The sequence below is a fragment of the Rhipicephalus microplus genome, chromosome 6 (assembly GCF_043290135.1).
Source record: "Rhipicephalus microplus isolate Deutch F79 chromosome 6, USDA_Rmic, whole genome shotgun sequence".
Taxonomy (NCBI): domain Eukaryota; kingdom Metazoa; phylum Arthropoda; class Arachnida; order Ixodida; family Ixodidae; genus Rhipicephalus; species Rhipicephalus microplus.
In genome coordinates, this window is record NC_134705.1 from 113,936,445 (window position 1) to 114,008,533 (window position 72,089).

The window sequence follows — 72,089 nt, forward strand, 5'->3', positions numbered from 1 at the left end:
TGCAGGTCGCGTATGCACTGTCGCCTTCGTCTTTCTCGCAGGAGGCACGTGACAATATACTTAACATAACGAAAAGTACACAGCATGAGGCAGCATGAAGGCAAATGTTCCTACAATGCACACAGACATGTTTTGATGCTCCCTTTACCTAGAAAGATTCACCCCAAATAACACAAGAAAAGACACCAATCATATGACAGTGTACAGTGAATATGGAAAGAAAGAATATGGAAGAAAGAAAGAAAGACATTAACTCATTATCAGAAAGCCTTTTGAGAAACATGGGGCGGAAACTTCGTTGCACACGCGTGAACATTGCACACAGCGCTGTTGTAAGGAGGTCGTCACTGGCCCCACATTTTATGGCTCTGCGCTTAACGGCAATCGCTTTTCAAGAGATGCATCATGTCTCATCAATAACAACGACCTTACTTACGTTCATTGTAGCGTCCAGAATGCAGGCGAAGTGTAAACGTAGCATTCGCTGAACACGTAGTGACATAACAGAGGAATAAAAATGCTCTGATCGTTCAAACCCTGCCATAATCAAAGCACGGCTGCTTACCTTCTGCATCAGACAGTCGCAATCCACCACCAAAGTTGTTCTTGCTCATGAAACAGCACTGTAAAAGGGCGTTCCTGGCGAATTATGTATTTGAGCGGCCAACATCGCAGCAGTTATTCCTCGACATCGCTGAAGGCCGACAGAATAGTTCACGAGGAAGAAAAAAAAAAAACCACACACATCCGTCTGCGCACTCACCCATATGCTCGCGGGAAAACACGCACTCTCCCGAACCCGCCAATGCTTCTCACACACGATGGCAGGTGGCATCGTTGGTGCTGTGTGCATTGCCTATTAGCGCTCATGAACATGCAGTATCCACAAAGCCCCTTTGTTAAACACTGAAGCTAACCCAATTGCATTCCTCTAAAGAAAGGCCGGAATCTATTTTGAAGCACTTTGGAGCGAGACTGTCAGAGGCTGTGCACATGCGCAGGAGCATAGAGCGACTCTTCTCGCCTTCCTTAATCCTGGTGATTCGCAGCCCTTTCCCCTCCCTATTAAGCCTCATTCTCGGCACATCACAAGGCCACCTAACGGGGAATCTACGGGGTTCCGTGGCTCTAGCCAGAAAATAGCTCCGGAACATATGGACGACAATCCCACGGCGCCGCAAACATTTAAGCAACGCCAATCGCTTGAAGATGAAAGAAGTGGCGTTCGCAAGCCTTGCCACGTCTTGGTAGGTGAAAGATGCACAAAAGCACTCTAAAGCATGTCAGTTGATATACATGATAACGGAAGCCAGCAAAGCGATCTGCCAGTTAGTGTAAATCATGAAATAAAGGGTAGTAGATTTTCAATCTGCATTTCTACCTGTTGCAAGCAGTATAGTGTACTCATTTTTTTGTGTAATGGAAGATCCGGTACGTCGGTGAACACACTGCAATGCAGTCGCGTTGGGTCAGGCCAGTTTCGTATAGTACGCAATGCGGCCGCCTGAACATTTCATGCAGCGCAACGCCATACGACATGCGCACTGTACAGTCTCGATACAAAAACGTTTGCTCTGCGGTACACGCTATGACGCTTCTTCATAAGACGATAACCGATGCCGGAAAAACAAATCATACATTGACGCGCGCAGCTTACACTGGTCAGTCAGACTGAGAATAACGTGGTTCCGAGTGTAGGACGCATACATGCTCATATATACGCAAGGCGTGCAGTACAGACAACGGTCTCCGTGTAGAGCTCCATCAGCTTCCGCTAAACCGCACAGACCCACTTTAGTTTACATGCCCTCTCGCTTCAGGCGCTGAATCGAACGTAGCAGGCTAGAGCCACGGCTCTGCAGCAGGGTTGAAACAACCAAATAAAGAATAAGCCCCGCCGCGGTGGTCTAGTGGCTAAGGTACTCGGCTGCTGACCCGCAGGGCGCGGGTTGGAATCCCGGCTGCGGCGGCTGCATTTCCGATGGAGGCGGAAATGTTGTAGGCCCGTGTGCTCAGATTTGGGTGCACGTTAAAGAACCCCAGGTGGTCTAAATTTCCGGAGCCCTCCACTACGGCGTCTCTCATAATCATATAGTGGTTTTGGGACGTAAACTCCACATATCAATCAAATAAAGAATAAGGGCATACATGAAGTGACGACCCGGTGTTTTACTTCCTGAAAATAGAGCAAATGGAAGGTTCTTAAATGCCAGGTAAGTCACTGCTTTCTTCTGCCCACAAGTTTCGGGAGCACACCATGAAGTCCTGCCACGCTGTCTCGAAGCCGTGCCTCAGTGGTTGAGGCTGCGCAGTCGTGGGTGGCCATGCTTGTTATGTCGGCGCTTGTTGGCCTGGCGGAGCCTGCGATATCGGCCCGGTGGCCTGTTTTGCGCGGGGACCTCATTCAGTGCCGCCACGTTCGTAGAGTTTCCGCCATTGGTCGCGAGTATGCTCTTGTCCGGCCCCGCCTTAGCAGCATCGTTCACAGGGTTGCCGTTAGTGTTGGCATCGATGAGGTGCTTGTTTGCGTGTTCCGCGGCGGCGCCCGTAACCGTAGCGCCGGGAAGACCCGGTGGGCCGGGTTTGCCCGGACGGCCCGGGGTGCCTGGAACTCCTGGGTGTCCACCGTCCTTAGAACGATGACTGGGCTCACCTGGTTCACCTGGTGAACCCATTCCACCCGGCTTGCCTTGCTGCCCAGGCCCTCCAGGCTTGCCTGGCGTACCATTCATTCCTGCGGGAAGGAATGATTGTGGACGGTGTGCTCTTAGTGATGGCCGTTGAGGTGGTAGACTATTTAGTTAATTATACGACTGCCCTAAAAGCACGCTCTGTAAAAGCAGGCTTACTGGGATATGCGTAGGTGGCCATGTTCATTATCCATTTCATTCAGTCGCGACAAATTTTGCGAGTAACCAAAAGGTTTCTTCTATAAATAGCAAACCCTGATGCTTTACAAGTTTCTCAAATTGCGATGAAGGTTTCGTGCAGTATCATGTGCGATTTCACTGCGACAAGTAATGATGACGCCCTTTAAATGATTGCACAGAATGAACTGAACCTAATCGTAATGGTACAGTGTCCTTTTGTGTATTTACATGAACAACCAAATCATTTGGTTGAAGAGTTGTCTTCGGGGAGAGTGGCGTCGAATTCTGCATCTGTGGGTGTACCTCTTCATTTTCACCTACCACTCCTTTCCTTCCACCTGATGCTAAAACAACTTGAAATGTCTCAAGTTTTTTTTTTGTTTTTTTGATAGCCGGCGCTCATTTGCGCCATTGTCATCATTATTAATTATAGCTGTTTTGTACTTTGCCCCTGTAGACTAAAATGATAGGCTTCCAGTCTGCTGACTGCCTGATATAGCGTCCAAATAGTTAGGAACCCTTCTATGTATAACGTAAAAACGGTTAATGAATGTAAACGAAACTGGCTTTTAAATTTTATTTACTCCTTCACACTTAACCTGGGGCCCCACATTTGGGATTTAATAGAGAAAATAAACAGACTGCATAATAGGTAGACCTGTTGAAAACAGTAAAATTGAGGTCTTTTCAAGATGCAGTTGCTACGTCTGCTGTGCTGACATATTAGTTTAAGTGGGCCACTAGTATAGTGTTGTTGGGGAAAGAGTGTTAGAATATTCAGTGCTTCGTCCCCAATCGTACAAACTTTTTCCTTTGCCACGCGCGTTCTCGTCACACCAAAAGTTCCGTTCGTGCGCTGCGAATGTCAAATTGTTGAGTACTTTGTGTCACTGTGAATCATTCAGTACGTGACCCTTGAAAAGTGCAAACAGTATAACACCAATAAAACGGCAGACGACAGCACTCCTTCCAAACCCACAAAAATACCCCTCTGAATTGTCATCCAAAGCCTTTTTTGAAATAATTGCTCGAGACGGAGAAGTTCCTTCCTGTACTTTCCTGCCCATGGAATACTTTGAGCCAGGGTTCAGCATTTCAAGAGACACGCTGAATAACTGATGATGTGCTTTTCGAAAGTTTCAACGTCAGCTCTGTTGTGTGTTATTTAACTGCTTTTTGGTCACCAGGATTGTTTCAATATCAAGAATATCCCACCAACTGGTCCAAGCATCTACCTAAGTGTCATGCAAATTGTTTTACACTGTTCCATGCTCCTGTTGAGAAAGACTAACTGATTATGCAGGAAGAATGAACAATAAGTTCTTTCACTCATGTCGACACGTAATGCATGAATGGGCCATAGACAATAAAGTTACCTCAAGGCATAGGCATTAAACACACTGCATCATAAACTCGTGAAATAGGTGCGTTTAAGACGTGCCTAGGAGCCGACATTACATGTTCACGCCTAATGGCTTCTCTGACGGGCATGACGTTGCGCGAAACATAAACGAAAGTAATAATTATATTTACGGAGGTGGCATTTTGATATGTAATATTCAATTTACGCAGCAGACGCTTGCCAACATATCTATATGGTAAACGCCAACCAAATCAATATAGTAATGGCACTGACGCCACACTAAGAATTATTCGCCAGGGAATCAAGTGTACTGGGCAGTTCGATTGGTCTTGCTTCTCGAGGAGAGGGGCAGGAGCATTGGGCAAAGGTTCGCGAAGACAATAAATTAATTCACCCCTCTGTGCTTGGAAAGAACTCGAAAGCTAATGGACTGGCGTCAAATGTTCAAAGTTGCACCCAATAAGCACGTGCTGCTGTAGCCAGTTGGCTTGAAGGGCTTCAAAGCAACTTGTGAAAATTCGAACCACGAACGCGCTTTTTTTTTTTCTCCTGGCAAATTTTTATCGCGTATTTCCAGAACATTCCGTGACGCTCGCAAAAGCCACGTATTGTCATGATGAAATAAGCTCTTGACTGCTCCAGATAAGAGGGACATTCTTTGTTGTCTCCCATATTACTTTTGCCAAATCAATTGCACGCCCGTTCCGTCTCGTCTTGCATGAATATCGTGCATGATCAACATTATTCACTTCCTTTGGTGTGGTTTCGACTCCGAAAGCGGAGATAGCAAGGTGTTGCCGAAAAGCTTCATTCACTGCTTCATCAGACGTGCCGCAGTTCTGTCCACTTGCATTTTTTAGGCTGTTGCAAACACCAAGTTATGGACCAGATATTACGCACACGTGGTGTCGCAATACAATGCCGGGATTTAAAAAAAAGGAAAAACATCAACAACAAAAATGAAAACGAAACAAGGGTGGAATAAACTTGGTGTGGTGGCGTTGCCATGGCCAGCAATCTTAAAATTGGAACGATTACCATAAGCTACACATTTCACAGAGCATTGAGCATACCTTATAACGGCGCAAAGCTTCCCAACACAGTTTTGAAATGGTGCGGGGGTCCCTTGATTGGGCTTATGTAGAATGCCATCCTGGACTAGTCCTGAGTGTCGCAAATTCAGCATGTGTCGGACAATCATCGACAGCCGGGACGGCAATGTGCAGCTAGAAGCGTTATATATATATATATATATATATATATATATATATATATATATATATATATATATATATATATATATATATATATATATTCACGAGAACAAGGTTTCGCGAAGAACCCTGTTTTTTTACGGCTCACAAGCGGAGCAGTCAAGGTCGCCCCCGTTCGGGATTAGAAGGGGAAAGCTTACTCGGAAAAGCGTCTAGCAAGAGGCAGGTCCGGCGCCACCGTCTGAGTCTAAGCCATTGTTAACAGGCACGCGTGTCATTGAGAATGACATGGGGACGCGACCACTTAGCCTGACCGAGACATAGTGGCGGCAGGTAAACGACCATATTCTCCCGCGCTGTTGTTAGGATGTCGGGGCGCCTCGCTGTCGCATGTACACCTGGTAAGTGCACGGAGCCCAATGGTGTATCCATCGCTCTTAAGGACGCTTCGAGGAAGCAACAGTTAATGAAAGAACTGACGGGACCCGAGCGTGGGAACGGCCGCCGACGGTAGTCGGCCGAAGGAGGCAGCACGAGTAATGTTGGGCAGCACGGCCTGGCATGGGAGAGAGTGTCACGTGCGGAGGACCTATCCCTTTGCGTGTTTCATTTTGGGGACGAGGTTTTTACAAATGTAGTGCCTTTTATGAAAGTGTTTCTGTGATTGGTTGTGATGCTGCGAGTCCCAACATGTGATTGGTTTTTGTGAAGACTGTTCGACCAAGGGTAAAAAAGAGGATGTTTGAATTTGAAAAGTGAGCGGAGTCGGGGTCAATAGCGGATCTCACCACCGGATACCAGCTATGCAGGCCGAGGGGTATGCCACCATTTTCTATGTTTTGTCTTTGTGACCCAGTGCATTTTTTAAATTGAAGTTGTGTTAGCTAAATAAACCCCCAATGAGTGCTCCCCGAAATCATCGTGTCGACGTCTCATCGATTGCCTCCGCGGAGTTTCACCCACACTTATTCGTCTCCCTGGTCGTCCGATGCGCCTAACTTGAACAACCCCGACGTTTTGCTACAAAGTGGTGGAGGTTGCTCGGTAACGATAGTCCCGTTCTGAAATTATGCCCCGAGTCAACAACAAATATCAGGAACCTACCCCTGACTGCTCTACTATGACGGAACCCCCTACCTTCTTCTCTGCTATGTCTACCCCTCAAGCTAAACCATTCGTCGGACCACCAGCCTTTAGAGGCGCGCCGGAGGAATCTATTTCCGAATGGCTACTTTGCTACAAACATGTAGCGTCGCTTAATAATTGGGACCAAGCCACGAAGGTGAAATTTCTATATCTGGCTTTAGACGGAGATGCGAAAAAGTGGCACACCACTCAAATTCTAACCGGTGCTCCCATACATGGGAAGAATGGGCGACGCTACTAAAAACGTCCTTTACGAGTCGCCACTCAGTCGAGATCGCCCATTTGCGGCTACAAAACCGCACCCAATTGCCGTCTGAAACCCCCGAGCAGTACTACTATGACGTCGTACAGCTGTGTGCAAGAGTGAACCCGTTCATGACGGAAGATGATCGGTTGCGGCACCTTATGCGCGGTTTGCGTCCGGATATTCTGGAGAAGATGATAATCGCAAACCCGGAGAGCTGCACTGCATTCCTCCAAATTTTGCAACGCATAAATCTGGCAGCTTTGATGAGCCGTGCGTCAGCGCCACAACCGATTGGCATCCAGTATTCTACTGGATTGCAGTCTTGGATGCAAAACATCGCGCATCCCGCAGGGTTCGCACCCGCCGCAGCGACAGGGCACTCTCCTCCTACGTGTGTCGCCACCTGCGCCGCGGCCGAATCGCGTTGCCCACGGGAGGCTGCCGACCGCGAAAGAGACCTGAAAGCGATTGCGGACTCAATCGCCTTGCTGTCTGACCGGCTAAAAAGCATCGAAGACGAGGTGCGTGACCCCCCAATGCCTTGGCCTCAGAGAACTTCCCGTGCGAACGACGGGCGTCCCCGATGCCAGATTTGCCGCCGCATAGGTCACATAGCACAACAGTGCTGGCAGCGGTTCCGAGATGGCAGGAACGATCAGGCGGAGCTCCAAGGCAGTCAGAATGTGCAGCCTAATCCTTCGGGAAACGAGAACGGCCGGGCCTAGGGGGCCAGCCCGGCCACCCCATCGGCACATTGTCGGAAGGCCAGCTTCTCACAGTCCCCACACGAGTCAACGGTACAGAAACAAAACTTGTAATTGACACCGGCTAATCCGTAAATGTCATCTCAGAAGAATTAGCTAACAAAATATGTGCTTCATTCAAATCGAGAAAAGACATATTCATCCGAGGAATTGGCGGAGGCTTGCTCACCCCCAATGGTGAAGCTGAAATAAAAATTGAATTTGGCACCACCAAAGTTCACGAGACGTTTTTAGTGGTCAAGGACTGCCCGTACGAGCTACTCGGTGGTCTTCCTTTTTGTCAACAGCCCGGCTTCTCATTGATTTCTCCAAAAAAGAGCTGCAACTAAACGGTGAAATTTTCCGGCGACGGATAGACTCAAGTGCCCCCGAACATAATGATGTACTTACAGTGCGGTGCCACGAGCAAATTCGCATTGAACCTCGCACAGAAGCCGCTACTGAAGTAAAGGTCGCAAAGGACGGAATTCACCTCGTTGAACCGAACAGCACGCTCAGAAACGGACTTCAGGTTGCACGCACAATAACGAGGATTGTGCATGGGAGAGGCCTCATTCGCATAGCTAATCCTACCATGTCGCCAGTAAACCTGCTCAGCGGAACAAAGCTTGGATGGGCTTCATCTATTCATGACGCACAGCTGGCAATCACGGCCCCCGAGAACGATCGAGTGCCTCAAGAGTTTGACATAGAGACTGGGGATCACCTACAGCCATCTGAGCGGGATGAACTGCTGTCGCCCATTGAGAACTACCGCCATCTATTTACGAGCAGTGACAACCCCATCCGGCAGACTCATGTCGCTGAACATGTGATCGACACAGGCGATTCTCGACCAATTCATCAGCACCCATATCGTCATTCCCCTTTTGAGAGACAACAGATTGAGCAACAAGTAGAAGAAATGCTGCGCGATGGGATAATTAGAGAGTCTCACAGTCCTTGGTCATCACCTGTCGTCCTCGTGAAGAAGCCAAATGGGACTTGGCGTTTCTGCGTCGATTTCCGCAGAGTCAATGAGGTCACTAAAAAAGATGTGCACCCACTGCCACGAATTGATGACATTCTCGACGTGCTACAGGTGTCAAAAAACTTCACCACACTTGATCTAACATCAGGCTACTGGCAAGTGGACATCATGGAGGAAGATAAGCAAAAGACCGCATTTGTTTGTGGACCCGGTCTGTACGAATTCAATGTTGTCCCTTTCGGCCTGTGCAACGCCCCTGCCACATTTCAGAGAATGATTAACAAAGTCCTCAGTGGTCTTCTCTGGAGAGTTTGTTTGGCCTACTTGGACGACATTGTTATTTTCTCGAAGACTATGGCCTCTCATTTGCAAGATTTGGAAAGTGTGTTTTCGGATTTGGACGCGGCACACTTACGACTGAAGTCCGAGAAATGCAGCTTCGCCCGCCAGGAGATCAAATATCTTGGATGGACACATTCTGACAGGTGAAAGCATCCGGCCGGACCCAGACAAAGTAGCAGCGATCGAAAAATTCCCCAAGCCACGAAACAAGAAAGGTGTACAGAGCTTTCTCGGAATCTGTAACTACTATCGGCGATTCATCAAAGATTTCTCTCGTATTTCTCGACCTCTGACCAACTTAACCAAAAAGGATGTTCCTTTCGTCTGGGATGCGGCATGCGAAGTGGCCATGCAATCCCTCCAAGAGAAGCTGATCACAGCCCCAATTCTGCGTCAGTTTGAGCCGGGAAAGCCGATAGAGGTGCACACTGATGCGTGTGATTACGGCATTGGTGCCGTGCTTGTACAGAAAATTGGAACTCAAGAGAGAGTGGTCGCTTATGCCAGCCGCCACCTTAACAAGGCTGAGATGAACTACAGTACAACTGAGAAAGAATGCCTCGCCGTTGTGTACGCCTGCGAACAGTTTCGGCCATACGTCTTTGGTGCTAAGTTCACGGTCGTGACTGACCAAGCCAGCCTGGCTCGGCTAATGAAAGTAAGGAATCCGAACGGTCGTCTTATGCGATGGTCTCTGTTGCTTCAGAAATTTGACATAACGTTGCGACACCGCCCTGGCCTCAAGAATGGAAATGCCGACACGCTTTCCCGCCTTCCTCATGATCCCGCGCCTGTAAGCGAAGAAAACCCCTTACCCTTGCTGGTTCTGGATCAGGTGGATGTTAGAAAAAAGCAGAGGGCAGACCCATGGATGAAAGAAATTATGCAGCACCTCGAGCACCCGGATGCGCCCGTTGTCAGGAAAACTAAAAGAACGGCATGGAGCTTTCGGTTGATCGACGGTGTACTGTATCGAAGGGCGAAATTGTTTCAGGAGGATCGTGCGGCGCTCGTTGTCCCCAAGAGCTTGAGATCTGAGATTTTAAGGTACTGCCATGACGCCACCACGGCAGGCCACTTAGGTGTCAAGCGCACATGGGAGAAAGTTCGTTGCCGATATTTCTGGCCAAAGATGTTCTCGTACGTAAGCAAGTACGTTCTCTCCTGCCCCGACTGCCAGACACGAAAGCAACCACCGGGGAGGCCGGTCGGTTTCCTCCAACCGATCCCACCTGCAGGTCGACCTTTTCCGCAGGTGGGCATGGACTTCATTGGGCCTTTCACTAAATCCAAAGCAGGGAACCGCTACATCGTCGTGATTACCGACTACCATACGAAATGGGTCGAGGCTGTCGCGTGTCCAGTGGCCACTGCCGCAGAAGCAGCAAGAGCTTTCGTCGAACAAATCGTCCTACGTCATGGTGCCCCGGAGAAAGTAATAAGCGATCGTGGGCAGCACTTTGTCGCCAACTTGACCGAAGAAATATTCCGCCTCGTGGGTAGCGAGCATGCCACCACAACAGCATACCACCCACAGGCCAACGGCTTGTGCGAGCGTTTTAACCGCACGTTGGCTGACATGCTCAGCATGTACGTTTCCTCACACCACCGCGACTGGGATGAATTCCTACCGTACGTTCTTTTTGCATACAATTCTTCCACCCACGAGACGACTGGATTCACTCCCTTCTTTCTTCTTCACGGACATGAACCGACACTACCGGTGGATGTAGAGTCGGGCGCGCAACGCGAATTCGACTACACCCTGGATGCAATGAAAGTGGCCCGCAGGCTGCGGCAGGCTCGAAAAATAGTAAATGAACGGGAGAAGCGTCAGCAGGAGAAGAACAAGCGCAGCTATGATGCTAGGCGACGAAGTGTTGTTTATCATCAGGGTGACTTGGTGTACTTGTGGACTCCCTCCCGGGCGAAAGGGAAGACGACGAAGCTTCTTCACAAATATCACGGACCTTTCCGGCTTGTGCGCCGGGTAGCCGAGAACAACTGGGAGGTGGTAGACCAAACTGGGAAAAAACGTGACGTTGTGAATGTGGCGCGTTTAAAGCCCTGCCACGTTCGATTGCGCTCCGATGCCGACGACGCGTACGATGAGTCTGATGATAATCATGAGGTGCGCGATCTCGGTGGTGATGTGCGCGAGGGCAGTGCCAGGAGAAATGACCACGGATTGCATCGAAGTGTTGTGCGCGAGTGCAGTGCAAGGAGAGATGACCACGGATTGCATCGAAGTGTTGTGCGCGAGTGCGGCTCCAATGGTGATGTGCGTGAGTGCGGTTCGCGAGTGGGTCAGGAACCCCGTTTGCAACATTGTGTGCGCGGGACACAGACCAGTGTTCCAGTACAGCAGTGCGAAAGCTACGACACGGACACTGAACTTTACTCGGACTGGAAGACATTTTCAAGTAATAACAACGCACAACAGAATGTCAGTGCTTACGAAACGGACACTGAGTTGTATTGCAGTACCGACGAGTGAACCTATATATTTCTGTGCCCAATGATTTTGTTTTGTTTTTTCATCTGTTGTTTTTATGTATATTTTTTAGCCTCTCACCTTTTATACACATGCATAAGTGTCTTTAAATAACCATCTCACATCCTTGTTGAATGCAAAACCTTTTTGTATGATTAGTCTATTTCTTGTCGTGTTTTGCAGTTAAACGAGTGGGACACTCTTTTTCGTAGGGGGGAGGTGTCGCGAGAACAAGGTTTCGCGAAGAACCCTGTTCTTTTACGGCTCACAAGCGGAGCAGTCAAGGTCGCCCCCGTTCGGGATTAGAAGGGGAAAGCTTACTCGGAAAAGCGTCTAGCAAGAGGCAGGTCCGGCGCCACCGTCTGAGTTTAAGCCATTGTTAACAGGCACGCGTGTCATTCAGAATGACATGGGGACGCGACCACTTAGCCTGACCGAGACATAGTGGCGGCAGGTAAACGACCATATTCTCCCGCGCTGTTGTTAGGATGTCGGGACGCCTCGCTGTCGCATGTACACCTGGTAAGCGCACGGAGCCCAATGGTGTATCCATCGCTCTTAAGGACGCTTCTAGGAAGCAACAGTTAATGAAAGAACTGACGGGGCCCGAGCGTGGGAACGGCCGCCGACGGTAGTCGGCCGAAGGAGGCAGCACGAGTAATGTTGGGCAGCACGGCCTGGCATGGGAGAGAGTGTCACGTGCGGAGGACCTATCCCTTTGCGTGTTTCATTTTGGGGACGAGGTTTTTACAAATGTAGTGCCTTTTATGAAAGTGTTTCTGTGATTGGTTGTGATGCTGCGAGTCCCAACATATGATTGGTTTTTGTGAAGACTCTTTGTTCGACCAAGGGTTAAAAAGAGGATGTTTGAATTTGAAAAGTGAGCGGAGTCGGGGTCAACAGCGGATCTCACCACCGGAGACCAGCTATGCAGGCCGAGGGGTACGCCACCATTTTCTATGTTTTGTCTTTGTGACCCAGTGCATTTTGTAAATTGAAGTTGTGTTAGCTAAATAAACCCCTAATGAGTGCTCCCCGAAATCATCGTGTTGGCGCCTCATCGATTGCCTCCGCGGAGTTTCACCCACACTTATTCGTCTCCCTGGTCGTCCGATGCGCCTAACTTGAACAACCCCGACGTTTCGCTACAATATATACAGCGCGACGGCGCATGCACTGTCAGCTGTTGAATGTTCTCGAAGCGCGACGGCGCATGCGTGTCCACTGGAGAACCGATGCGCCTAACAACCCCGACGTTTCGCTACAATATATATATATATATATATATATATATATATATATATATATATATATATATATATATATATATATATATATATATATATATATATATATATATATATCTGTGTGTGTGTGTGTGTGTTTTACCGCTTCTTTGTATTTAATTTTTTAATTTGATGCGTCAACAAACTCAGCTGTCAACGCTAATATATATATATATATATATATATATATATATATATATATATATGGGTTGCCCGACACACGTGGAGAACTGGCCAGCACGGGAGATCGTACACCGACATTTGGTTTCGTGCTCAGTGTTCACAGTGCTTTTTCTTACTTTCCTTTCTTCATTTTTCTTCTCTTTTTTTCTTTTTTTAGTTCTCTCTCACTCTCGCAAGCATTTTTCAAGGCGAGAGGGACGCGGCAGCACCGAAGTTTGGAAGTTCATGTAAGTGTAACTCATCCCCTGATGGAGGGAGGACCCCTCCCGACACTGTTGGGAAATAAATATATTTATCTTTGTTGACAACGCTCCCGTTGTGCCATATATATATATATATATATATATATATATATATATATATATATATATATATATATATATATATATATATATATATATATATATATATATATATATATATATATATATATAATATACCACACACACACACCACACACCCGTGTGGTGTGTGTGTTTGCAAGCGCAAAGCTGACGCGCGATAACGAAAATTCGGCCTCGGGTCACACCGCGTGGTTAACACTTGGAAAAACACCAGAGAACGCACGTGTGACGGTCATTACGAAGTCATGTCGTTGAGATGGTAAAAAAACAGCGCCTACTTCTGTGTGTTTAAGCGCTGTTGCCTTGCAATTTTCACATTTACAGCAGTACTTCATGTAATGTTTCGGGTGCAACGCTGTGGGAGCCATGCAAGACATCTCGCCAGCCAAATGTGTCAAGACTCTTTTAAAGGTGTTGTTCTCGCTGCTGGGGCAACCTTCGGACCGGCGATAAAAATTGACAAGATGACCGATGCTAACACATGTGTGTGATTTGGGGCCGCCACTTCGCAGAATTCAAGTTTGCTCGCATATACCTCGAGCTTACCCATCACCTCGGCGATGTGCTGTTTTGCTGACGTCCTGTTCCTGTGGGTATGATTCGCTCAGATGTTCACTACTGCGGTAGCATGGCCTAAAACGTAGCAGTGAGGGCCTGAGCTAACACAGTTGCTTTGCGATTAAAGCAGCCATTCGCAACCAGTCACTTTGCGTAAATCTTTACCGGGTGACTAGTGCTAGTATAGTAGGTGTGAACCAACCGAAAGTCTGCGCGTCTCGTGCTCAGCCTCCGCGATCAGCTCTGGTGGCACGTTTCCGGAGTATTTACGGCCAGTAGTCTCGCTAGCCTTCGTAGAGCCGCAACTGATGCATGAAATGGAGTATGTTTGGGAAAGGTCTACCCCCACCTAACGATTTAATATTAAGAAAATGAGGGTGTCTCGCGAGCTATGCAGGTGGATTCTTCGGTGTACCCTAAAAACGAATGAGCGGAGATCAACCAGTTTACCAATTACAAGCCCATACTGCCGATGAATCATGCTTGCATAGGCTGTACTATGGCGCAAAATGCGATTTGCGAAAAAGGACACAAGAAGAAGAAAGGGCGGCACTTTGCTTCTCTTCGCTTTTTCCCTGTTTTTTTAGGAAATATACTTTGCGCCACAGTCAAGCATACCTAGACAATGTGAGCTTTAACTCGCTCAAAAGGAAGTATGCGCAATAAAGCACGATTGCCGTATTGTGGTTTGTTCGTCGTGACGCATCGGGTTGCAACATTTCTGGCCCCTTTACCGGAAGTTAAGGATTTATTGACAGTGAACTGGCGCACATCTGTTATGCGATGTAAGTGTACAATGAAGATGCCACCTACATAGGTGTCGAAGCGGCTACGTCACTTTGACCGCATTTGTAGTGAGTTGCAGTGAATACTTTGGAGTCGCTAATTAACCAAGCTTTTGAATGATCTTTGAAACGTAGTATAGACCCCTGTTGTGCTACTCACCATCCTTCCCCGCACGACCAGGCTCTCCAGGCGTGCCACCCCGACCCTCGGGAAAGTTGCGACTTTCTACGGACGGGTTCTGTGGTACCGCTGGAAGACCGGGTTCTCCTGGCAGACCCGGAAGACCCGTGTATGCCGACTGATCCTTGCCCGCAGAACCAGCTTCGTTGGCGTCCCTCCTGCCAAGCTGATCACCTGCAGGTGGTGCGCGATTGCCTGGCTGTCCCGGCTGACCCGGCTGACCCGGCTGTCCTGGAGCTCCAGCAGCACCCTGGGCTCCTGGCTTACCAGCCGCTGGATGAACCGGCATGTTCTCACCGTGGCCACGATGCTCGGGACCTGGAGTTCATGGGGACGAATATGTTAAGAGTGTTTAAAATAGTAGACCAATGCACGCAGTTCTGCAACGCTGATCACCTATTGGTGGTGCGTGAGTGCCTGGCTGTCCCGGCTGGCCGGGCTGACCTGGCGGCCCTGGCTGACCTGGCTGTCCTGGCTGTCCTGGTTGACCTGGTTGGCCTGGAGCTCCAGCAGCCCCCGGGGCCCCTGCCTTACCAGCTGCTGGTTGGATCGGCGTGTTCTCACCGAGGTTGCGATTTTCGGGTCCTGGAGGTCACAATTACAAACTCTTAAGTGTTGTCAACAGTGTAAAACAATGCACGCTGTTCAAAATAAGGTGGAGACCTTTACTAATAAAAAAGTTTATGAACGTTTCTCTATCGCAGAAAGGCGGTCAAGCGAAGTACTGCACCTACGTTCCATACAATTTTTTCTTTCATTTTTTCTTTTGGTCACGCGTTCATATAGAGGCTACAATGAAATTCGGAATTGAAAATAACAAGTCAATTAATAAAATGGTCTCATTCATCTATCAGAATTGGGCTGATAAGACAAGCCCAAGATGGAGATAACAATAGATAAAACTGGGCTTGATGAAGAAACTGCGCCAGTCCTTGTGAAAATTTAGTGTGTGTCTTCGTCCTTCATGCGCAAAAGATTCATTATCTAGATAGCGTCAGTTCAGAAAAAAATGGTCGATAATGTGGGTGAGCCTTGAAGACGCGGACCGCGAAGCGACGGGGATAGACAATGCGCATGTGTGTTTCCTTTCTTTTGTGTCCACGTCTTCAAAGCATATCTACATTGTCGACATACAGAGCCAAGTAGCCCAGCTAAATGCGCAGAAAACTGCGCATAAGAACACGCACGCTGTCGATACACCTTCGAAGGCCGCACTTAAGTAGGCTTGCTGGCACCAGATTTTTCGCTCTTGACCCCACCACTCAAATGTGCATTCGCAAACGTTTCACTTCAAAAAGTTTTCACATTGCACACAGAAAATTGCATGCACAAGCCTTTTCACGCAGTAACTATGGAAAGTTGGTGGGGAGGATGTGGCGCATGTTAAACGTCAAATTTGGCAGATTACTCTGTTTTGTTTACACATTATGCGAAAATGCCTCGCTTTGAAGTTGTGTTTAGCGAAAAGGACAAAATACAGAGGAGGTATGGGTTAGAATATTTTTTTTTTCAGCATAAGGATTATAGATGTCTCTGCAGCACTTCAAATGATGGCAACATTCTTCCAAAATGAGTGCAAGTTTTTCATTAGGATGAAGGGGGTTTATAGGGGTTTAAAAAGGCGTTTTACTTACGCAATATCGCCCGAGCAAATATCAATTCATCTTTAAAAATTCTAGCTTTATTAGCGTCATAGGTGACGAATATATACAATGTTGAAGAAACCAAGAGCCAAGCTTTGTGGGACCTCTTTTCTCAAGCACAACGGAAAGCTTATCTATCGGTAACAGCGTTGTCAAGAAAACGCCGAAAGCTCAGTGCAACATTTATAATCAAAACTGTTTTGATTGGTAGGTACTATAAGGTTGTGTGCTTAAACACAGGCTGTGGCTTGTGTGTCTGCGGTTTGTTGGTCATGCATACACTTTTGTGCTAACGTTCATTAGTTGCCACGAAAACAGCGTTGCTTCTCAGTGCTCAACTATTTTTATCTCGCAAGCAGCGCAAAATCGATCGTGGATGGATGACAATATACATACCCATAAAAAAGAGTTCTCGATAAAAAGATCGTGGATCGTGGATGGATGACAATATACATACCCATAAAAAGAGTTCTCGATAGACGCAAAAATGCGAAAAGGCCTATTTGCTTATATTTTTGTTCACGTTAGAACAAAAACTCAAGCTGGTTGAAATTTAAGAGCCATCCGCTAAGGGGACTCTCATATACTTTAGGTGGGCTTACGACGTTAAATACCAACATTTTCTATTATTAAAAGTAGCAGCCTACGTACAGCCATCTGGACGACTTCATAATGCATTTGCAAGGGACTCTTGCTCACTCCCTCAAGTGTTTCTAATGCTGCGTGACTTTCTCGTTTTTTGTGTGTGTGTTTAAAAAGTGATTTAAAAAGAGCCGTGGCCAAAAAATCAAGAAAGTTGCAAATTAAGTAAATAACAACTATTTATAAGTCCGAGTAATGATCGAACCCCGGCCGTGTGCCACGAGACTTTTCGAAAGTGCTTAGAAAAAAAAACAAATGGTATGAATATCATGCATGTATTGTAAGGACACTCATTAGCATATCCTATGTGGTGCGGCGGAAACATAGATGCACGCCAGGCGCCAGAAGATCTCAATTGAGCAACGGATTCAGTGTAATAAAGGCCCACCCATCACAGAGAGCTCAGATATTTTATCATCAGCAGCAGAACCATCAACAAAGTGTACCACTGCGCAAGCTCACGTGTTGCCCTGTGGACGTTCAGTGGATCCTCCACAGGGGCATTCAATGGTACTTGAAACAGCCAATGTTATACGCATGGTCGTTCACTTTTTTTCTGCGTGGTTGAGGCGTGTACCAATAATCGAAACATGGTGTTGATATGTGTGGTTTAACATCACAAAACCACCGTATGATTACGAGAGAGGCTGTAGTGGAGGGCTCCGGGAATTTCGATCAGCTGGGGTTGTGTAACGTGCACTCATATCTGAGCACATAGGCCTACATATTGTGAGAAGAGAAGAGCCTGCACCACTACTGTATCGCAGGTGCACATAGGCCTACAGCAATTTCGGCTCCGTCAGCTGCTACTCCAGCGGCTGCATTTTCGACTCTGTCGAAAATGCAGCTGCTCCATCAAAAATGCAGCCGCCGCAGCCGGGAGCGGATTCCACCACCTGTGGGTCAGCAACCGAGTACCTTAGCCATTAGATCACCGGGGCGTGGCAAGAACTGAAGCAAGCCAGCTGTTCACAAAACGATGCGAGCGAGGCCGGGATTACGCTTTCATGACCTACTTTTGAAGGCGAAGCCCAAGCATCCTCAATTTTTTTAAACTGTAATTCTACTTTAATTGCGCTTGGAACGCTAACACTAAGTTCATGCAGGAATTGACGCGGCCACTAGGAACAACGCTGGAAGTTTTGATAGATGTAAAAATGACGGCAGGCTAGCAGATTAGATTATTGTTGATTGTGTTCTGTTTTGAATATGTTTGTTTATGTTGATTGATTTCTTGAAAATATGCAAGAACTCTATTATTCTTCTTTGTTCGGGACGCTTGCGACTGAGGGCATTTAACGTGTTCAGTACAAGATCGATAAATGAAGTACCTTGCGGGTCGCCCAAGCCTCCCGTCGGCCCCGGCTGTCCTAGAGCCCCAGGTGGAGCAACCGGTCCCACATTTCCAGGCTGTCCTGGTTGTCCCGGTTGACCTGGTTCGAGAGCAGAGTGAAGACGCAGTGAAGACGTGGGAATTTCAGATATATCAGATGTCCTCTGATGTATCACAAAACACCAGGATTGACCTCTGTCGCCTGTGGCGTCAACACAACTGATTGAAAAATTACCACGTGATGAAGTCACAGAACGACGTTATCAGCTAGCACCACCATGACCTCGTGTTATATCAGAGGAGGACGTATGGTCAACGGCAGCATTTTCTCTTGGGGATGCAAACTCGCGTTACATCACGACTAGGGAAGGTGGAGTGCTCTGGTGTAGCTTGGGTAGGGAACAAGGACTGGTGCGGCTTGAGGGGGGCGAGTACCCCTTTAGCACCCCCCCCACCCACCAACGTTCATTAGAGGACGTCATCACATGACATCGTTGCTCGGTCAAAGATGCATGAGCCGAAAACGGAACTAGTGCGCGCAACGAAGGGGAGGTGTGCTTCTGGCAGTAGTAGTATTAATAGCAGAAAACTTTATTACACACACAAACCAGACAGGTTAGAACTCCAGTGTCCCGTAGAAAATATGAAGGATAAAGAGCGTACTCTGTCCAACAGGTTGGTGCCCCTGTTCCAAGGCGCCACTGGCACGAGCTCATCAGTCCGGCTCTTTGGATCAGCCGCAGCTCATCTTCCAAAGCCAGCTAGAGAGCAGCGCATTCCATTCGTCTCATATGTCATATGTTCATATATGTCATGTTCTTCACCGTGCTTGAACACTCCCACATGATGTGAAAGAGTGTTGGAATGGGTCCACACCCCAGACATATGTGTCTATGCAAGTGCGAAGAACAAGGGTGCCTAAAGCTTTCGGAGGGGGACGGGGAAGATTAGTACATATACCGAGGAGAAGTAAACTTTCACCTTCTAGCCATCTTAGGCGAATGCATGAAAAGCCCTGGCATGTTTTTTTCTGTTTTCTTTTTCAAATGTGTATTCGCCCTTACAAAACTATATGCAATTATTGTGATTCTCTTTTGTTAACGATGCCTTCGACACACCATTTTTATCGCATGCAACTTTATTACCAAGCGTGAGTTTTGTGACATCTAATAGTTAAAAATCAGCAACAACTGAATGACAATCTAAGCACTCAGCTTGCGTCAGGACTTGCCACAACTAAGGAATACTCTAGATTACTGATATCACCTGTTTGAGTGATTTAGGTATCAGTCTGAGAGATGAATGGCTATTACGACATAATTCATGTCAGAACTTGGTGTCAAAATTAATTTGGAAGCTTGACCAAAGCATAAGGCCAGCCTTCTAGGACTTGTGTAGGGAGGGGCCAAGGGCAGCTGAAGCGCGCGCGGTCGTTGAAACGAACGAATGCACGCTGACTAGTCGGATGGCAAAGCACAACGTAGTTGAAGTTTTTTTTTTGCTGAGACGCAGCGCGTAAAAGCAGACGCAAATTCATATTGCTTCTCTACACGCAAGCGCTTCCCTATGTCTTATTATGGGTAAAAGTGCAAAGGACACCTATGTTAAAAGATTATACGGGTGTTATATACATTTTAATCAAAATCGTGAAGAACGAGGGTTGGGTGGGGCACGTAGCGCAAAACAAAGACGTCCGCTGGTTATTTGGAGTAACAGACTGGATTTCCAGCGAACCCAACTGCTAGAGCCTGCAAATAATTGTGATGTGAAAGGTGAGATCTAGCTTTGTGGGATAACGTGGCCGCCGCAGACATATGACCGAGTTTATTGGCGAACATGGGAGAGGCTTTTGACCTGCAGTCAGTGGGATTTAGATAACAGTCACAACGCAATACTAACTCTCTACTGGGAAATCATGCCTCCCCCGAGTCTACGAAGTCAATATAATGGTCTTCAATGAAAGTCAACATGTTTACTTGAATCATTTTTTAAGGGGGGGGGGGGGGTAAAAGAAATACAGCCCAGTGTTTTGATATTGCTCACCATGGGCTCCCGATTGTCCTGCTGCTCCCTGTGCCCCAGTACGTCCCTGTGCGACGTTCGCGCCCTGTCCTTGGCTATTCAGTTTGGCCTGATCAAGAGAGCCCATCAGACCGTAGCCTTGACTGTTCTGTCCCGGCATCTGAGGCTGTGGGGCCAACTGTCCCCCGACTGGACCTGAAAGAGGAAGGTCAAAGTGTTAATCACCGAAAAAAAAAACACAAAAGACTTGGCTACGTATTGGTAACTAGAGTCAATAAAGCGGAGCGGTAGAATGATAGTATTTTCCTTTGGTTACAAAGAATAAAAAACTAACAATACGTTAAGAAATAGCAATAATGAGCGAGATGTAAATACATAACATTATAGCGTCTATTGACACAGCTGCATTAGAATCTCTCATGTTAGTCCAAATATAGCTGCTGCTACGTTGTGTCTGTTAATGTTTATATGCAATATCATTGGGAATTGTTTTTATATGCTAATCCATTACTATATATGAACCATGTACCAAATTGTCCCTTCACGTCTACTGTGTGGGCGGCCAGAACTTGGTCAAAAGTTTGTTTTTCTAGTGTCCTACTTCCTCTGTAATGCATCGTCCATGGCGAAAAAAAAAAGCTAATTAAAGAGTTTATTTGTACGGAATGCTGCATGCAGTGTCTTACGTTCCAAGAGTAGTAGCGATTGATGTGCCTTCTCGTTGCCGTAGTGACCGGCAATATTTGCTTTCAGGTAGCCATTATTTCTTTACCAATTAGGTACAAAGTTCATTCAAACGTATGCATTTCACCACCCTATATTGCAAGTCACAATGGTAGGGCTACAAGTGGCGATTGCATTATAAGCACGTGAAATCAGTCAGGTTCACTACAATGCCGATGCAAATATATACCGCAACTCTACGTGACCCTCATCGTCCCTTCGCCACTATGTACTTCACTCAAAGTGCACGTGTAGCGGTAAGAAATTTTGATTGACTATCTATTAGGCATGGATTCGACAAGCATGTAAGCAGAAAAAAGGCGTATAAAGGGACATGATGATGCATAAAAGGCATGTGGAGTTGAGCCTGTTCGTACATAATTATAGTGGGCAACAAAACGAAGGTAAAAAAGACCCAAAAAATAAATGGCGATCCTGATTGCATTGCGTAGCTTGTTTTACTTTAAGATAGATGAGATTCATTGTCGAAAAAGTCACTCGGTTTCCTAGGCACTCACTTAAGACGACCTGAAGGTAAAATATTTTTTGCTGCTTTATTTATATAGGGAGACAACTGTAGTGACTCCTCTCCTGAAATAAACAGAAAAACAAAAACAGACAAACAAAAAACAAGATTTCCAGCTCTCAACAGAGTTTTGAAGTATATCCGGCGTCAGCCCACCGCAATATATGATGACTTCATAGTGAATCATCAAAAGCGTGCATACGAGGAAACATATTCCAATGTATTAACAGGATCAAGTGATTGGGTGACACAATACACCACATGATACTGTACACGGAATATTGTTCCTTACGTACAGTTGTCAGGAAGCGCATTTTGAACGGTCCGCAGTGTCTCGAAACAGTTTGACGCAAGCGCCACGTTGCTTTGGGTTCTGCTGCCGAGATTTTACTCATGCATGTTATTTCCTTTCATCAATTTTATTACATAAAAGCCAAACAGGGTCATTACCTAAAGGGTGGGTTCGCATATGTTGATAGACATTATTAGAAATAACATTTGAACAAGCAATAATAAACAAGACAGGGGTGTATGCGAACATAATTGTGTGATATACACAAGCAGTTGGAATGATGAAAATGACATTGTGTTTTGTTATTCAGAAAGATCATAAGATATCCCTTGTGTAAATGGGGGTGCGCTGGCTAGGGTGGTAATTCGGTGAGGCAGGTTGTTCTGATCTGTGGCTATGCGAAAAAAAAAAAAACTTGGAAAGGTAGTAGTGCAAGTGTGGGGACAGCCCACACAGTTTATGTCAACTACAATTAATAAGTATACCGAAGTACTACCTCGGCCACAGCGGCCAGTGCTTCATGGATGGCATTAGTTAAACTATATAGTTCAGGCCACGCTGAGGAGCATTCGAGGTAAACGTGCTGATGGCTGTACAGTCGTGGGCAGCATCAAAGGGGCTAAGTTTCTCGCTAAAGTATTATTTACTGGTCGTTTACTTTTACGAATTTGTCGTACTGATTTCCGAAAAATCCCTTTTAGTCTTGAGAAATAAGTATAATGAACAGTCTTGCGCTTGACAACTGCGTTTAGAGACTGTGGCATAAACAATGGGATTTGAGTGTTATATTTTATATCACTTACGACGACATCCTCTGGCGCATGGTACTTCTTATCATGGTGAAGTCGACTGTTTTTACTGTAACAACGCGAGGATTCGAGCTTGTTATGTTAGCATACTTAGTAAAACAAAGCGTGAGATCTTTCAGATCATTTACCCTGATTATTGGGGACATCAAGAAGCCTGAAGCGATTACGTCGCCGCCTCCTTCCGCCCAAGACGTAGCTGTTGGACATTTCTTCGACGTAGACGCCACCATGGCTGCGGCTGATGTCCTTGTAGCCGGCGGGGGCTGCGGCGGGAGCAGGTACTTCGGCCGAGTGGACGACGTCCAATCTCTGCCTCTCCGGGTAGCCAAAGTCACGCTGCCTGTATCGCTGGAACTGGCCTGTTGACGGGAAAGCGTAGGTGAAATTAAGAAACCAGTTTTTTAGTGATTTATTACAAACGGCCCATGCAACAATTTACTCTGGCTGAACGATATATTCAGCACCTATATGCAATTTTGAAGCATAACCTTGATTATGGTAAAGATCAATTATTTGCCAGAGAAGGAAGAGCAGTGTGGAAAACAGTGATATGAAAACATGGCACAACTAAACATAAGACGCCTGATATTTGTTGGAACATTTCTACTCACGCTTACAACTGCAATCATATTCTCCCAATGCTTCTTTTGCTACTCTTATGTAACTGGTGCACTACGGGCATAATTACTGCAGTGCGCAAACCAACCTGTATGTCTGGGAACATTCGAGATCATTTAAAATGTTTGATAGTCATGAGCACGCAAAAGCGTACAGTTCCGTTTGTTCTGCAGATAACGTGATGAACGGTGCTACGGCTTGAGGATTCCACGCCAGCTGTATTAATTTTAACATGTCTTTCTGCAGACCAAATTACTCTGACATTGTTTTTCGCCACAGTCAGTGGCAGCGTTAACCGTTCGTCCCTCGAGTTCTCATATAAAAGTGCAAGATCACCCAAATAAAGGGTATCGCATTTACCTGTCTTGCTGCAACCTTCTTCGCTGTCCCAACCACGTGACAGAGTTTTAAAGATATGAGCGGCATTACAACAGAAAGGCACACACACCACTGACCCAGCGGGCTGCCCTCAGAAACTTTCTCTTCCACAAACTGGTTTGCTGTTGCAGAAATTTCATCATCAAATCAGATGTAATTGAGTGCCTGCCCTGCCACATCTTCCCTCCTGCTGCCAATCGACTCGCATCTTCACAATATTGTCACAGAGTCAAGACATGGACGAAGGCAGCAGTCGGCGTCTTAAAGATGAAATTCTTTTTTTGGCCGAACTTGTGGTCACGAACCGCGAACTCAAACTGCAGCAAACAATGCACACTGTACACTAATACCAGTGTATGAAACATATGTTGTCAATAAACTGACAAGTGGTAAAACGCGCCGGCTTTCATACATGTGCTATCAAAGATTCTAGCGTTAAAGCTGGTGGCTGCGTAATTTCAAAATAAACTTGGCTGTTCGCGTGCCGTGCACAATCTTAAGACGCTCTACTAAAATCGCAAAGCTTCTCAAACCTTGCTGGAAGCATTGCTGGAATTCTTTGGGAGTGTAAACCGAACGCAGCAAACTCGAAAAAAGAAACGCGTGTGGCGATATGCTGCGCCTATGTTCTCAGCGGGAAGCGATCATGTTTGAAACTGTTCGCTTAGTCGATTGAGTTCTTGCCAATTCTTGAGTGTAATAAAATGTGTGTTGAATACGAATCCTTGAAAAGAAATATTGCCCTTTAGTAACGCAAAGAGGAATTAAAACGAAGAAACAGGATGACACTCACCGCTAACGGCCACCACCGACGCCGCTAGCAGCACGGCGGCAAGCACCACACGCACCATTCTCCTCCCCCCTTGGTTCCGATTTCCTGAGGCTGGGTGGGGAAAAAATCAATCATTAGCACTCATCTACTTCAAGCGAGTGGAGTTGTAACAGCGCATTCGGAGCAACTGTTCGGCAAAACAGGTGGTACTCGAATTGTATACATACTGATACCATTGCTCGAGTTTCACGTGCGGAATCTACGACGCGATAACGAGGCAAACACAGTGGTGGGTTGCACGTTGATTTCGGCCCCCCGGGGCTCCTTAGCAAGCATCTAAATCTAAGCGCGCCCCTGTCAAGATGTGGCGCCATGGTCAGGACTCAAACGCGTCTTTTCGAGCCTAGCAACGTGCCACGTGACGTGCCAGACTTCAGTAATATACCATATAGTTCTATGCTGTATAATCTCTGAAATTTCTGCTGTTCTGTACTGTATATTAGTACTGTGGGAGTTACAAGTCTCAGCTGATGAGATATTGAATTCGATCAGTGTGCGTTTCATTTCCTCTTAGAGACGGATCACCCAAAATGAAAGCAATGTAACACGTCTCACGAAACTTCAGTTTGCTAACTCGGTAAAAAAAAGGAAAAATATGAAGTGGAAAAGCTGTGCATATTTGCACAAATAATACAAAGTAAGAAATCGTACTTGTTTCAACCGAAAAGGTAATGCCACCTTCATTAGGCTTCAAGAACGCAGCTCACTGACAATATTCAATGCATAGAGCGGAAACAAGAAAAACTTCACAAGATATCATGAAAGAGAACGTTAGGTGATGAAGACATTAAAATTTTCTCGCTATAAATTGAGAAGTTTCACAGAAAAAACAGGGAATGGCGCACCCTCAGATTTGGGGGCACGTTAAAGAACCCCAGGTGGTCGAAATTTCCGGAGCCCTCCACTGCGGCGTCTTTCATAATCACATGGTGGTTTTGTGACGTTAAACCCTACATATCAAATCATCATATCGAGCATGGCACAAGAAATAGTTGTATAGTGGGTGTGGTCATACCGTTAATTTTCTGGCAAATAGAAAAAAAAGCTTAATAATAAAATACCGAGTGCATCTGCGTCCTCGTATACGGAGTAGCAGCACAAAAAAAAAACTAAAAAAGAGACGGTTTAGTCGGAAAGCAAGCTGGTTTACCGCATAACGGCGTACGTTTTGCTGCTTTTTTCCCTTGCGCTATAAATCAGCAGAAGCTCTAGGGGCGTCACTTGAAAGCTGACGCGTTCTGTTTACGCGCAGCGCTTCTCGTTCAGCTTGCACTCCGACCGAGTCCCTAAGATGGTGCTGCTATCTCTAGCGTCACAGTTGGGGAGCCTTCACGAAAGTGCGTTCCGTGAAACCCCGACACTTCTTTTTTCCAAGCATCATGTCTGAAAAAGTAAGCGCACTATGTTTGGCTGAAATATTTTGCAAACTTTTTTTTCTAATCACTTACCAATTTAAAATTCTGCGCGATTCATAAAATATGAGAATTTATAAACACAATGTACGTGAACTATAGGAGCTGATGGATACAAGCTTGAAGCGACTTGAAAGTGGCGTGTTGCTCGTGTGGGCTGATTAACGCTCTTTTAGTTATTATTCATAGCAATGCGGCACACTTTACGACATGTTTTGACTGCTGAGAGGCCATTTGCTGCCACCTTCCTTTTTGCTTTCCGCGCACGTTTGAGAGACATCAGGTCCGCTTTAGACATCGCTGCGATCGCAAGTCCGCATCAAACAGTCCTCAATACTCCGCGTAGAAATTTTTCGTAATAAAACTTTAGCCAGTCGTTACGCTGAACGTTTCACGAAAGTGGTCGGCTAATGAGGAATATTGCTTGCGGAGTGAAGTCTGACTTAATTCGAGTTACTGATCACCGGAAAATTTCATCACTCGTTACCGCGTAAAACAGGGCTCCGCCACACCTATACCACGGAGAAGTCGTGTATACTTAGAATTGAAAGAACACGACTTTATCAATAGAGTGCCTCACATTGCTAGGTTCCAGAAAATGCTGCCATAACCTACGTGGGCCTGCACCTCAATTCCGTTTATTCTTCCCTACTGACTCATAATGACGGACTCTTAACAGTGACATTAAACGTTAACGGACCAGACCGACTAGTCGGCCAACATTATACTCGAACACATCGGGCACACCGACAAAACGCTGGGCAAGCGAACTCGAAGAAAGCCAAATCATATCTTCTATTCCCCGTGCCAGTGCACTTAAAGATATGCTCATATGTTACCGCGCTGACGTGGATAACACGTAGTTTACACCATACACGCGGGAAACGAATCACATCGAGTAAAGAAATCGATGCAAGCCTCCGAATGAAAAGAGCGGCGGTTGAATACAGTGATCCCATGTGCGTGACGTTGACGGAACTCACCTTACGCAGTCTCGGCTCCCGACGTCGGTCTCCGAATGGCGATCTCGCCTCGGAGGACGAAGCAGCAATGGCGTCCGAAGCGCGCGCGATTCGGGCACCAAATGGCACCACCGCCCGTGGTTCCTCCTCTTCGCCAACCACTAGCACGCGCTGGCACACGCTCTTAAGTGTTTTCATCTTCTAACGACGCGTTAATGCTAGGAAAATAAATGAGCGTGAAGATATTGAGGCCGTGATGCGGAACGATCAGGCAGCACTAATAAAGCTCGTTATCTGAATTTATGAAAAGTTTCTTTTATATTATTTAAATCACTGACAAACGCCGAATCTGTAAGCGTCTGTTTTAGCACCGTAGTGTTTGTAGGAGTAACCAGTTGTCATTAAGCTAAAATGTGTAATCATTAACAGCTGCAAAAAAACAAAAAAAAACAAAAAACAAGATGTTATTTTTGTTAGCTAGCCTAAAGCAAATTTAATGAATGAATGAATGAAGCAGTGATTTAATAAACAAAATGTTTATTGCATGACAAGGTTAGCCTACTTGCTCCAAATTTAAAAGCAAAAGAAAAAGAGAACAAAATGTAGCTGATTATGGCAATATCAGTTCTTGCGTAAATTATCCCACCCCTGAAAGAAAATGAAAAAAAAAACTAAAACTTCTCCAATCTTTTTTTTTTCCTTTCAGGAAACTTCCTCTGCTACCTGCAAAACCTGGGCAGCCATCTATTGAGAGAGGTGCATGCATAATTTGTTTGATCTAATTGCGAACTTTTTTTTACGTGGCTTCATACTATTAGCACACAATATTAACACACCTATTTCTGCCACTAATTTAGGAACTGATGTGAGAAACGAGGTTTCTGAGGTAGGAAAAGAGAAATGGGGAAGCTAGGCCTTCTCGATAAACAGTTAGGGTATTTAGGAGAGGAGTTCAAGTGCGAAGCTGACCTACCGCATTTGTTGGTGATGGTGATGATCTTCATCATTATTTTTTTTTTCGTAGCGGGGATCCACCGAGGCAAATAGGCCAGGATCGACTGATAGAAGTTAAAATCGAAGCAGTACTTAGTAAAAAGGGTTTAAAAATTATTGTAAAATGAAAAGTTTCTCAAAAAGACACAAAGAATAAAGAGCCAATAAAACACACCAGAAGCAATATCCGCCTCTTGCATGGCTTGCTTATTTGGCTTTTGATTCTTTGCTCGTAACCATTACAAAAAATTGGCCTTAAAACCGTGGTTTATAAAAAACAAAGTATTTTATTGGAATTGAGATGAACGATCAGACATAAATTGGTTGTCCACGCTTTAAACGAATATTGATGGCTGGCTAAGACTAATAAAAAGCATGAAAAATGACTTTACATGATATAATGATAAAGGTAAGAATAAAATAACATGAAAAACATTCAACCGGTGAGAGGAAATGCAAAGTGCCAAATTTTTATGTAGAGTAAATTAACAAAAAAACTCTTCTTGTGTCACTAGGAGGACCGCCAATGACCGAGAAAGCATTCCTATCAATTTATCCCACTAAAGAAGCTACAAAAGAGAAAAAATATTTAATCATACCGAGAAATTTCAAAGCTTCTCAATAAAACTTTGAATTGCTTTTGTCTACAGCAAGTGGAACGACGTCAGGTAAGTGAAAAAAAGGGGGAGTAATGTTACTGGTTTCTGGACACAAAGAGGACAGAGGAGAGGGTGAAAGACTGCATCTGTACAAATAAGAAAACTAGTATTATACAGCACCAAAATATTGTAGTACACACTACCAATTTGCAAGGAACACAACTTCACAACTTATCATTCCAAGCAAGAGAAACATGACCATATGATTGAACTGGTAGTTGTTTAATCAACTATATTTCGGTCCAGAGTTAACGCAGGGAAAGCCCCGCGCTCCCTGGCTTGAATCACATAGGAATTGCGAAGCCGAGCTTGGAGGCTCGATCGCGGGGCATGCTTTACCTGCATGATAATTTACTTCATGAAAACCCTCAAGTAAATAATAGTTACGGAATCTAGACTAACTTTTGATAGCTGGATCAGGCACAATGGGTTGCACAGGACTATCTATAGGAAGTTAGGAATGAACGCTCGAGGATATCAGCCATATCGTTACGTATTATTCTTCTATGACCGAGCACTTACACCAACCGTGCTACACGCAAGTTTTTTTTATGGTTTTACGAATTTGAAAGGTAGTGCATAGCCTTGTTTTCTTTCGCTAATTATATAACAATCCGTTTTTTTTCATGTACATCTGTGTGCAAAATATTTTCACATAGATTTAAATAATCTTGTGTGTCATAGAAGCCACTTCCACAACGCATGTTGAGTTCTGGGGTCCCAATAGTGTAAATGTTATACACTGAACTCTATTTTTGTTATGAATAATGAAGTAATTGAAACTTATTATTTATAATGATGCAAATGCATTCGGACCTGAAGACACGGACCGTAAACAAAGTGAGCCCCGAGAAGCCGGAGTGGCACCGCCTGGTAGCAGGCTTGCATGACGTCACGGCACGGACTCTTTCGACTCTTGCGCCCTCTCTTCGTACGCCATTGCGATGCCAACGCCCGTTTTTCGCTTGCCTTACGCGTAAAATAAATGATGAAAGCAGCATTGATGATGCTCCTGGTAAAATAACGAGAAACGAAACAGTTTTTGTTCTTTTACAGTACAATCACCAACGGTGCCCACGCTCTTGTGTACACACTTTGATCAGCTTTGTTAGGTGTCACGCTGCTTACCTCCAAGATGGGTTCGATCCTCGGATACGGCAGTTGCATTGCCATGGGGGTGAACAGCTAGACCATGCATGGGCTTAGATGCACCATCATTTGTAGGGCGATGGTTAATGAAGTCTTTCTATGCAGCTTCTCACCGCCAGTACTCTAAGCGGAATGATGATGATGATGATGATGATGATGAAGAAGAGGCCTCTAACTTGACTGATACCCATTCAGGAGGAATTCACCTTAGGCTGTTTCATGAGAGCTGGCTAATCTTGGCTGTGTGCACAAGTCTACGCTGTCGTTTTTTATGAAAGGGAAGACGCGAGTGTGTGGCCTGCGCTCTGTGGTGTTCTGGAGCCTGATTATACGCGCCTATTACTTCCGTATTACAAGAAGGCGCACACATGAAGGATCCCTATGCAGTAACTGCTACGAGCATCAACATCTGACAGCTGACAACAGTGGGTCCGCTCTTAGGGTCATCTATTGGTAAATTAATTAATGAGTCATGGCAGTTGGACAAGCGCTGCTAGATAACACTCCCACTCCGGTATGATAACGGGTGGAGCTGGTAAAAACGGACGCGCTTTCTTGAGCCGTTGGTTGATGGCGCTGTAAGCAGCCGCCGCAGAGCGCAGGCCACGTGCTCGCGTGTTCACTTCCATAAAGAAGGACAGTGTACGTGAACTTTTCGGCAGTACGGTGGCATAAAATGATTCACAACTGAATAAATAGATTGGGCGAACACTGGAGGGAGGAATAAAACTGTTTCAACTAATAAATTGAACGCTGAGAACACTTCATGTCGTTGACTTCCCCATAATAAGTTCACTCAGAAATAAGAAAATTAAGAGTTGAAGTTTAAATTTTAAATTTTGCACCGAAGTAGCCGCATAGGACCCTACACATTCCGTAGTTTGGCGGCATTTGTAAAACGAAGTTTCCTAATGATTGGTGCCCCTTGTGGGTTCTCGTATTTACTCACGCTCTTGCAACACACGGAGCCAGCAGACACCACCAAACCAAACGAAAAAAAAACCTTTATTGAACTACTTTTGTATCGACAATATTGCCAGCCGAAGAAAACACATCATAGTGATCAACACGCTAAACATAACCTGATGAAATGATCAAATACACTCTATAAACATAACAGGTAACAGATAACGCAAAGGTGGCGTTGCCAATGTCCGACTCACCATGATGTACCCATGGGACACGATAAGCAGTTGCCGCATCGCGCGAGATCCTGTCAGAAGACGACCATTTACGCCAGCCCCCACGCACCCAAAGAAAGCCGGTCATGCCTCATGTGCCGCCGCGCAGCCTCGCCACCAGGCGTCACTGCTGGCGCTACTGCGGCAACTTTAATGATGATGATGATGGTGAACCATGCTCCTGCATTCGCTTCCTACCACTGGATGGCTGACCCTGATTGCGGGGCATCCGCAAACGACTTTTCAGGGGGTGAATAAGCCCACACACCCTTCACAGGACAATGTAAGTCTTGTTTTACCGATCAGAAACTACGTAATACAAATATCTTCAACATGAATGGCGTCAAGATTTTTGTGCGACAACAAGAAGGTTGCATTATTCCAACACCTTTTTTTGTGTCTTTTTTCACTTACCAAGCGTACTTTTGAGGCGAGCGTGGGTAATATGAAATTGTGAAAGACTAAGTCACTCCTATGACGAAAATAAATTTTCCTAATGTCTGTGCAATTACTCTTTGTGCCACTGTCCAAATGTGCTCAACGACTGCATGTCGATCTGCGAACTTCGAAAAATCATTTCGAAAAAATGTAAAACAGCGATAAGGGTGCAAAGTGTAATTTTCATGGGAAGAGGTGTGAGGGCAAAATGTTCGATTTAAGCTCCGAGGACCATTCTTCTTTACTGAACATACTTCGGAGGATGGTGAGGGCTCACAGCTTCTTAGAATCAGACGACCACTTACCTCGGGCGGAATCAATTGCCTTTCTGAGGCAAATAAAACATCACCATCATTTCGAGTGATATTTATTGGCGTACTCTCTCACGATAGAGATTTCGTTCAACTTCGAACATGGTGCAAAAAAGCTCGCGCATTGGGAAAATTTTCACGAAGCATTGTAGGCATGGCGGAGTTGAACTTCACGTTTTAGGAAACTATGAAGGGCGCGTCGTTATTGTCGCTTGGCTGGTCGTTTGGGTGCGCATCAATGTCTCTGGGCTGGATCGAATAAGGCGCAGGGTTCTTGAATGGTGGCATGTTGCCAAAGAAGAACTGCACTCCCGAAAAAGACATCTGTCATAACAAAAACAAAAAAATAACAACAAAACACAGATACACTAAACGGTACAGAGAGGATAGAGGAATGTAAAAATATGAGCAGCAAGTGAAAAAAAATGTTCGAAATTATTCTTTTCAGACGCTGCTTTATTTACTGGCATTGGGAAGTGAACCTTATCGTCTTTACCATGTGCAAGTAAAAGTGCGAGTTGAAGCGAGCACGCGGAAGCAGCAATTACCTTCGTGAATGTCATGTATACGTTGTGATTTACACGGCACGGCTTTGGTGGTCGCGCAGCCCTTTAAACGCGAGAGCATTAAAAAGCTCGTTTTATAGTAATTCTGACGCTAACATCGGCGTATAGGCGCCGTCGGTTGTGAGTGAAAAATTATCACCTTGTTCGTGACCAAAAAATTGGTAAAGATGCAAATAAAACTAGTAAGAAAGTGTACTGATCTGAGTGAGAATCGAACCTATACGCCATCTGCGTAGCAAGCGGGTGTTCTACAACGCATCCACGCGTCTGCTTGAAAAAACAGAGAAAATAACTTTCATGCTTTAAAATACAGGCGTCCTGTATTTAGACTTGATAATACAACATGTAATATCGCAGTAATATAGCGTAGTACAAGCGTTAATTGCCTGGACGTTAGAACATATTATCACAGAGACTTGGTGGGTTAAAGCCGGCCACGCATGACAAAAGGTACAAAGTTACCGCGCGCATTTCGTTAAGACCACGTAGTGGCTGCATAATAATCATCGTAGCAAGTTTGAAAATATTCCAAGCGCATAATCATTCGTGGTTTAAGGAATGCTACCCATTACACGTAATGCAGCCATGTGCGAAAACTCAACTGAGTCGAGTTCGCTTCAGCTCTATCAGTTACATTCTAGTGATTCACAATTTAAACTTCTCGAGTAACATCATACACTAAAAAGGATGCACTATAAGCGGCTGAAGTAAGTACGCGCCAGGGATAAGATATCGCTACCGCGTTCAAGCCTTCGAGGCGATGCTGAAGGATTGCTGAATTTTGGTTAGCTGGATGCGCACTAAAATTGGCATGACAGGTCTTGCATCGTATATACAGGAATTAACGGTTTATGTTTCTGGCATATGCTAGAATAAATATGCATGCGCGTGCGAAGAACGATATTCAACGGCATAAAGAGTAAAAATACGTTCGTAAAACGGAACACATATACCTTGTACATATTCAAGTCGAGAGCTGATTTTCATATTATACAAATTAAACGAACTGCTTGAGTGAGGAATTGTGCCAAAAATACGGAAACCGTCCGCAGAAAATAAAGCACTCGTACTTTCAGACGTTAGTTGTGGTTACCTTCCATTCGAGACTTGAACCGTGAACGTGACCTTCTTTAGACCAATCAAGTACTTCGAGTGGGACGTCGTTTGACAATATTCACCATTCAGGAGTGAATGCGCGAAGCGGTATATTCTGGTTATTATGTGACGGAATCAATCGCTTTTAGGCTGACTACAGATTTTTCCCGAACATGTTTTTTATGCATTTTATTGCAACAAGTGGAAGTTATTATGTTGATGCTGTTATTGCACAGGGGGTGAGACCAGTCGAGCTGCCTATACACAAGAACTAATCTCACCATCCTTGCTGTTCATGTATGCTTTGTACCTAAGTTTGTTAATATTTCTATTTCAGTTTCAAAATAAATGACTTCTTTTCGTGGAAGCAAAAAGTTTTGACCTTACCGGCGCTCTTTGGACAGAGTCAGGTGGTTGCATGGGCGGATGTCCGCCCACGGCTGGGTGCCATCCGGGTCCACAAATGGTGACAGGCTCAAGCGATTCGTCTTCTGAGAGATTTTTCGGGATGGTGTGTTCGATCAAGGGCGGCAGGAGCCTGCCCCTGTGAATCAAGCGGAATGTGGGCAAATGCCCCGGCCAAGGGTAACCCGGGTTTTGGGAGGTGTCCAAGCTCTTGTCCTCTTCCGATACTGCAGAAATGATTGTGTGTATGCCATATCACCACTTCCGAGCAAAGGCAAGATCGCACTATTCCGACTGATTTTAGTGGTTTATTTTGACTCGCAGTTGTGGCTATTTTCGAACTTAAATTTCTAGGTCATGCAAGGATATTTCATGAGAGGCAGAACTGAATTATTACATAAAAAAATTACCGTCGATTACGGCTCTGCTGATTGAGAATTCGAAGAGCAGCTGTTTAGGCGTTTTCATTTTGTGATAAGTTAAGTGCATAGGTGGCTAATCTCCATGTCCTTCCTCTTTTCTTCCTCCTCCTCTTTCAGCACATACGTATGCGTCAAGGTGAGGCAGCGTGGCCTGAGTGAGAGCACAGAATCGTCGGTTTTCTGGTCAACGCATCGTGACGAACCTGACATCTACAACTTTCGTCTTCACAGTCTGACGCAAAAGCTGCGCCGAACTGTATAAGAGACCGTTAAAGCGTTCTACACGTAATGTGTCTTTTCGATCAAAGCAGATCCTTTCACAAGGCTCGCACGTCAGGCCTCTTTCTCTTGCTCGTAGGCGAGAGACCTGCGTTGCGGAAGCGTGAACAGGCATGGGCCGTCGCCGACGCTCACTGGTTGTTATGACGGAATGCAGCGAGGTTCATTAGCACGACCGACAAAGACTAATGCCTCATGAATAGGATGAGATATGCTGGTGCTGTGCTTCACGTGTCTTTCGTCTTCGTCAGTGACGGTGTTGAATATTGCACATGACTCACAAACTTGCCCAGATGAAAGCACTTTTTTGGGAAGTCCCCCTTCACCCCATCGGTCACTCGGACAATGACACCACCACTCAACGCAGGAATGTCTGCACGACAGCTGCGCTCTAGAAAAATTGGTCCTATACTGAAAAGAATAAAGACAAGGAAAATACAATATTGGAGAATGACTCATTTCTTCTTTTTCGCGCATACTTCGCCCCTACACGTTTTAGGTAGTTTTTTGGAAAAAAAAAAGATTTACTCAGTTGTCGTTTGTACCAAACTTCAGCGTGGTATCGAAAATGTTTTTCTAAAGCTGCAAAAACTACGTACAATTGCTTCTTTAAAACTAACTGTGTGCCTACATTTTTTCACACTATGTTTGATATAGCAAACGCTGTGCTACAGGTTCGAAGACTGTGCAAACGATGCTGCCTTAGCGTCGCCGTTCTGGAGTGCATGAGCACGGGCTTAGACTCGAGGACTGACTGGCATAGAAAATACGTGGTTATGGGCATTGAACTACATGCACTACAGATATGTTGTGTAATCCGTACGTCGTGATGATCATTCGTGGTTTTGAGGATATGAAAGGGGATCACTTATGCGAACACTAAGCATGACTGCACTGGACCGAAAACAGCATAAGAAGGAGAAGACACGGACAGAGTGATGTATGTGTGCCCGTGAACCCTTTCTTGCGCTTGTTTTGTTTGCGGTGTAGTCTTAATCATATCGTACGGATCAGCGCCTAATCTTCTACTGCAAAAAAGAACATGGTGCAGTATCGGAAGGGGGTCGGGTGTTAAAGTAGGAAATGAAAACGACAGGGCCTTCTCGCAAAACAGGAACCCACACACCAACAGCCAGGTTTGGTGCCTCACTCCACAAGAAAACTCTGCGGATGCCCGGTGGCACTGAGAGTAAAACGAAGTGCCTCAAGCAATGGAGCCAAATGGTGCACATCTGACCACCACTGTGATTACGGACGGCAGCGTGGATACCAGGAACTTGCATAGGCAAGTCCCTTTTCTGGCGGGTGGTCAAGAGCTCGGACTGTTTGGGCATGGGTGATGTATCTTGAAGAGCATGACGGGCGAAAATAATCTACCTATAGCCTAAGACACTACGCGTTAGTTTGAAACAAAGGTAAGCGAGAGTTCGCTCAAACAGAAGGTATAGAAAAATATGTATTCAAGATAATAGACAGTGGTTCTTAAGGTTCGGTTTAAGCCCCTCGTATATATATTCGCTTCAAACCAGAACTAAAAGACGAGCTTCGGCATCCGTAACCAAATGGCCTCATTTTAGTGAAGTTGTTTATGTTTTTGTTTCTGTATTCCTTCTAACGCATTCATAGGGACAAAAAGAAAAAAAAAGAACAAAAACGCTGCGAGGGCCCCAGCAGGCCCTTTCTGCCTCCCCTCAACACTTCATCAGTGTTCCCTGTCTGTCTGTCTGTCTGTCTGTCTGTCTGTCTGTCTGTCTGTCTGTCTGTCTGTCTGTCTGTCTGTCTGTGTCGCATGGTGATTCACTAAATACTAACTCTGCTTATACTTGAATAATCTGAAAGATCTCTGCGCCATGACATTGAAGAGGCAACGTAGCTTAATTGGGGGCAACATTGCGTATTGATAAGGTATTTAGAGGCCTGTAAAAATACTGCTTTGTTTATTTCCTTCAGTATTGATATTACATATGAAATGTGCCGATGCTGTGTGGCCATCATATGTTAGAATTATGTTAGAAAAATGTGTCTTAGGGCCTACAAAATCAGGTAAGTGTGATATCCACTTACGGCTTTAACAATTCAATTACTTTTTCTGTAGAGGAAGGTATTTTAAGGCGGCTGACCACAATTCCTAATAGGTATAGTTGGGCAGTATTGTCAACCAGGAGAAGTATTGTTTTTCATGCTGAAAACTTATTGCAGATTTCAGATACATAAAAAGATGGCCCTTGTAACTTTAGTGGCGTAGGAGAATTGAACCAAGTTCAACCTTCGCAATCGCTTCAAAAGCACCAGTGAGTACAACAAAAGCACCACGAGAATGGCATCGCTGTTAAAGACAATGATTGTAGAGGCGCTATTCTTGCGCGATCAATAAGGTATGCATGACCTGCATGCTATAATTGAAAGCACAGTTCACACACCCATGCAACGAAATGACTTGGTCGTTGTATATAGCAACAATCACTACTTCTAAACGCCTTCGCTCAAGCTAAAGCTACCATCACAACTTTCCCGCTCCGATGCGACACTGTTATGCCGCCTTTGGTTTGGTGTTGCATTTACAAAGGTGTACTCCTTTCGCATTGGTATGGCAGACACTCCTACATGCGACTACTGCGGAGCTGAAGAGACCATCAAACACGTCCTGTGCAGCTGCGCTTGCTACGACACACAGCGATGCCAGCTCCGGATGGTTTTGAATCGGCTTGACCCCGGACCATTTTGTGTGCAGAAGATACTAGGACCTTGGGCATCTGCCTCAGTTGCGCAGAAAGCAACTAAAGCACTGCTACATTACCTTAAGTCAACAAACCTGAGCGATCGCCTGTAGACTGTGTGTGCTCCCCGAGTGTGCTCGTGATTTTGTGTACCTTCTCATCTTTCTGCAACCTCTTTTGTCCCCTTTATCCCTTCCCCAGTGCAGGGTAGCAAACCAGATGTGCGTCTGGTTAACCTCCCTGCCTTTCCTTGCATCTTTATCTCTCTCTCTCTCTAAACGCCTCAGAAAAATATCGTGGTAGTCCTCGTCCGCCTTTCAGTTTCCGTTTCACCACTAGATTGTGGGGAAACGCATGACATTGCAGTTATTACTAGAAGCCACTTTTTCAAAATCTGAAATTCTTCGACGGCTTTTCGCATCAAGCACTTCAGTTCTCCCACTCGACATAACCATCTAACTTGTCTCATTACAATTTGGTTACTTAACTTTCTTATTTACTGTCTTAAATCATGTCTTTAGCCACCTTAAGATGCCTGTGGCTAGAGAAGTAATTTTGAAGGCATCAAAGAAACACCGCACTTGTCTGAGTTTTGAGAATTTCGGTGGCTTTTCTTAAAACACCTTGTAGATGTTTCCACAGCAAATGTTTGAATTAGTTTTAATATTTATTCTGTAAACGTGAAAATTAGGTCCACTGAAGAACCACGATTATACCGAAACCCTCCCCTCAGACAAGGACTGCAAACTTATGAAGTTTATGCAGAATACGTACCATCCCAGTGTTCCTCCAAGCTTGAAGGATACTCGTCTGAGTCAGACCCTTGATCTTGATGCTTATGATGATTCGTGGGGTGTCCTTTCTTGCCGTGATGAGGCTAGGAATCATGTTTTTTTAAATAGGAAAACAATACAGATTGAGCCCCAGTCAGAAAAAGAAATAGCCCCAAAAGCTTCTACATGGGGAACTCTAAATAACGCCCAATTTGAAATTAGGAATACTTACCCTATTAAACACATGCCAAATAAAGCCGACGTTAACCATTGTTTACCCATAGACAGCTGTCATTAATAGTTGGTAGCCATTTCATAGCCTGCAGAAGCTTTTATTTAGCAAGGACACGCTAGTGCAATACCAATCATGCATCGAACACTGTTAACAATAGCTGACACCAGGGATCGTTTTGTGAAAGACGTCAGAATTAGGCGGAAACTAGCAGTCATACACCTAGCCTGCGTGAGATGGATCATGAATCAGAATACGCCAATCTGTATCTTAATTAAAGTCTTCTGCTTCAGCTCTGGTCACCTGCATTCTTTAACGAATGAGTTGTACTGCATGGTTATTTTCTACAGCAAGTGCGTAGTGCAGTCAAATGTATGATACCGTTACCTATTTCACCAGTACTATGATTAGGTTATTTCTTGCGCCGAATACATGATTTGCTGACTTGCTGCCATCAACACAATGCTTTGCCTTCTTTCTGCGTCGACTCTGTCATTGCAGCCTACCGAGCTTACGATGTACAGTTGATACTGCGTGGTTGCAAACGCCATAGCGTTAAAGAGCCCATTTCGCAGTAATTCTTTTGTCAGCGTCAAGGGTTGCGAGCAATAAATTACATTATACATGACAAAAAACAGATAAAGATACAAATAAGCATAATTATTACGAATGTTTGGTTAACGTGAGGATAAAACCCCTGGTCGTCTACGTGGCGAATAGTTTTACCACAAAGCCACGCTAATAATTGAAAATAAAACGGGAAAAATGAATGTTTTGTAAAGGAAGGAGAAGCCTTAACGCTTGTCAGACGGTGTGAAAGAATCGTTAAATCCCAACAGGCGTAAAAGGCGTGATATGTTCAACGAGAGGTTGTTGGAAAGGATCAGCCATTAGAAACCGCTCACACATTTGTAATCATCCCCAGCTGCGAAAGCATCGAAAAAGTGAACACCTGCGTAGATTCCCGAATTGCCTTGAGGACACGTAGTACGTGGGCCCTTCCCCGATTCGCAACTGAAAGAATCGTGTACACTTAACAACTTTACTTGCGGTAGGCATTGCAAGCAACTTTGAGAAAGTGAATGTAACAAGCAGAAACGTTCGTTTTCTTCACGGCGTGGTGTAGGCAAGCACAGAGAACCGCAGCTAGCAGTTTAGAACCCGCCATCCACGGGGCCTCATTATGTTGTCACGTTTTAGTCTTGAAGGTGTAGCTCAAGCGTCTCCCAAGTTTTTTTTTTATTCGGCCACAACAATCGAAGCATGTATTTTCTTACCGACTGTACGGTATAGGTACTTGTTGCGCTCACCCTTCTGCCCCGCTTTCTTTGTGCAATCGACGTTTACTTGTTATTCCGTCTGTATGATTTGTTGCCTGTTGCATGGACTGTACGCTACATGTGGTTTCTTGCTACGGCAACGGCACTCTACAGTTTTGTGCGTGGACTCGGTATTTGCTGCACCGACCGTATATTTGAACTGTGTTGTACGCTTTCCTGTTTCAAATATGTGTAAATTATTGTGCCGACAGTATGATAACAATACAAAGTATGCGGTGTGGAGCTCTGCTTTCTTGAGCACTGTTACAATACCATTACTTGTTGCTGCAGCTATGACGGACTACTTTTCGCTTCGAAAGTTTTTGGTTACACATTGGCGCTTTGACAAACACGCGTACACCCGTATATTTCTGGTAACGACGCTAAAGAACTCTGGCGCCATATAGCGATAAGGATCAATAGCGCCTGCGCGCCCTCTAATTTTTTATTGGCAGTCGGATGCACCCGAATCAGCCATTCGCCACCTCTCCTATCGTTATTTCATACTCTCTCCCATGGGCGAGTTTTCCCGCTTGCTTTGTGTTCATGCGGAAAAGTACCCGATGAGTGGTGACCCCGGACGAAAGTCCGTGGAAGGAATTTATTGTTCGGTTGCATTTGAATACCTGGGCTGGCGCCTTGCATCTGGAATGATCACTAGTTGCCTGTCGTGCGGGCTGTCTAAGAGACGCCGTGTTTTTTAGATGACGCGTCTCCATTGGTGGCACTGTGTGGCTTACCAACAGGGATGCGCCACTGCGACGTGGCTGCATGCCGTGGCCTTTAGAACAAAAGCTCCCTATACAAGTTGGCCCTAAGGATGGCAGTCATAGATACAGATGTAAGTGCATACAAAGGAGAAAGCGCAGTGAGGATGTGCAAAAGTTTTTGATTATCTGCAATAAGAAGAGGGTAACGCTTGTGCCTAGTTGCTTGAACCATAATATGAAACACGATGCGTGTACATGACGTCATGTCAAGTATTATGAAGTAGACGTTCTTCAGGAACAAACAAGAGTGCGATCTTACCTTGCCTCTTTGCAACGAGTAGGTTATATCAGCAAGAACAGCCCCTGGAAAAGTGGTACGTAGCTTACTGCGACAGACAGGTGAAATCACAAAAGTTGTTTGCGCTAATCGAACTCAAAAAGCTTCCGTGGTTAAATTAAGTTTGTCGAGCTATAGATCAAACCTGCTTGTTTTGGTAGAGGACGAGACCTGTACTTTGAAGCAGTTTCACTTTCTGAAATGCATTTGTTTAAAAAAATACCAAAGAGGAATATAGAAGCTTCCGAATAAAATATCTGCAAAGAAGGTGCATAGGTTCGAGGCGATGTTTCGAAGAGACAACTTGCCTTTTTGAAGGCTGAAACTATTGCAGCGTTGTAGAAGACCAATCCACTTGCCAAAATGTCGGATCGAGCACACACAGCCTGTTTTTGGATTTTCTCGTGCCTTGGTTTAAGCAGGTAGTCACTTTTGTAGAGCAACTATCACATCTCGATCTACTTACACTTTGCATCACAAGAAAATACGCAGGTTGCTAGTCGCAATTGCCCCCAGCACCCTTCCCGGGACGTGAACTCGCTGTAAATCTCCACGCAGCCAGCGCCTTTGGTGATGGAGGCAAAAAAATATACTGACCTGGGGACATTAGATTTTTGCCGACGTGACGAATTAGAATGCCACTGAAGTAGTTTGGGCAGCGACAGACGAGGCACGTGGAGTGAAGCATGTCATCAACCCGCTGAAACGCCGGGGTGTGAACTGATTGTCTAGAACTAAGGATATTTCACAAAACACGCATATCAACGGAGTCAATAATGAGCGGGATGAAGCGTCTGTCCATCTGTCTGCCCGTCGACAATACGAAATTGCCAACTACAGGAAAAGCATAAACACCTTATAGTGATAATATTTTCAAGGATATATACACACAATGCCAGCTATTGTATGATAAGAAAGGCGCTACTAGTTACGCTGGAAAAAGGAGGGATATCTAGCTGCAATCGTCTAGACCATAAGCAGCTTCGCCCTCTAAAATTGCTGGAATAGAAGCTGCCGCAATGCCTTGCCAGAAAGAGTGAAGCCAGCTTTTGCCATCCAAAGGTCTTGGAAACATGCTCTTTCCTGGTAGTGCCCACATAGAGAACAAGTGGCTTTAATCGGCTCTTTCGAAGGGTACGTTAATCATAAATTAAAAGAATGTTGTTCCCAATGAAACAGCATTGAGGGTTGAGTGTTGGTGACTTAATCTCCAGTATAATTTGCCTTGAATTCAAGGCTTACGGAAGAAAACTACTAACACAAACACGCTCTTTGAGCACTAGCTTACCCGAAACATGTCAAACTCTCGGTGCGAAAACGCTACTCATAAGCCTTTCATGGTCGTTGGTTATAGTTTCTGATCGATTTCGACAATAGGTGTTGTATTATCTCTGGAAGTTTCCCGGTTTTTCAGCTGAAATGTTCCTCTCTGAAATATTGTCTGTACGGTTTGGCAGAAAATAAACCTTTTCTCTATGGTTTTACCGCGAGTATGATGCATTCACACAGTTTTCCGTAGGCATTCAGACCCTACAAGGCACTGCCCCTGCGCGTGAATAATAATTTTAAATGCGAAGCATTCCTTAGCGATCTTCGGCGACATTGAGCGTATCTATCTATCTATCTATCTATCTATCTATCTATCTATCTATCTATCTATCTATCTATCTATCTATCTATCTATCTATCTATCTATCTATCTATCTATCTATCTATCTATCTATCTATCTATTTATCTATCTATCTATCTATCTATCTATCTATCTATCTATCTATCTATCTATCTATCTATCTATCTATCTATCTATCTATCTATCTATCTATCTATCTATCTATCTATCTATCTATCTATCTATCTATCTATCTATCTATCTATCTATCTATCTATCTATCTATCTATCTAGTTAGCCGCCTAGGACTTTTAGCTCTCCTAGCCGTTTCGATAATGGTATCGATACCAAACTTGGTATGGCATAACATGACTGTATGAGAAATGTACTTGAATAGCCATAACTTGAAAATCATGACATATATGTCATGAATGTCATAATTTACGTTTCATGGTCGTGTAGCTCTTGCGGTGGTTTTGTTTATATGGTATGTTGCGAAACTGGTATGGTATGGCATGATTGCATGGCGAACACAAGCGACAGCCCCTAACATGAAAATCGTGCCATGCGTGTCATGTAACAACATGTCTACATGCCACGCTCATGATGTGCTCGCAGCCGTTTTGCTGGCGTCACATATACCAAATTTGGTATTACGGTACGTGAATGGAATACAAAAGTATGTGACTGGTGCAAACATGATAATCATGAGATGCGTGTCATGTAACAACATGACTACATGCCACGCTAATGATGCGCGGGTGACCGCGTCGATAGCTTCGCTTATACCGAAATTGGTATTTCGGGACGTGAATGGATGACGAACGCATATTACTGGTGCAAACGTGATAAAGATGAAATGCGTGTCATGTAACAACATGTATACATGGTACGCTCATGATGTGCTCGCGGCCGTTTCGCTAGCTTCACTTGTACCAAATTCGGTACTACGTGACGCGAACGGACGACACAGATAAAGGACACACCCAAACGTGATAATCACGACATTTGTGTCATGTAACAACATGACTACATGCCGCACTGATGATGCGCTCCCGGCCGTTTCGCTAGCTTCCCATATGGCAAGTTTGGTATTACGTCACGCCAATGAATGACGAAGGTATGTGACTACTGCAAACATGATAATCATGAGATGCGTGTCATGTGAGAACATGACTACATGCCACAGTCAAGCTGCCAATACATTTCGACGTGACGTGGCGCACGTGCTCGCCGGCGTTCATTTCGCCACGTCCCGCCGGTGTTGCCATGCGCCGGTCCTGCCATATACTCGCAGGCGCGCGCTGCGCTGCGTTGCTTTGACGCTTGCCCGTTTCAGCGCGTTCGGCGTCCCCCCTTCACGAAAGGATGGAGACGCAATGTTTCCTTGGTAGCGTATCGGCGCGAAATGCAGCATGTCACATTTCGCACCGGTTGCCGTCGGGCCACGGTGACGGACGCTGCTCGCGCCTGGTGTCAGACTATAGAGTGCTCGCGTTTTGCTAAAGTAACGTCACTGCCCAGTGTGTGAGCTCGTCAACGGTACATTCAAGCATATTGGAACCTTCATGTTGTGCTCGCGGCCGTTTTGCCTGGTTGCTATATACCAAATTTGGTGTTACTTGATGTGAACGCATGACGAAATATAAAACTGGTGCAAACACAATAATCCTGACACAAATGTCATGTAAAAACATGAAACCATACCATGCTCATAGCGTGCTCATGGCCGTTTTGCTAGCTCCACGTATACTAAAATTGCCATCACGTGACGTGAATAGATGAAGGTAAAGGACACATCCAAACATAATAATCATGACACGGAAGTCATGTACGGTATCATTTACCTTCACCTTGTAACGTTGTGCTGATTTTAAAGTGACATATACGTTTCTCATTCATGCTTCGCATATCAACAATTCTCACTGTACGTGGGATCTTCCAATTCTTTATCCACAGGATCTCATCATGTACGAGGCCCACGAGATGACTATACACTCTCCCATAGTAGAGTGCCAAGTACTCTAAAGGCTGGTGCCCACCGGCGACTAGCAGTGGTTGCTCGACCATTTGCGACTGGCGACCAAAAAGCGACTGATGTTCACACCGGCAGGGGCTATATGCGAGCGACCGGAAGTCGCTAAAACGGAGAGTCATGTCCGGCTCTCGTTATCAGCGATAACTCTAGAGACCGGCGCCGATCAGCTGATCACCGCCAGCTGAGTGAGCGGAGCAAACCGGGCGCGCCGTATTCAATGTTCTCGTCCGTTCTCGCACAGCGTTCCCAACAGTGTCAAGTTCGATTCAAGCGAAGAACAAGACATTGTGATGGTGCTGATGCGCTGCGCCATGGTGTCAGCACTGGCATCACAGATGCCTCAAAAAAAAAAAAAAGCCGGTAGTGGGTGTGGCCGTCCTTTCGATCGCGGGTGTTGGCCGGCCATGCAAGCCGCCTGCCTCCCGAGGTGCGCTGAGACGATGAAGAATATTTCCGAAAGTCGTACGTATTCACAAACGGTCCTTGAGTTTAAATTGACTTGCCACAACCTACAATACAGCACAAACACGTCTCGAACGTTGCCAAAGCATGAAGCACCAACGCGTTCCAAGCGCGCTGCATTGATGGCGGTCACAAATGTAGTTGAAGACAATAAAATGGTTCTGAACACGGGGAAAAGATAGTGCACAATCTATTTTCTCTTTACTTTGACGGTGTTTATCTTCTTACGAATACCACCACGTAAATTCGACACTTGGCTTGAGCTGCTGCGTCCCGCCATCTCCAAGCCAAATATTCCGTGGTGGCCATGATGCCACAGACCCAGCGGAACGCACTCGTTTGTATCTGGCGGCAGGAAGCCAGCGCAATGAAAAAACAAAAGAACAAAAATTGACCATCGCTGATTGGTTCCAGCAGTTTTGCGATTGCAGTCGCGCGACTGAAAACTCGGTCAGGAAGCGACTAGCCAAAGCAGTCACTTCGCGACCGTTTGCGACCGTTCGCGACTGTTTGCGACCAGGCGCAAATGGTCGCGCGACCGCTGATAGTCGCCGGTGTGCACCATCCTTAAAGCGTTAACCAGTTTTTCTAAACAAACACTGACAGCGCCTCATGGCCCTAGGAAAACGCCAGCCGTAACCGCTAATTGCGGTGGGTATGGCTTCACTTCTGAGCAATAAGTTTCACACCAACTTTTTTTTTTAAAGCCTCCGTGACTAGAACTTAACAAAGTTTCACGGTTATGTGTACACTGTATTCGGAAGCGTTCTTACAGCTCAGAAATTCTGGTGTGACCTCACTTGAATTTTAAGGCGATATTGAGCGAACGAATCTCTCACTGTGCCTAGACTATGGTGAACTTCACTATAGCCCAGGCTAACCAAGCTATCACTCTAAAACTCAGCAGCTGCTAGGTTTGTAGTGATATTGATAATAATTGTTTTGGTTGGACATCCCGAAACTTCAATATGAATATGAGGAACGCCGTAGTGGAGGGCTGTGAAATTTTGAGCAGCTTGGGTTCTTTAACGTGCACCCAAACCTTCATGGGCTTCCAGCATTTTCGCCTCCATAAAAAAAGCGGCCGCCACATGAGTGATTTGATTCTGTGACCTGCGGGTCAACAGTCGATTGCCGTAATCAATAGTCCACCGTTGTCGGTAGTGACTATCTCTAAAGTATAGTGGGGCGGCGCAATATGCGAAAGCAGCTTCGGCAGGCTTATATCTGGACGTAAACTCTCTCTTGCATGACAAATGAACGTCATCAGAAAATCAAGCAATCGACATGTCGTGCTGAACGAAGGTGGCGGTTACCACTATTACAGGGTAGTCGCAGAGTAATACCACAATATCCGAATTTTCACTTACCACATAAAACAAGGAGAGTGACCACCCTAACCGTGGCGACAGGCGACACGGTCATTACGCCGAAAACTTGGCAGCGGAGCGTCAAACGCATGGAAGTGGGATGGTGTGCATCCCAGACGAACTGATCACTTGCGTACGCGGTGTTCCTTCCCTAATAGGATTTTCAGCTTCGAAGCTCTAAGGAGGAGTGTCAGTGACTATCTTTGTGATTGCCCATTGACAGCTTTGAGCATTGTATTTGGAATGACACGCCGATCATCCGCATCCGCTGCGTTTCGTAGGACATGGTTTGCGAAAGGTGCCGACACGTGCTGGCTTGTCAAGTCTTCTTTGGTATTTTTTATAGGCACGATGAAGCCAAATTGAAATATATGTCACGCGTGTTGTCCAGTGAGAGCTTTTACCACAAGTGGAAACGTGACCCTCTGAATTTGTGTGAACCTTGCCGCTTTGCCAGGCACTTTACCCGACAGCTGCGTTCAAAAGACGCTGCGTCGCAGTTCTTGTGGTATGTCGTGTAGGCTTGTTGTCAAGTTGTGTCCCAAAGGGGCCGCTTTGTAAAAGCAGCTCGTCGTGACAGACTTCAGCAAAAGAGGTGAGTCGCCGTTTGTAAGTAATTGCGTTGCATGGACATTTCCGACACGTGTTGACGATGAAATGACTTACCTTGTTGCTATTTCTTCTGTCGAGAGTGGTACATGTTCCTGAGAGTCAACGTGAATTAGCTAATGAACATAACGTTCTCTGAGGATGGACATTTATGAGGCTCGTCATCACTGATGATGCCATAGGCTCGCTTTTCACAATATTGAATGTATGTCCCCTCCTTGTGCGATAAATGACGAAAGCGGCATAGTCATGCCTCTGTGCTTCATCAAAGCGAAAACTCGACTTCGATGTCATAGTTGAATATTTTTTCTTCGGCAATACGGAATCATATTTGTAGCTTTGGTAGTGCTTTCACAGCAAACTGGCTGTGGCTGTCATTATGTCTGCCAGGAAGTTTTAGCTTTCTCGAAGATGCTCCTACAGCTTTGATCAAATAAATATTATGTAAAGCGTGTGCCCCACGTCATTACGTTATCAGGTTTAAGACAATGAAACTTTTGTCGATATTACGTTTTCAAAAAATTGCGTATGAACTTGTGCTTCACTTGGTTAAAACTGTAGCTTAGCAAAGTTTATTTATGGGATGCTAGAGGTCTTTCTGTTGAATGGTGGTTTTTGTCAGTAAGAAATATTTTAATAAAAATGTGTCGCTTGAAGTCTTCTAATAGAATTATGGGTTCTTGCGTGTAAGAAGCATTTTAGTAAAAAAAAAATGATATCAGGGCAAAAACCACAAAGCAATCACGTCAAAACATTGAAAGGAAGCCCACAAAGCTGGTGCATTGTCTGAAAAAGAGAGAGAGACACATGAAGACACGCCCGGAAAGACAGTGGATTTAAGTTAGACGGAGTCCGGTTCCCCACCATGAAAATCACGAAAAAGCACGTTTTGAGCCTAATTTGTCAAAGTTTCAGGCATAAACACGAAGAGCCATAGCGATCGCAATTTCAAAGGAGTAGAGAATTTAGGCATTGTCAGTTTGTCGCTTTAAATGAAAAGACTGGTATCGAGAACCCCCAAAACAGTATTCTCGAGATTCCTAATGCATTAAATTTATTTTTCATTCCTCTAATAAAAATGTTTCGATTTTGGTGTCGGGGTGGAGGCTTCGCAGTGACGTGTCACCACAAGAGTGACGTCACAAGAAGACTGCAACTCACAAAACTGTCGCACTAGCTCTGTCCTTTGCTGTAAGTCGCACATGTTTCATGTAGTCAGCGACCAATGAAGTGTCGTCTAAAGTGACTTCTACGATTTAGGTTTCCTGCAGGACACACACTTTGCAAACCCGGCGCATTGCGTTGATTTGTCGTTCATTGCGGTGCGAATGTATTGAAGAGGCTTTGTGACGAAAACATTAAAACTGAACTAAAATATTTTACAAATGTGGTCTGGCTCTGGTTCGTGAAAAACGCTGATAGTGCATATTATGGAAACAAGAAATGACAACACACTCAAGCAAAAACAGAAAAGGTCTTTCGAAACTATGACAATAGCATAGGTGGAAAACAATATTGACTCTCATCAAGACTCACTCAAAAAACACTTCGCTCTGAGAGCTCACTCAGACTTAGGCTGACCAAAATTTTCCTGAAGTGGACTTGTACTCAAATTCACTACTCTTTTGACCTCTACTCAGACTCCCAATCGCCAACATATTGCTCAGACGTACTAAGATTCAGGCTCGCGGCTTGAACCGAGTCTAAGTGACCCTGGTTGAGTCGACTGATGAGTACACTGACGTAAAATGAGCTTTTACTAACATGTTGCAAATGTTTTTTAACGCCAATATATCACTTATTCGGTACTCTACGACGCGCCTTTTTCTCTCGTACCTTTAACTACGAGTTTATGGTAGATGCATCTCAGTATGGACGTCTTCATGAAAAATTGATGCGACTCACACGAGATATTTTTCTGTCAAGAACGTCGCCTGAATGAGTTTACGAGTGGTGGTCATTGCCCGCCCTCTCACTCTTCAGATCAATTAACTATGAGGTGGCACATGCACACGAGTGCATTGAGGTATGTGTGAATATACTTGAGTATAAATGTTAGTCAGTATAAGGCTGATGGTATTGCTAACACGTGAGTAGATAGAGGAGCGACTGCTCCTTAAAAAAGTTAACAAGAAAAAAAACTGTGGGCGTTAAACCTTTCTTGTCAGCACAAATAAGCAGGTCCAGATACTTATTTTTGTTACCAATTGTATTCCACGAAAGCACACATGTTGCTTTTTGTAGAAGTGCAGCCTTATTTATTAGTTGTTCAAGAAGATATGAACAAATGCGAAAGGCGCCTCGTCTCGGGAATGGTCTTAACCTATTATATGTATACGCTGTCTTGTGCGAGTACGTACAACATGGTGGCGTCTCCATAACCTCGTTTGTAGTGTTTGATAAAGTATTAAGTGCACATGAAGAACGTGTTTTCTCTTTTGCCCTAACGAAGCTTGCTCCACTAACCTTATGGCGGCTGCATTTTCGATGGAGGCGGAAATGTTGAAGGCCCGTGTGCTCAGATTTGGGTGCACGTTAAAGAACCCCAGGTGGTCGAAATTTTCGGAGCCCTCCACTACGGCGCCTCTCATAATCATATGGTGGTTTTGGGACGTTAAACCCCACATATCAATCAATCAATCCACTAACCTTATATGCGCAGATGTTAAAAGTTATGCCTTTCTATTTTGTTCGTAATAAGTGTTTCTGTCCACAAGTGTCTGTGAGGCTGCGAAGGAACAGCTGTGGCCATTCCTATAGAAAAAGCGGTTGTGATTTCATATACATTTCAATGATAATTCGTACCGTTAAGGGCGTGGCTTAGATTTAGTGACGCGTAATCCAGAATGTTGCACGTGTTATATCTTTTGCGGCATCAATGTATCAGCTTCATGTCCCAGATGTGCGCCTAGCTGAAGCAAATATAAAAGGTAGGCCTGCGGGCAAGCATTGTCTCGCTGTTTTAGTATGATTTCCAATAAATATATTCCGTGTACACGGGCAAAAAATAGCGATAATAATTTCCTCTCCAGGGCAAGGCTAAATTGAGCTAGAAAAGGAGAAACAACATCGCGATACTCTAGCATTTTAAGCAGCTGCACATGATGATAATGATGATAATGATTGATAATGATGACGATAATGATTATGATGACGTTTGTTATTCTAGCGTACACCTGTCTTATAACGCGGCACTTCGTTTTCCCCGCCTATGACAGGAACCGTAATGCGCCGGCTCGTGTTTTACGTAGCTCTCCTGCTTATGGGTGAGAAAACTCAGAGTTTTTTTTATGCAAACATTTTCATGCAAGCATCGACATAACAAAGCCAGCAGTTTTTTCTTTTAGATGCATTCTCCTACTTAGCTTTTTCTAGGGCCATTTTCTCACTTCATGCTGTTTGTTTCAGAGAATAACAGAGTACGGAATATATGCTGGTCCAAACGTCGTGCTTTTCGAAAAATGTCTCTTTATTTCTCTGATTGTTTGGATCTTAATTTATGCTCTAGGCATAGTCATAAAATAATTCATGACCTGGTCCCACATTTGTGAATGATTAGCCTGGCATGTCATTAACGACGCAACATGGTTGCGAGTGGTAACTCACGACGCATAAATAACGATTTTAGGTAACATGCATTTACCCGACATTTGCAAACAATAGCTTTGAAGGGTTTATTTTTTTACTAGACCGACATTACCTTGTCACGTAACATTAGGCTTTGTCCGCTCTAAGCACATACCTCTGTCGGGCTTTGGTTCAGGGGCCCCTGGCTGTCGCAGAGCTTGTGATCGGTGTTCAAGAATAGATACCTTCCCCATTATTTATTTGGATAAAAAATGTTTTCATCATGATCTATTCGTTATGCGTCTCGTTCGGTGATCTAGATGGTTATCCAATTACTGTATTTGTCAACATGACATCAGGGTTAATGTTGAAAAAAAGAACAGCCTAGTCTGGGATATGCTTAGGATACCAATTCCCCAATTAGAACATTCATGCTTACTGAAAAATAAATCAACATTTATTTATGAAAGGGGTACTGAAACAAAGTTTCGGGGCCGAGAAAGCCTGCGGGGTCGATTCTCATAAACTTTCGTATATCATCTGCAAGATATCAACAGCGAATACAGCTTGTAAGGTATTTTTAAATAATTTTGAAATTTAAATCAGCTACCGACGCCATTGCGCTATAGACACCCTCGGAGATGACCCCGAGGTAACCCCATTCTTCCCTTATGTCACCACGCTGCAGTCAACAAAACAAGTTATGATGACGTCATAGCCACCATTTTTTTGTCTATATTTCTTGGCGGCTGGTTGCGAGTGCTTGGCCGTGGCGCACGCTTACAAAATTTTGTCTTTGGTGACATTCCAGTCTCGTTTCGTATTCGAAAGTAATTCTTGATGCGAACCGTGTGGAAGTGCGTCAAAGTTCTGTGTGCCGACTGGTAAAGAGCTGCACACACTAGGTGGCGACAGTTGCACCCAATTTTTTGAACTCCCTCAAAGAGAAACTGAAACTGACTGATAATGAGGGATAGGCCTGTAATTATTTATCGTATGCTGCAGCAAACGATGTGTCATGTCATGACTAACCGGCCTCCAGCAACGCATTGCAGAAAAAAAAGCGAGGCCGAAGGTTTAGTGTCAATACCCCTTTATATGTTTTGAAGAGTACCAAGTCACAATAAAATTTGATGCAGCTTACCTACGAAGACCTTATAACGTCTATAACGTGGTTTTCAGACAGCTGGAAAAATATGCTAACGTAGGACACATTTTATTGAGGCCCCATAAAGAAAGTTTAGAGTGTAAGTAAACTCGAAATCTTTATGATAGCACTGTGCTGGAAGTCAAAGTCTGCAATTCGCATTTCATTGTAGATGAAATTTACTAACATTGGCATGTATAGCATTTAGCTGCATGCTCTATCACATCAGGCGATGAGCGTTGTTGGGAAGTTCTCCACTGCTCAACGTCTCACATGGCACCACCCAAAAAGGCAAATACACCACCTTGATTATGGCCTACCCAATTTCAGGTGCTAATTTTTATTCTTCAAATGTTGGCTTGTGGCTTTCCAGCCGTAAAGGCGATCTACTTGGCAGAGAAGGCTCAATGTGCTGAAGTGGTAAGAAGGCGCCTTTTCATATTGTTAAAGCTACGAATGGCAGGCGAGAAATATCTAACAAATCACCAATTTAAAAGTGCATTGAGACTGAAGGTATACCTCAACAAAGCATTACATTGTTATAACTTTTCTATCCATTTATAAACAATGAAAATCAATTTTATATCCACGATGTCACATTTTACAGCTTTTTTAAGGACACCATGCATGAAAAAGGACACCCGTAGAAAATGTGCAAACTAGAATAACAAAAAATTGTGTGCTTGCCTACCCAGGGCTCATGTTCGTGGGCACACACTAGTGCAAAGGTACACAATGCATAAATTTTAAAATTTATTGATTTGTATTGGTTTCCTGCCTTCAAAGAGAGATTTATATACCTTACCTCTGCAAAATATTCGATGACTTTAAGCTATCGCATGTCGCCAGCGAGAAAATATTTCAACTAAAACCCTAAAGTGCATATATTGCTTTTAATAAATATGAAGGCCATTGAAAAAAGTCCGGGCTCAATATTTGCATGCTACGGCAAGCCACAATGCACCCGAGTAAGCTAAAACATGATTTGTCATCGTCGGAATAATACTTCAGAATCATTGTACCAAGAGTGCAAAGTAGAGCTAGCTCTGTATAAAACGAAAGCACCTCTGCGAATTCTTCTTTGAGAGCACCCAAAACATAGTGTTGCTGCCTGTGCTCACCGAGAGAAAAACATGCAAATGCTCTGGATGCTTGGCCGGCATCTCTAAGGATATCTTTATGCCCTTGTAACACAATGTTCTCCGACACTCAATCAATTCGGTCTTGCATACGCCCCTTCAATTAGAATTACTTTCTACAATTTACCGGTGCCGCAATTAAGTCGTACCAATCCACTCAGCTTATTTCAACGCACTCGCCTTTTTTTCGCAGGAACAAAAATGACTCGCAAATCAAGTGGAAAACACGTGGCGTGTGACTGTACACTTGACTCGTAAGAGTGCAGGTTCAACAAGAAGCCTTCTCGAATTTATGCCAGCAGCTCAACCTTGGCCAAACCGAGCACCTCGTCCAAGAGATAGGAGATAGCGCCATTTCAATAGATTTCTTTCACTCGAGAGAAATAAACCTCTTAACGCGATGGGGTTAAAGAGCTCGTTTCGCAAAAATACTGGTGTCGGCATCAGCGTCCATGACAGCGTCGGCGTAATCGGTTGTGAGCAAAAAAAAAATCATCATCTCATGCGTGACCGAAAAATTGAGAACGATGCAAACAAAATATATAAATGATAAAAAACCGTGGAGCAGACTGGGGACCGAACCAAGACTGTTGGGTTCCGAGTGGGAATTAAACCGGAGTTGTTTGCTTGCGGATGTTCTACCACACAGCCACGCCTCAATTTGTAAGAAAAGTGAAAATTACTTCCACTGCTTGAAAATGCAGTGAAACTAGCTTTCATGCTTCACAAACACACGCGTCCTGTATGTATGCTTCCCAATGTAAAATGAAATATAGCAGTAACAGTGCGTGGTGAATCGTCCATTGCCAATGGGCATAAAAATGTTTGATTACAATAATGGATCGATGGTTTAAAGCCGGTACACCACTACAAAAGGCACACACGCAACTGCACCTATTCCCTTAATTAAACTGCATGCATAGCAAATTTTAAAAGTTTAATACACTAAGTCTTTGAAGTACGCACTAGAAACAGGATGCTACTGCGCCTATTCCCTTAAGGCGACGTACTGGGTGCATAGCAAATTTGAAAAGGTTTTATGCACTTAGTCTTTGAAGTGCGCACTAGCAACAGGTTGTCACTATCGCGTTCAACTCCTAAAGGTGAAGTTTTGGGTTCGCCTGATTTTTTAAATTCCATATTTCTTATTTCAGTACGGGCGTGTCTGCTTACGCAACGGAAAATTTAGTGAAAGGGTTGACAGGAAATGTCCAAGTTCATGTGAAGCCAGGTGACATGATGTAACCAGCACCACTGCTTGTTTGTGCCCTAATAACAATTTTGGCACTCGCAACAAACTCACCCATATCTGTAAAATCTGAACATTTTTATGTTGAATATCGTAATGGTGACTAAACAATGCTTTCATGAAAATTATATCGGCATTTCCGTTCCACATAGGCAAGCATGCGTGTGTGCTTCCAAAATTAGAAAATTACGTCCTTTTACACAGAAAAAAACGGGAACGAGCAATGGTGTTATAAACGTTGTATTAGGAGTTTTAAGCCTGACATAAACTATTGTGTCTGCTTCGAGTCCGACTGTCATAATAATAATTGCGGTAAAATTGATAGGCATACTGACGTTGAAAGTGTGCCATCGTCATGATGTTCTGTATAAACTTCAAGGTTCATCAGATACAACTGCCTCATTCAGGCTATTCGGCGTATGCAAGAGAAAAATGATGAACCGTGAAGTTCAATTGCCTGCTGAAAAAGGTCTTCATGCCCCTATAGAGGCATGGAGAGTTCAGAGCATCCTAGTGACAATAATGTTTTGCTAGCTGCAGCGGGCGGCAATACAGAGTGTGCTAGCTCTGATTCGGAGGAGTGTGCTCCTGGCCGGCGATCATAGTTGAAGGTGAGTAAAAACACTCTTAAATACAAAAGGATGAAGTTAGTTCAAAGTCATGCTACATGGAGTTCGAGATCGTGCTGGTTGAGGGCGTCTAATGCGCGCGTCAGAACCAAGGCAACGGGAGCTGGATAGAAGGGCATCCTGATGGGCCTTTCATGGTTGAGTGAGAAGGCTTGGAGGAGAAGCGTTTATTGCGCAGGGTCAAGAGAAGCGACCTCAAGAGGTCATGCATTTGAAAAGAGCTAATAGCAGTTCTAAAATGCTAGATGAATATTTCAGCAACAAAAAGTGGTAGAACGCTGAGACTTTCCAGATCTTTTGAAGCGACAGTGATAGGTATGTAGGTGTGCTTTGGGCGATAGGCAAGGTATGAAGCACAGTAATATTGAAAATTAGCTACTGTGAGAGTGAAAACATGGTGAGCTGCACACCTGGAGGCCTTTTGTTTTGGGCCTGCACATACGCATAGTAGAGAAATCACAGTATGGTAATTTTATGGACTTATCTTAAAACAACGAGGAAGGCAAGTCATATAAAATTTTCAGAGGTCGCCACCAAAGGGACGGCGAGTTTTCGTGGTCTTAACAAGAGATGCTTTTATGTATATGTGCCCGCTGAATATGATGCTTGTAAACTTTGATATTCAGTGACGGGGACTGGAAACCTGTGGGGTGATGGAACGAGGCGCGTTGACTGGTTTTCTTGCCCAATGCGCTGCCAAATTTTTGCTAATGTCAATGCTTCTCGATCCGGGTAAAACTTTGACCATCTCACGGTGTTAACCTCTTTCAGCAATTTCACAGGTGCTTCCAAAAGCATCCTATAAAGCCTAAAATAAAATGGTGACCCTAAGCTGATTTTTCACAGCCACTTTTTCTGAGTACACCTTCATAGACCAAAATGCAGCCTACTGTCTGCAGAGCCTCGTTTGAGTGGTGATTTTCATACCTCAGAAAGTTGCACCGCTTCCGCTAAAATCAACGAAATGTTGGCACTTTTTAGGAGCCTCACTAGTGTTCAGCGTGGATCACTTCAGGGGTCTGGGCTGTCGTATTTTGTCTTAAGCTGTCATCGCTTGACGTAACGCAGACAAGACCAGGTACATCATAGCCATGCGTAGCATACTGAGCACTTGCTCGAGTTAATGAGAAGTCTTATTCACCTGTTTTTTTAGCGCCTTGAAGAGAAGATCAAGTGTAGGGTTCTTCAGGGGCCCGGGCTGCCATTGTATGCTGTCTGTCTGTGTTGGCATAACGCAGGCCAAAACACGTAATAATATAGAAAAAATAGTAATCAAGCGAGATGCATAAAGAGAGAGAAAAAAAGAAAAAAAGTAGGGAGAAAGTAGACAACAACAAAGAAACAAAAAGGATAGATAAATCAACAAGAGAGAAAGAGAAAGGAAGAGAGGAGAAAAGAAAGGGACAGAAAATAGCGGAGCTCTGCATTTTTTGCAGGCTTTGCATTACTGGGGCAAACGAAAATCGCACATTTTTTTAGTCAATCTTTCATGCTCTCCATTTTTAACAAAGTACGCTAGACTCTTCTGAAAAATCTATTGACAGACGGTAAATGAATGACCCAGTGTATTTTATTGGTGTCGAATGAAGTTCTGTGTAAAAACATTTGATAAGGACGAACTTTGCCATTGCACCATTACGAGCAGTCTTGAACAACTTTTTTATTGCGCATATATTGTTGCTACTACTATGTTCATCCTAAACATATCCGAAAAGAAATCCAATGCCCCCCGGAGAAACTGTTGTTCCATGATGCTTGCGATGTTTGCACCCTTCACTACGTTTACATTCAGTGGTGAGATCTGGACTGATTGGTGTTATAGTCGTCCCTTCAGGCACTGTACTTGTTTTGGTGTGGAGCACAGGCTTTGTGCTTTCGATTGTTACTGGTGGGGGCCGGGTACTTCTGCTATGATACGTGATTGGCACCGTATCTCTAGATGGGTTGGGCGTACTCTGAGGTGTCGGAGAATTTGCCGCACTTGTCGTTGTCACGAACTGTTTTGTGGTTGTACTCTGAGACACTCTACCTGTTCCAGTGGGGAGCATATGCGTGGCCGTCTGATATGTTACAGATTGTGGCCATGGACCTCTGCTAGTGGGCGTCGTTGCAGGCGTCACTGTATATGAGCTGCGTGGACGCTTAGTTGTCATTGAAGTTGCTGCAGTACTCGTTGCAGCAAAATCAGTTGGGCTCTGAGAGACTATACGCGTCCCAGTGGGGATCATACGTGTCACATTCTCATTGGTTACAGAGTGTGACCATGGATCTATGCTATGGGAAGTCATTGGCACCGTCTGTTTAGATGGGCGGCGTGTACGCTGGGATGTCATAGAAGTTGCTGTCCAACTCTCTGACGTTGCAGCCCCAGGAGTGGTCGTCGTTGTTGTCCCAGCAGGAAGTGTAAACGGTTTCTTTTGCCAGGGGCATAAACAAACAACGCCATAGCATGTGCCGTAGCAATACGGTACCTAAAGTAGGAGAGAGAGTTTGAATAATTACTTTCGCTTTTCCGACTTCTGCAGTTACGGTAGACTATAATAAATGAGGCGTGGAATCGGTGCATTGTCTGAGTAGACCGATAGCCTACCGATTCATGCTATATACGCATAACATTATCTCAATGATCAAAAATCATTGAGCAGGAAGTGCCACTGCAGCTCAAATTTTGACAAACTGACTTAATATAATCATATTTTCAGCTTTCTTCCTAACAAAATCTGCATGTGGGCCTTTCTCGTCACCATATCTAACTAGCCCCAACCTATGTAGAGTGCGCCGCCGCACCTACGTAAAGACACGTCACTGCGTGATATAATTGCGGAATTTAAGTTTGCACGAGAGGAAGGTAGCTCTCATATTTCATTCAATTCTTCCGGTGTCATGAAAATACACTGCAAGCACTGCTAGTCACTGGTCTCTCCAGAAACTACGGAAGTGCTATACTTGGAAAAAAAAATAATCCAGTCGAAGTATACCCAGAGGGTCGGCAGCTGAGAACAGCACGCAATAATAACGAACTGTGACGACCAGTTACTGAATTCATGTTTACAATACGTTCAGCGACTGGACTTGTAATAAAGGCAAAAAGACGCTGAAAGAGAATGCAGCTGCCAGAACTCTGTCCACCTTTTAAAGCTTTGGTCACGCGCGGAGCCGTAGTTGTCCGCCACCGCCGCCGGTGTCCGCAACTACTAGCGCGAAACAAGGAAAAAGAAAACTTCGTACCAAGGACACAATAGGGATTGAGCCCAGATCCGCTGCGTGCCTGCCCAGTTCTACCACTAAGTCATGCCACTGCTTGGGACTTGTTCGCAAACCTGCCTTCGGCAGGCTTGATGGGAAAGGATGCGCGTTAATATGAGCAGTAAAGCGCTTTATAACAGCAAAGGAATAACGAGGCATCACACATAGCGAATAGCGTAGCGAGTAAGTCGTCCAATGCTCACACCCATTACAAAATCTTGTTTTTGATCACCTATTAAATGTGGCACATACCCACTTTAGGCATAATTTCTCATCGTCGTCAGCCAATGCATGACTAATTGGCACTAAATTCCTTGCAAGTGTTTAGCAGAGACGACGCTTCTAAGAAGAATGATGGAAATTAGCATAGCGAATGCTTGTCTTACTACCCAGAAATTCATAATAATGACGTGTAGTGAGTACCCAGTAAGTGTGCTTGCAGCATTTACCCAATGAGTGTTTAGAAAAGGGGCAGGCCTGTGTTTTTTATGTTGCCAATATTGTCATCACGATAGTAATTTTTAAACACAAAGTATCACAGTTTCTTTGTGTACTAGTGCCTGTAAAGATGTTTTAAATATTTTGTCTATCGCGGTGTTCCCGTGGCTGCGGTGTTTAGGGGGATGACCAGATGTTCCAGAACGCTCTAATACAGCATGTTTTTTTGCCACGCGAAGCGATGAATGCTGTTTGAATTTACATATGCACATTTATGCGTCCATACAATATTTTTTGCAAATGTTCATGTTTTAAAATACCTATTGCACATAAAGTTTTCCCCCGTGTGCTGTCATCTAAGCAAAATTACAAAAGTAAAAAAACATTTTAGGTGCCTGTTACATTTCCCGATTAAAAAAAAACTCCGCACACCACAGAAATATCTTACCATGCATAAGTCACCATTCTTCAGGTCCCGGCCACACCTCTTGTTCTGAAAGTAATGTTTGCTTTGTTACACTGTTTGATGTGCGAAAACAAGGGGCTGATATAGTTACTGGGGAGCTATTTCTGCGTGGCAAAAGTGCTTTTGAATGAAAAACATTTGATGAAGACCAATACTAAACGTTCAATCTATGAATAAACTCACGAGTCTATGAAATAACTTTATGTGCCGGCTTTCTTGAGACCGAGCTATTGGTGCTACCAGTTTCGGATACGCGTTGAACTTGAGAAAAAAAAAATGAGAGCAACGCCGTGGAACTCAGATTGTTTAAGTTTAACATTAAAAAATTGAAGCTACAAAGCAGCAATTATAATATCTCAAACTGAAGAAGCAACAATCGTGGCGTGGGGCTCAAGACGTGAGCGGTGTCCACTGCCGATTAGTGATTGGACAAGACTGCAGTGACATTTGAGGTTGCTGCTTTAGTAGAACTATTGTCAAATCTCTTGAGACGTGCAAACTAAGAACAGACGTCATTGCATATTCTTGTTTCTTACGGCGTTATGCTGACTATGAAGTGTGACGCTGTGAGTGCTTGCTCTCTCTTCTCTTTCTCTTTTTTCATATGTTCAAAGCTCCTTCCCTCCTTTCTCCCGTGTTGGGTAGCATACCAGCCCCCCTATATTGATTCACTTTTCTGCCTTTCCTTTCCTTTTTATTCCTTCCTCGTTTGTTGCAATATGTCTGGCCAAGCTTAATAGGAACCGCAACGATGTGGTAATACATATTTGCGAACCCCATAAAGCAGTATTTTAGCAATATTTAAGTCTCAATATCGACACTAATAATACAATAGGGGCACTAGCAAAAACTTTTTATGGTGCAATAAAATGTGTCAACTTTGCCTGGACATGTTTGTTTTAAGGTTCGACAGCCAAGCTGACGTGCGGGGCATTTTTATTTTTAGATGGGTTTAATATGCATGTGTTGTTTACGTAGTTTTGAAACTTTTCACAACATTTCACAAGAAAATGGCATCTTCACATTGTCCTCATTCTTGATGCTTTTAAGTGACGATAATACTTGACATTATATTAGCACCAATTATGTCCTTGAAGTGTCGTTTTTTTTTGCGAACCACGCATAATATCGCCACATAGTACATGCAGTGTGTAAGAAATCCATAGACAACACTCACCATCAAATCTGAAGTCTTCACAACGGCGGCCCCTGCAAGTGGACAGGAAGTTAAATTTTTTTCTAAGAACACAAAAAAAGACACATAACGTTCGATTGGCCGCTTGGATATTTAGGTAATATAAATTCACCATTATATCGCAGATTCAGAAACAAGTGAAAGAACTGTTAAATAAGAGCTTATATAAATTTTGTTAGCATGTCCAGGGCACTTTAATACATTTTCGGCGAGCCTCCACCCTCGTTCAAGCCAAGTCAGCGGGTATTTCGTACAGTAATAGATAGAAAGCTCAGCTGTGTTGTATGAGCCCTGTCCATAGCCAGTACAAGAACCGTTGGTTCTTGGCTATATGACCACGGATAGCCGCCTACATAATATTTAACGCAACAACAATGAGTCTGTAATCTGCTAAATACCGTTTAACGAAACGCACAATGAATACATGCTACATTCTAAACAACAAGCTGCTTTTAAAAGCTTATTTCGTAAATAAAAGAAACTAAAAAAGAGGCATAGCCACATTTTCAACTAATATGTTGAGATAACTTTCACCGGCACAAATACATTGGAAAACAGAGATGTGCAAGAATGGAGTCGAGATACTGTAAAATCTCGCACATGACGTGTTTTCATTGCGATTGACAGAGTTTTACCAGAAATGCTTTATTGCTTGCACACTGCATGTAATAGAACGGTTAAAGCGATAATTGTTGAATCTTCGTGAGTCTCTGACTTCCATAGATTTGAGTTCACGAAGTAGAGTTACGTTCGCAAGCCGCGATATTATTATAAATGCGCAGTAGTGGAGCGATTCGAAATCTACGACCATCTGGTGCGCCAAGATTGCTTTCAAAAGATATGGCATCTAGTAAAAGGTGAAAAGCCAAGATTATCTTATTCAACCTCACTAGCTTTAAGAAGGGTTGTTCGCGACTTAGGTTCACGTGTGCCATAAGGATTTGAGGTATAACCTGAAAAGACTGTGTCCCAGCGCGGAAACGCCTGAACACGTGACACCCCTTTAATTCTAAGAGACATTCATTTCACTTCGTATTTAAACCACCGCATCGTTTATCACGAAGAACAATACCTGGATGGTACTTGATTATCAATACAACATTTCCGTTCAATATTCGCATTTCGACCAAGGTTTGGAAAGTTGGCTATGGTTATTTTTAGTTCAACCTAATCCTTGGTTGTTCGATATATTGACGCAAGGTAGGCTGGCAACTTTAGTGGCCAGCCTTTGAGGAAGATAACGAAGTAGTTTTGTGGGCGCGTGCTCTGGTGTTCACACAATAAGTTTGTTGCTGACAATGTGCTATACATGGAAGTGCATCTACCTTCATTGTTAAATAAATTCCAAATACTTGCTATCTAAACATTTTTAAAACTATACACTTCGCCTCAGAGAAAATTGTTTTATGCTTTCATAAAAGAGCCAAGCTCATTTTTTTGAAAATCAGTAGTCGCGATTCCATTATCCACAGATCATGTTCGTTGAAGCACTGCTAGAAGCACTGAACGTCAAAATTGACCATATTTTCACAACAAGTAACTTAGAGCTCCAGATGGAATTTGAGAATATTTACTCATCTAACGCGAAACAACTACCATTTCAATATTTAAATGATCGGCTTCAGGATTACTTGGAAGACGTGAACGTGAACAACAAAATTGCGACTGATGCATGCGTATCAAATGAAAAGGCTGGCGCAGGTATCTTCTCACGTTCCCTTGACTGGTCCTTTCGATTAGACTTCCAGATGACACACCAATATTCATAGCAGAATTATTTGCTACTGTACTGAAACTACGGAACCTTCCTTTGGGCGAATCAGAAGCAGTCGCAATTATAGATTTTTTTTCAGTATGTGCTGCTCGATCTTTGGGAGCCAACCTAACACTTATGCATATGATTCGACAACTCATACCAACAAACTTGCAAAAACTTCAACTGTTATGGGTACCAGGCTATCGTGGCATATATCTCATTGAGATGGCGGATGCACTAGCTACAGTATCTCTTAGCGGTCCCCTTATCCCAATTTTGCCTGATACGGCTTATACGCGACAGCAATAAGGTTTAGAAACCTCTGTTTGCATGAATTCAACTACTACTCATTGGATAAAGTTCAAGATTTCGCACATCTAAGATAATGCTGTAATAGACAGTGCGCAACACGGCAATTGGAATTTACTTATATCAGATTGCGTTGTATAATTCCAAAACTAAATTATTATTTACATGAAATTGGTCTAAAGGCGTCACCTTTATGTCAGGTTTGCGAAAAAATAGAAACGATAGATCATTTATTTGTGTTTTGTCGCCGATATTCTTATCAGCGGAAAAGATGTCTGGTAGCTCTATTTGAAAAATGGGGATTACAAATAAATGTGGCAGTAATTTTATCGTTTGGCAGCATTAAATTTGGTTATAGCCACAGGAACGTCTGCTCTGCGGTATTTGACTGCATAATTGAAACAAAGCGATTGCCATGTCAGAGTGCATTTTTTATATATATCATTCGTTTTGGACCTACCATTACCTCCGTCTCAAATCACATCTGATAGCCTGCATCGATCCTGGATCCTGCTCAGATACACTCCTTTTTCAATTTTTGGCTTTTCTCTCTCTCTCCTATATATATATATATATATATATATATATATATATATATATATATATATATATATATATATATATATATATATATATATATATATATATATATATATAAATATATATATATATATATATATATATATATATATATATAAATTCCAGTTGAAAATTACTTTGTGTTTGTAATACCATAAGCCTTTTACTTAAAGATCCTGCCACCCGGTTCTTGGCCGATCTCCCTTGGTGGGTGTGCGCCAGAAAAACAAGGATAATCATCATCATGTCAGTGAAGAGTAATAGACTGGGCAATAAGTGGATGAGTCGTGTAAAGCACATCTCACTTTCTGTAGGAGCCATTTTACATATGTACTCACCTAATATAGAAACCACAAATATTTTCATATACATGCTTGACCAGCAGTTGCAGCTCATTGCTGGCGTGTACATTCTGTTGGTTGTTCAGAGAAACAAGACAATGCATTTAAAGCATTTCCAAGGACGTGCGTACTAGCTGTTAAACATGCATCAGCGATAATTGTGATTTTCATTCACTGGAAAGATACATTCTGAAAAGCAGAGGATTGCGAAGAAAATGTTTAGGGAATTTGAACACAGTATTGACGAAAATTCCTATGACAGTATGCTGGCCTCCCTGGTATGTTTTGAAGTACGAAATAGAGTTCAATTGCTGGTAAATACCTGATACAAAATCAAGCGACCCTGAAAAGGTGCTTGAAAGTTGTTCAGCGTTGACCAGCAAATGGTTTTGAAGGGGTCAGGTAATTAGGAAATGTTGACTTCAAGGAACTGAATGGCTACTTACGTGGGCTGTAAAGAGTGCCTGCTGAGTAAAATATAAAATAACAAAATAACCTTACATACCACATAAAAATAATATTTTAATATGAAGAATTTTTTGAAATAAAGTGTTCTAAACCATTACTTCGGCGTCAATATCGATGGAGAAGAAATTTAGCGTGCACTAGAATTTGATTCCGTTAGTGATTTAACTACGTACGCAACAATAAAAAAAATAAACAACGCGGTTGCCCTATTATGTAGAGAATTGCGGCATTTTTTTTAGGGTACATGCAAGCCTGAAAATTGTTAATAAAAACAGCTGCTTGTTGTGTTTGAGCTGAAAATGAATCGCTTGCAAGCTGTTCTCTTCCATCAGAAGTTTAACGATGACGCCGTCATTCTCATAGTGTTGGAATGAAAAGACGAAGGGCTATTCGTAAGTTCAAAGCGAACGCTTGGAGAAAACTGGTTCCTAGCCATATCCGGCATGGTTGGTAACGTCTTCGCAGTACGGGAAATTCTCTTACTCGCAATGCTCGTCACAGGTAAGCGAATAAAGCATGTTAAGGACTGAGGTATGTCAAGGTTTAAGCATTGCAATGGTGTAGTTGTGAATGAGTGCACATTTTCAGTTGTACTCCGCTGAATAGTTCATTTGCTTGAACTCCAGAATAATCAAAGTTTGACTTAAATCATAACACATCGTTCAGGGAGTGCATGAAACACATGGCTACCGAGAGTCTTTACGAAGTCATTGAAGCAAAGTAATGTACGAGAAGTAAAAAGAAAAAAAGTTGTTGGGCTAGTTGGTTTGACTTCTTGCAAAGGGCAGTGCAGAATCAGTTTGGAAGAAAGAACACACGGCAGAAAAGACGCTGAATTGAAACTGAGATTGTTCAAAAAAGCTTCACACGAAGAAAGATAAACGTAATTGTCACAAAAACATTCAAAATCACTGAAAAATCTTGTAACCACCGAGATAGATAGGTTGAAGCGGGGGGGAGGGAATACGTAATCATATTCGGCGTTCAAATGAGGCGCAAGAACTTTGTTTTCTGTATCATGAAATGCACCGAAGGTGCATGAATGTACACACCTGCTGCATCTGAACTTAGTCCGCTTCTGAAAACTTTCTTTCAAGCTTACGCTTTGCTTGACTCAAGACGTGTGCCTCCTTGAGAAGTGCTGTGCTAAACACTTCCTGCATTGCGCAGAAAGGTGCACCTCATCATTCTGAGCCCTCAGCGTAGCCGAATGCTGTGTTAGTTTGCCATTACGGCATCCGCGTGTTTGGGCTTTACCACAAATGAGTGGGATCTTCTAGGCCACTTCCGTAGCCTAGGGAACGTGTGGCTTGTTATGCCTTTTTTCGCGGAGTTTTTTCTTGGTTTGTTTTCCAGTGAGATCACACAAGCGAAGAAGATGAAAGGCTACTCTAAAGACGAAGTCCATGCTATGCTTTAAATGCCTTCTTCTTAAGGTCATCTGACATGGTGTGGATGCAGGTCGTGATAACGTATTTGTCAGGCATCGGTCGTGATGAGACACAGCTTGAAGTACTAGGCTGTTTGAGAAGACAGGATGTCACGAAACCAAGCAAGGTGCTAGGGAAACTAGAAGCTGAAAGGAATAACATTTGCTGGTCGAAGGTATGGCTGATGTTATGAGTGCGTGACTTGGTAAGAGCCGAATTAATGCATGACGAAGCAATGCCCCATTTCACCAAATGATCCTATAGGAATAAAATATTTTTCTGTGAAAGTGGTTTATAACCCCAGCCGGCTTGGTGTAAAGTGGTTTGATGTTTTGTAATTGTGTCGATTTTAGGCTGCGGGGTCGCTGCAATGAGCCCTGAAGAGGTAAACAACTCGCAGCTCTATTTTGATGTGTTTACTAAAGCTCTCGTTCGTTGATATAGTTATATGATGTGAATACCCTTTGTTATGCATAAAATACAACTTGCTGTAATGGAATATGCGTCAAAAGTGTGGCGTGGCCAATGGAAGTCAGTTGTAGTTTCGTGTGCCGCAACTTTCAACCATTTAAAATACTAATTGCAATAAACATATTGCTACGGCTGCAGTTCAAAGTTGTGTGAGCTCTCCGGACGTGTACTGAAGCGGAATTGGCAATTAATTTATCTTACAGCGAGAGCTCTTATAATACCACAACAATAGCCGTCTCTGTCCGCCGCCACCACCACCAGTATCCGTAAGCGTGACCACAGAAAATAACAAAAATGAAGTAAATAATGTATGCCGGAGAGAATGACACTCGAACAGTGCCTTCTGCGTGGCAGATATGTATTGTACCACAAAGCCATGCCAATGCTTGCAAATCGTTTTAAAATAGAACCTACGCAGGCTTCATGTCGGGGAAGAAATCACGTTAACGTGTGTAATAGGCCATTTTAAAATAACCAGATCTCACACAAGGAAAATCATGTAACGAGGGGGGTCACTGAATGCTTCCAATTTGTTATGAAATGCTCAACCATTACTGTTTTTCGCCGTCAGCCACATCATCAACAAAGCGTGTATGGTGCCTAAAAGGTGCGTAGCGGGTGCCACGCTTCTCCGAACAACGAGTAATGACATAAAGGACACTTTCCTACTGTACAAAATTATGATTTATGACGCAATAGAAGCAACGCAAGTGTATCTATGGTTGCTCCAAGAGTGCATAAAGGAAGGCTCTAGAGGCAGCTCTTCCCTCTTTCAGTGTGACTGCTCTGCGCGTTCTGCTCTGGTCTGGTGTTTTGTTTAAAACAGAGTGCTTGTGCAGGGTAATACTTGAGCGATCTGCGAGGCTTAACGCCACATACTTATTTTTAAGCGTTTGTTTTATCCCTCCGCAGCTTCCCTCTGCTGTTATTTTCCGCCAATCAAGAGACATGACAAGTGGCATGTAAGTGTTGACATCAAATTGCCTTCTCTTCGCAGTGGCCTTTTTGCAACACTAAAAAGTATGGGTACTGTATTTAGTGTATTTCGCAGTGCCAGAGCGAGCTTATTGCACATTTACGTGACGCGTTTTATTCCACTGCTGCTATATTTAAATGTGCTACGCGGTATTCTATGTTGTAAAGAAACTTTTAAAGCAGAATCTGATTTTATTTGTCGGCTTTTCAGAAACATCTAAACGGCTCGACCACCTGCACTAGCAACAAGTGCTATCAGACTGCCGAAGAAAACCTCGGGTATAATTCAGTAAACACTGAATAAAGGCGTGAATGAAATGGGCCTTGTTGAACACTTTTTTCGAGTGTTGTGTTTAGGAAGCGTGAGTCTGGCCGTCATAATTCTGCTGGGCTCTAGTAAACAGTGCCATCGCATTTCACCAAAATATATTTTAGTCAAACAATTTTCGGCCACAAATTTTACAATTTAATGATGTTGGCAAGCCTATCCAGAGATATTTTAGCATGGTCTCTGCATTGCCAGTGAGATGGCGCGAAGGGCACTCTTAAGATGTTGGTGCCCCGCTCGTTTTATGTACACATGTGCGTGAATCTTATGACTCCTTCGCACGAAGAAAAACAAGAGACAGACGAAAGGCATGAATGTTGGGCAGTTTAAAATGATCCGTATCTGTAAGAAGCTTAAACAAACAAGAATGCGTTCAATGGATTGTGCCATTAATTGAAACTTTAAAACATTAGCAAAGAAGAAACAGGGAAGTATTAGCAAAACTCCCTGTATGCATAAGTGCAAATTGAGAACTGTTAGTTCTTATCATTTGATTGATATGTGGGATTTAACGTCATAAAACCACCATATGGTTATGAGTGACACTGTAGTGGAGAGCTCCGGAAATTTCGACCACCTGGGGTTCTTTAACATGCACCAAAATCTGAGCACACGGGCCTACAACATTTCTGACTCCATCGGAAATGCAGCCGCCGCTGCCGGGATCTTATCCTGCGACCTGGGGGTCAGCAGCCGAGTACCTTAGCCACTAGACCGCCGCGGTTGGGCTAGTTCTTATTATGGTGTCTAACAAAGAAAACAAGCCCCTAAATTCACACCTTTCGCTTTCAGTCGGTAAGCATGTCCTTGTAAAACATTCCAGATAATGACCTGTTGTCAAAAATGCCATAGAAACTGACGGCCCTCTCATCAGTCAATACGTTTTGCTGATCAGGTTCAGCAGAGCTCTCCGTAAGAATGTCGTTGTTCTGTATGTTAAGCATGAAAGCTGGGCCGGCTGGTTCGGGTTTAGAGTCAAGAAAAACCAGCGGGAACTACCCTCTAAGAAAAAAAAAGGAGTATTCGGGGAGTAGTTCTGATGCACAACAAAGATCATCATCTGTATTACTCGTGTTTGTTTTGTTTATAAAACGCGGCACTGGCCACTTTCCCGTCGGGAAGGCTGTGTCACTCTTTTAACGCGCGCACCGCTCAGGACAATGAATACGGGAACCGTAGTGATAGTGCTGTGAAAGTACCCAAATCAGATGACGATTTTCGTTGCGTAGCAGCAAAAATCGAAGGACACACTCCCCAAAAACTTGATGTTTTAGAGCGTATAAATTTTTAAAAAACGGCCACTTATCTGCGTGCTTTCCTGCGAAGGATATCGAAAGGTGATAGTCTACTGTCTAGAGAGAGAGAGAGAGAGAGAGAGAGATAATAAAACGTGTATTTGACTTTATGCGCGATGACATCGGCGAATGCTGCGTGAGATTTGGCGCCTTGTGGCAGCAATGTGAAGAAACGATTTTTTTTAAGGCAGAGCTACTGGTAGTAGGCAGCACCGTGCTATTATAGCCATAGAGTTAACAAAAACTAACTAGAGCAGAGTCTTGCACTGCGATTGTTCAGCGACCATAAAAATGCTGCGTAAAGATGGCGCAAGACCCGACATGTGCCAATAAAAATCAAGAGTGGTTACACGTGCCGTGTTCAAGCATCAGTGAGGCGTCTCTCATCTTCTTTCTAGCGTTTGTCATCGTCCGGAACGGTCCCATAGAGAACGATTCCCACAAAAATCGCGATGAGAAGAGATTTTGTGATATGTGTGGTCCCCTACGTCTGCTTTACACGCCGTGCTGGCGTATGCTATTAGTCTGCAATGACGAAACAACCAAACGAAGCTCTCACAGAAAGTGTTTTTTATCTAAACTTGGATTCGTATCACTGGTATACCTCGAATGATTATTATGCTCCGCAAGTGTGAACGTTAAGCCCTGCTCAGCCGTAAAAAGGACAAAAAAAACAAACAACGAAGGGAATTCGAGCGCAGTGGGCAAGACTATCGTACTCGTCGCATAATGCTATAGGTTCTAAACTCGGCCCCACCAAGAAAACTTATTTTGTTTGATATTGCTCGTTCACCTCTTAATATGCGATTCGTCTTACGCAGCAGTGGGACGAATGCACAATTCTCACGTTGAATCTGCATAGAAAGTTTGCGTTTATGCTCGACATACTTTTTTACACGCTTCAGGACACGCCTCTCGTGGTGTGAGACGCTTACCTTTACGTTGAGAAAACGTGTGTAGCGCAAAGCAAGATGCGCACGACCTTATTTACCGCAATCCCGTCACTATTCCAGCCGCCCATTCCTGGGAATATACGAGGCGGCACGTTTTTACGCTGAACTATGCTCTATAAAATTCCGTTAATCGCGTCATTTTGCGCACGAAAAGCGAGCAACCGTGAAATAGCGCTAAACGTCACGGTTCCACACGTACTACGTGGAAGTGAAGGATATACGCTATGCTCGGCGAATAAGCAGAGTCACGCGTGCCGAGCGCAGGTGTGGGTATAGCGCTCGTCACGCTGAGATAACCGCACACGCACTCTGCAGTATTACACGTTGAAAAAAAAAAACTTCTTTTGGTTGTTCAGCAACTTGTGCGGCGTCATGTACGACATCTCTGCATTTGGTTCGCTATAACGGCGCTGCGTAGCCATCTTTTTTTTTGTAGTGCCTCCTTAAGAACTGGCATGTAAGTTCTCACAACGCTGGCTCAATCATTGTTTAAGCCCATGCTTTTTGTTTCTCACTACAAGATGTGTGCTATTCGTTAATACACAGGCACTGATGCGCAAATGTGGGCATTTTTATGCTGTACAACTATGTTTCTTTTACCCCCTTACAATATTGCTCACTTCGTCAACGTGAAACTTCGCTTCTTTGTCACCTTTTGTTGGGGGTTGCCTTCGCAAAAGCATATACAACACTGAGTGGTTGGACAAACAATGCGGAATAGGACGTCTGCGGCACCGAAGAAGACATCGACCATCTGATATGCCATTGCCCTCGATTCACCACTGAAAGACAGAAGCTTTCGGACACATTGCGACAATAAGACGATCGGCCACTTTCTATGCAGATGCTACTTGAACACCATCCTCGCCTTTCGTCGGCTCAAAAAGCAATGAAAGTCATCTTGTGCTTTTTGAGGACTACAGGCATGTGTGAACAACTTTAACTTTTGTGTAGTGCCACCACTGCATACGCGTCAGCCCATCGACTGACAATCTTTTTTTCTCTCTCTTTTTCTTCTATTTTCTCTCTCTCTCTCAACTTTATGCCCCCTTTTCATTCCCCCAGCGTAGGGTAGCAAACCGGGCATGTGCCTGATTAACTTCCCTGCCTTCTATCTTGTTCTTGTACTCCCTAGTAGATGTTGGTTGCACTAATAAATGAATATTTCAATAAACAAACTGTTTCCATGGACTCATAGCAACACTCCTGGCGTGTTTCTTTAGTTTACCGGCCTATTCATTTTGATGGTATTTGTTTTATTTTCATTGCTTTTTCTTCTCAATAGCACACATCAGTGTTTATAGTCGTTGCCCCTCTTCTATGTTTAAATATCTATTATTATTTAGTTACAAATACTTCAACCCCATTAAGAGATTTTCGCAGGATCAGATACTAATATTTGCTACAACTAGTAGAGAAAACAAAAACAATAAAAAACAAACTACATGTGGTACAAAAACCATTCAGATATAGATAAAATTGAAACAACTCGTCAAATACAGGTAAGAACGCAACGAAAAGGAAAATGAGCTTGTTACAGAATACGGGACATGAACAAATTCAGAGATGCCTGCAACAGCACAACTTTGGACAGTTGATTCCATTCATCTATGACCCTGGGAAAAAATGAGTACTTAAAGCAGTTGTTGCGAGTAGTGGAGGCGGTTATTGTTAGCGCATGTCACTGTCTTGTAGCACTAAAAAATAATGCATGAACCTAATAATAATAATAATAATAATAATAATAATAATAATAATAATAATAATAATAATAATAGTAATAATAATAATAATAATAATAATAATAATATGAATAGCGATTATGAGACACATCGCATGGAGGGCCCGAAAAGTTTTATGATATGGTGTTTTTGAACGGGCCCTGACATCGCAAAGTACACGGAACTTTACCATTTCGCCTTTACCGAAATGGGACCACCACGACCGGGAGCAAGACGACGACTGCCGCGTCAGCCGTCGACCACCCTAGCCAATGTTCCGCAGAGGTGGACGTGAAGCCTGAACAAGAAATTAGGAAGTCGTACAGGCTGTGCGAGTGGTAGTACTCGAGTACTACTACCGACCACTAATTATGCGGTTAGGTGAGATAGTTGAGGCAGGCAAGATCACACTGTTATGGCGGCTTCCAGCAGAGACAAAAACGAAATAACAAGCCTCAGTTAAGCCCAGTTTGCGCGCATTAAATTTGTCATACATTTCTATACTGGCAACCACAAACCTGACATTTTTGTATTGCAATGACAGTGATTGGAATGTCCCACAACAGAGCCTGATGAAACGCTGATTTTTCTTTCTGAAGGAGCCCTACGTTGTACAGAGCAAGCTGGAAGAAAGGTTAAGATAAATACACAGTGTTACTTTACCTCTATTCAAATTACAAAATTTAAAAGCTGCGGCGACTTCCTGGCGAGTGCTTCGCCTTCCTGCTTGGTTGTTGGTATGTAAATTAAATTGAAGAAAAAAAAAAGAATATATAAAAATATACACAGTCCTGAGCTTCCAGGATTGTGGGTCATGGAACAGCTGCATATATGCTATTAAGGGAAGGAGAAGAGCATAATCTGCTTTTCATGGTTGATCTGCGCATTATCCATCGCAGACACTTCAGCCAACTAAACATCACTGAAGCTCGCTGAAGGTCATTGAAGCGCACCAAACCACACTGAAGCATGTGGCACTTCAGAAGATCCCCTTTACTAGTGGTTTATCGTTCTTAAGTGAGAGGCGTTTGCTTAGCCTTCGAGAAAAGGTAAACGGTTTCACTTCCGAGACTCATGCAACAAGTGCGTGCGAGAGATGTTGGGGCTTTCAGGAACACACGTGACGTTCTTGCTCGTCTCAAAAGAAAAACCGTTTATGAAAGCGCGTAAACGCTCTCGGAAGCAAGCATGTTAAAGTCTAATTAAACGAGAAATAAATAAAGTGACAAATATACGTCGCGAGCTGCGAGCCATGTCCCACAAAATAAACTTCCTGACAGCTCGAGAAAGCCGCCCCGAAAAGAGGTTTACTGAGTGGGTCTGCTACTTAAGGTGCATTTATCTGCGTAAGTGAGCCCAGGCACATCCAGTCCTCCTTCGTCACAAGGTTCTCGGGGCAGGATGATGAGGCAGGCGCTCTTGACGACCTTGCTGGCGCGTAAGTACACACTGCTTCAATTTACACGGGGCGCAAAATGCACGAAGGGGTCCATGGGAGCTGTGTGTTTGTGGGTCGTTAAACTGGTAGCGTTACTTCTGCAGTGCGGGGCTATTCAGTTAGAAATTGTTCAGTTTGAACTTATAAACGTATTTGACATTAAAAAATACTGAAATTTCGTATGTAAGAGTCCCCATTCCTGCTCACTCTTGCTGAAGAAAAACAATTGTTTAATCAGCGTACTGATTATTTCTATTCATTTGGGCTTAAGAAAACAGGCTGCCACTTGTAGTGAAAGAGAAGGAATAGTTCGCAATAAAAGGCAAAGAAGTTGA

General features: G+C 44.0%; 3 protein-coding genes and 1 long non-coding RNA gene across 4 annotated transcripts in view; 2 read left to right on the top strand and 2 right to left on the bottom strand.

Moving 5' to 3' along the window:
• Window positions 1–2,149: 2,149 nt before the first annotated feature.
• On the bottom strand, window positions 2,150–27,092 carry LOC119168491 (uncharacterized). The gene is made up of 8 exons (XM_037419893.2): window positions 26,961–27,092; window positions 24,527–24,616; window positions 22,866–23,096; window positions 20,409–20,582; window positions 18,364–18,465; window positions 15,144–15,332; window positions 14,727–15,065; window positions 2,150–2,734 (listed from the first exon to the last, which is right to left on the bottom strand). The coding sequence occupies exons 2-8, from the start codon at window positions 24,582–24,584 to the stop codon at window positions 2,292–2,294; spliced, it is 1,536 nt and encodes a 511-aa protein (XP_037275790.2). The 5' UTR covers window positions 24,585–24,616; window positions 26,961–27,092; the 3' UTR covers window positions 2,150–2,291.
• A 4,618-nt stretch (window positions 27,093–31,710) lies between these two features.
• LOC142765990 (uncharacterized) lies at window positions 31,711–48,575 on the bottom strand. Its single transcript, XM_075867797.1, has 5 exons — window positions 48,520–48,575; window positions 40,508–40,574; window positions 37,929–38,031; window positions 33,719–33,963; window positions 31,711–31,994 (listed from the first exon to the last, which is right to left on the bottom strand). The coding sequence occupies exons 1-5, from the start codon at window positions 48,573–48,575 to the stop codon at window positions 31,848–31,850; spliced, it is 618 nt and encodes a 205-aa protein (XP_075723912.1). The 3' UTR covers window positions 31,711–31,847.
• Window positions 48,576–65,953: 17,378 nt separating this feature from the next.
• LOC119167400 (uncharacterized) lies at window positions 65,954–66,337 on the top strand. Its single transcript, XR_012883944.1, has 2 exons — window positions 65,954–66,006; window positions 66,231–66,337. It is a non-coding gene; the product is annotated as an uncharacterized LOC119167400 (long non-coding RNA).
• A 5,335-nt stretch (window positions 66,338–71,672) lies between these two features.
• LOC119168041 (uncharacterized) overlaps window positions 71,673–72,089 on the top strand; it is an 8,845-nt gene continuing 8,428 nt past the window's right edge. The window contains exon 1 of the mRNA XM_037419486.2: window positions 71,673–71,754. Within this exon, the coding sequence (XP_037275383.2) occupies window positions 71,718–71,754 (37 nt within the window). The 5' untranslated portion in view covers window positions 71,673–71,717. The remainder of the gene's footprint in view (window positions 71,755–72,089) is intronic.

What these genes read in the sequence shown, in the direction of transcription:
- LOC119168491 (XM_037419893.2), bottom strand. Translation starts at nt 24,584, where the DNA reads ATGGTGCGTGTGGTGCTTGCCGCCGTGCTGCTAGCGGCGTCGGTGGTG. An exon ending in AGGACAATCGGGAGCCCATG is followed by an intron (nt 18,466 to 20,408) that starts GTGAGCAATATC and finishes CTCTCGAACCAG; the next exon opens with GTCAACCGGGACAACCAGGA. An exon ending in CACTCACGCACCACCAATAG is followed by an intron (nt 15,066 to 15,143) that starts GTGATCAGCGTT and finishes CATGAACTCCAG; the next exon opens with GTCCCGAGCATCGTGGCCAC.
- LOC142765990 (XM_075867797.1), bottom strand. Translation starts at nt 48,575, where the DNA reads ATGACCACCACTCGTAAACTCATTCAGGCGACGTTCTTGACAGAAAAA. An exon ending in TTGACAGAAAAATATCTCGT is followed by an intron (nt 40,575 to 48,519) that starts GTGAGTCGCATC and finishes TGTCTGTCGCAG; the next exon opens with TAAGCTACGTACCACTTTTC. An exon ending in CTTGGAGGAACACTGGGATG is followed by an intron (nt 33,964 to 37,928) that starts GTACGTATTCTG and finishes TCATTTCTGCAG; the next exon opens with TATCGGAAGAGGACAAGAGC.